Raw genomic sequence first — 72,089 nt, forward strand, 5'->3', positions numbered from 1 at the left:
CTCCTGTTACATACAGAAATCTGGTGGCTTAACAGAGGGAAAGTTGTCAATGGGGTGTTTGAGCTGAAAGCTGAATTGCAAGATTACCTTCAAGAAAATAGTAGGCCAGATTTTGCTATATGCTTTGAAGATGAATAATGTCTGCAGAAACCAGCCTAATTAACAAACATTTTTCATCATATGAACTAGTTGAACAAGTCTCTGCAAGGCTCTGAGGAAAATGTTTTCACTTCAAGTGACCAGATTCTTGGATTTAAAAGGAAGCAGAATCTTTGGAAAAAATATGCTGCAAAAAAAAGTTGTCAAATGTTTCCTCTGCTGCTTGGGCTTGAGAGCGAGGAAGAATATCAGAAAGCCACAAGTCTTATTGAAAGCACCTGGAAGGACTGCAGAACTGTGTCCCTTTCAACACAAGTACATGACTGAGTGAGAGACCCTTTCTCTGAATCTTCTGCACAGCCTGAGAACTTGACTTTGAGAGAAGAGGAAGAACTTTGTGAACTGCACTCTGATCAATCACTCAATATGAGATTTACTGACCTGCCCCTGGACAAGTTCTGGATTTCCGTGAAAGAGGAGTATCCTGCTTTTTTCAGGAAAGCAAATGAACATTTTGCCGCAGTTTTTACTTCTTATTTGTGTGAGCAAGTTTTTTATTGTTTAACAAACATCAAGAGCAAGGATAGGAATTGTCCCATTTCAGTTAAAGGTGAAATCAGTGTGTGCTTAACTCAAGTTTAATGCAGAATTGAGAACTTTATTATGTTTGCCTTAGAGTTTTTAAAATTTATGAAAAGGAAAGAAAGGGATTCATTTCAAGAAAGGTAAGCTAAGCTTAACTATCTGTTTTAGTTTCCAAGAAACATGGGATAAAATTCATTCTCCACTCAAAAAAGCACTTAAAAATATTTTTGGATTATTATATCTACAACTTACTGATCACGCTTATATACCGTGAGTTGCAGATATAATATTTTTTATGCAAGGGTTCCCTTTGGCCTGAAAAATATTCCAAGGGTTCCTGCAGGGCAAAAATGTCGAGAAAGGCTGTTCTACAGTGTAGAGTAGTGAGATATGAATTATTCAGACTTGGAAAATTGAGAAATCTGTACCTGCAAATCTTGAAGAAAGACAAAGGTGAATAACATAGTACTTTGCAGGCTGTGATATTTAGCGCTCCCTGTGCAAAGAAATGAGAGACACTAACCTTCTAGCTTTGAGGACATGGTATTCAAAAGTTTCAAAGGTACAATTTCATGTCAGAAAAATGAATACAATATACATCCTGAAATACTTTTTCTTCACAAAACATCCACGAAAACAGAGGAGTGCCCTGAAGAATGAACAATAGTTAAATGTTAGAACCCCAAAGTGCCCCCCAGTTCCCCCTCTTGCACCTAAGTGACAGCAAGTAACAATCCCTCCTCCCCTCACCAGCAAAAAAAAGTATTGGCACCCACTACTGAGCACTCAAGTGTGAGCAAAGCAACAGTAAAGACACAGACTTGCAGTTACCTCAAAGACTTCATGTTTCACCCTGTATTCAATATATCACAGGTTCACTCTCTCCCTAATAAGCAAGAAAGAGGTTTCTCTATTTTCTTAGCATCCTATTACTATGTGGTGTCCTAAGTTTGAGGAGATGGTGAACGCATTTAAAATGTCTTTACATGGGCACTTGAAGTGCCATAGCATAGAAGGCACAAACGTGATTCATATGGCTGCTTGACACTATGAAAAGTCTTTGTTTCTATGTCATTTGACTTTATGACACCATGAATTTCCAGACTGGAGGAATATTCTGCCTTTTTAACCATCATAGTACCTTGAATGATGGATAGTACCTTGAATAGTACCTTATGGAATGACTTGCCTGGAAGCTTTTCATTATAGCTCAGTACATGTGACAATAATAAACCAACTGCAATTGTGATCATCCACTGTTTTGAAAGGACATGCACTGGCCTACCAATGTACTAAATTATTAAACTCATTGACTTTTTAGATTCTTGGTCAATGGGATGCACATAAATTCCAAACTTGATGATGTAATACTTTAATCTTTTGGTCCTGAGGTGCAGGAAACCAGGATATCTAGATTTGAGTAATAGGTAAAATGGAGCTTCCACATTTGCCAGATTGCTGAAGAATACTTACATAATGCATGATGCAAAGTGTGAAGAATGCAAAAGAGAATGCTTTATGGACCTTGCAGTGATCCAGAATATGACACATGAGCTTCATGGGATTAATGTGCCTCCCATTGTCGATGAATGAGACACATTCAGATCCCATTGTTGAGGATTGGCATACACAGATCTCCCAATAAGAATTTTGGACTTTCCAGTATTGAAAAAAAAGAATACATGCTGTGTTGAGCATGTGAAGGATTGGGATACATGGATCACTTTATGTTTTGAGGACCAGGTGTCCTCAGAGTACCAAAGATTATTGATACATAGAGTTCCCAGAGCACTGAGGAAATGGATCCATGAATCTTCCCAAAACTGTGGACTAGGATATATCGACATACCATTATTGATAGTCAATGGCATGAACATCTTTACCAAATACTCTGGAAATTGAAAAAAATACCTCTGCAACAATGTCTGGCAATGATGTGATAATGCAAAAAAATGAATATATTTCTTAAATTTGAAATTAAATGTCAAAAAAAAGAAACTCTATGACTTGAAGACCTTAGGGAAAAAAATTATCGACTCAGCTGTATACCTCCAGCCATTCTGCAGACAAAGGAAACTATTTGATAAGTATATCATGTGCCCTTACTGCAGATTGGTCCTCCAGAAATCTCTGCTAATCCTTGAAATATAATCCTCTGTGAATGACGACTGTTCTTTTTAACAGTTCCCTTTTTTAACAAGTTCCAGTCAATCATCACAATTTTGCAGAAAATTCCAACAGAAAAATGTTGTGGATTAAATATAGGTTTGATGAATAAGCATTGAAGCATTAGCTAGTTTTTTTCACAGTAAAATATGATTACTTTAAGCAGCATTTTCCTCCTGAGTTTCTGGAATAGTGAGTCCAGATAATTCAAAGTATTGATAACTTCCTTCCTAAGGTATCAGAGTTTTCAACAAAAACTTCTGAATAGCATTTTCCAAGGCAAAAATTTAATGAAAAATATTTAATGGCCAAAAGTAATGAACTAAATGATTACTACCTTTATGTAATGAGTTTATACAGTATATATCAAAGCTGTGAATTTATGGTTTTAATAAAAGTTTCAGGACATCTTGCAGGCTGTGTTGGGTAATTGATGTGAATGTTATGTAAGATACAGTTTTTAATAATTCGGAATTATCATTCATGAGTGCACACAAATATAGGCCATCTGTTTAAAATCAGAACAATGCAGTATAGTGTTACCATACATTCAAGCTGGGAGCACATAAAGTGGGTCCCAGTTCATTTGGCAAATGTGATGAGTTAGGTTATTTTCTCAGTGTGGCTCTCATAATATGATAAGTATTTATCTGCAATTTGAGAAGGATAAGGGCAGCTTGGAGGTGTCAGTGTTACAGTTGAACAGGGGAAACTATGGAGCCATGAGGGAGGAGCTGGCCTAAGTTGACTGGACGGATAGCCTAGCAGAAAAGACAGTGGAACAGCAATGGCAGGTATTCTTGGGAATAATGCACAAGGTGCAAAATCGGTTCATCCCCCGGAGAAGGAAAGATTAAAAGGGGGAAAAGGGGCCACAGTGGTTGACAAAGAAAGTCAGAGATTACATAGCATTAAAAAAAAGGAAGTATGACAGAGCTAAGGTGAGCGGGAGGACAGATGATTGGGAAGTTTTTAAGGAACAACAGAACTTAACTAAAAAGGCAATACGGGGAGAAAAAATGAGGTACGAATGCAAGCTACCCAGGAATAAAAAGGAGGATAGCAAAAGCTTTTTTAGGTATGTGAAGAGAAAGAAGATAGTTATGGGAATGTTGGGCCCTTGAAGAATGAATTGGGTGAAATTGTTATGGGAAACCGAGAAATGACAGAAGTATTTAATAAGTACTTTAGATCTGTCTTCACTAAGGAAGACACAAGGAATCTCCCAGATGTATGGATGGGCCAAGGACATAGGGTAACAGAGGAAATGAAACAGATTGACATTAGGAAGGAAACAGTGATGAGTAGACTGATGGGACTGAAGGCTGACAAATCCCCAGGTTCAGTTGGTCTGCATCCTAGGGTACTAAAGGAGGTGGCCCTGGAAATTGTGGTTGGATTGGTAATCATTTTCCAATGTTCCTTAGGTTCAGGATCAGTTCCTGAGGATTGGAGAATGGCTAATGTTATCCCACTTTTTAAGAAAGGAGGGAGGGAGAAAACAGAGGAGGATCGACCTGTCAGCCTGACATCGGTGGTGGGGAAGATACTAGAGTTCATTATTAAAGATGAAATAGTGGCATATCTAGACAGCAGTGATAGGATTGGGCCGAGCCAGCATGGATTTACCAAGGGTAAATCATGCTTGACTAATCTGTTGGAGTTTTTCGAGGATGTAACCAGGAAGTTAGACGGGGGAGATCCAGTGGATGTAGTGTACCTCGATTTTCAGAAGACATTTGATAAGGTCCAACATAGGAGATTGGTGGGTAAAATCAAAGCTCATCGCATTGGGGGGAAGACATTGACATGGATAGAAAACTGGTTGGCAGATAGAAGCAAAGGGTAGCGGTGAATGGGTGTTTCTCGCAATGGCAGGTGGTGACTAGTGGGGTGCCACAGGGCTCGTTATTGGGACCACAGCTGTTTACGATTTACGTCAATGATTTAGATGAAGGCATTGAGAATAACATCAGCAAATTTGCTGATGATACTAAGCTGGGTGGCAGTGTGACATCTGATGAGGATGTTAGGAGAATTCAGGGTGACTTGGATAGGCTGGGTGAGTGGGCAGATACTTGGCAGATGACGTTTAATGTGAATAACTGTGAGGTTATCCACTTTGGGAGTAAGAACAGGAAGGCAGATTATTATCTGAATGGTGTAGAGTTAGGTAATGGAGAAATACAAAGAGATCTAGGAGTCCTTGTTCATCAGTCACCGAAGGTGAATGAGCAAGTGCAGCAGGCAGTGAAGAAGGCTAATGGAATGTTGGCCTTTATTACAAAGGGAATTGAGTACAAGAGCAAGGAAATCCTCTTGCATTTGTACAGAGCCCTGGTGAGACCACACCTGGAGTATTGTGTACAGTTTTGGTCTCCAGGGTTAAGGAAGGACATCCTGGCTGTAGATGAAGTACAGCGTAGATTCATGAGGTTAATTCCTGGGATGTCTGGACTGTCTTACGCAGAGAGGTTAGAGAGACTGGGCTTGTACATGCTAGAATTAAGGAGATTGAGAGGGGATCTGATTGCAACATATAAGATTATTAAGGGATTGGACAAGATCAAGGCAGGAAATATGTTCCAGATGCTGGGAGAGCCAAGTACCAGAGGGCATGGTTTGAGAATAAGGGGTAGGTCATTTAGGACAGAGTCAAGGAAAAACTTCTTCTCCCAGAGAGTTGTGGGGGTCTGGAATGCACTGCCTCGGAAGGTAGTGGAGGCCAATTCTCTGGATGCTTTCGAGGAGGAGCTAGATAGGTATCTTATGGATAGAGGAATCAAGGGATATGGGGACAAGGCAGGAACCGGGTATTGATAGTAGATGATAACGGCGATGCAGGCTCGAAGGGCTGAATGGTCTACTTCTGCACCTATTGTCTATTGTACATCAAATGCATTTCAAATGTCCTTTAGCTGGAATAATAATCTAACTTTATTTTTGCAGACAGGAGGATATTGTGCTTGTTCAACATGTGATTGCAGCTGACCAAGGCTCTGTCTGGCCTTACAAATACTGGTGCTGGTTTCTCTGTCTAACGAGCCATCACTGCAAAGAACACTGCCAAGATACTTGAAATCATTCATTGTATTCAAATCTGTTCCCTTGCTGGTGATAGAGGGTTCAAAAGCGGCTGATCCAAGAGCAGGTTGAAATAAAACTTAGTCTAGCCTAGATTAATATTATGATCAAAGAGGCATTAGGTTTCATCAAAGTTGTCAACAATTAGCTGAAATTTACACTCAGTGTGAGCCATCAGAGCATAATTGTGGGTTTCCTATCATTTTTTGGCTTCCAGGCAGCATAGGTCAAAGAGTGATCCATCAAGTCTGTACTTCAAGTAGACACCACATTCAAGATCACTGACTGTCTGGTTCAGCATTCATGTGAAGAATGGGTTAAACAGCACAGGGGCCACACACATCCTTCCTCCACTCTGTTTCAAATACTGATTGATTCCATTTAATGCAGGTGAATCCCCTACTGTGTCCAGGGAAGCTCCTTCTCTGATTCTCTGGAGCTTAACTGACTGAGGATTATAAGAACCAGGATCTTCTCAGGAACTGATGATTTTCAAGTTGGCTGACAACACCAGTATTGTTGGCCGAATCAAAGGTGGTGACAAATCAGCATAAAGGAGGGAGATTGAAAATCTGGCTGAGTGGTGCCACAAAACCAACAACCTCTTACTGAAGACCAAAGAGTTCAATTTTGATTTTAGGAGAAGGAAACTGGAAGTCCATGAGCTAATCCTCTTTGGGGGATCAAAGGTGGAGAGGGTCAGCAAATTAAAATTTGTCAGTTTTAACATTTCAGAAGACTGATCCTGGGCCCAGCACATAAAAGCAATTGTGAAGAAAGCACAGCAGCACCTCTACCTTCTTAGGCATTTGCCACGATTTGTCAAGACATGTAAAACTTTGATAAACTTCTATAGATGTGTGGTGGACAGTATATTGACTGGGTGCATCACAGCCTGGCTTGGAAACACCAATGCCCTTGAATGGGAAATACTACAAAAAGTAATTAATACAACATAATTCATCATGGATAAAGCCATCCCTACATCTACACCCTTCTCACTCATGCCTTCAGGAAGAAGGTACAGGAGCATTAAGACTTAAACCATCAAGTTTCGGATCAGTAATTACGCCTCAAACATCAGGCCTTGAACAAAGGGGAATAATTTCAATCAATTTAATTTGACCCATCACTGAAATGTTCTAACAACCAATGGACTCACATTCAAGAACTCATCATCTCATATTCTTGATATTAATTTCTTCTACATTTCTTAATATTTCTTTCTTTTTGTATTTGCACATTGGTTGAATGCCCATTTGGTTTGGGTTTTCATTGATTTTTTATGGTTATTGTTCTATTATGGGTTTGTTGAATATGCATGTAAAAATGAATCTCATTGTTGTATATGGTGACATATATGTACCATGATAATAAATCTACTTTGAATTTTACAGAAGAAAAATGCTGTGGTATTTACCAAAATTGGCTTTGTTGCCTTTATTCTTAAGGAGTGAGATTATTATGACATGCCAGAAGTTTTTATACATGTCATCTTCTATAAGACCGTAGGACCATAAGACAGAAGAGAAGAATCAAGTCTGGTCCAACTTTCTTTCATGGCTGATTTATTATCCCTGTCAACCCCATTACCCTGCTTTCTCCTAATTAACTTTGGCATCCTTACTAATTAAGAATCTACCAACCTTCACATAAAATATACCCAATGACTTGAACTCCACATCCGTTTATGGCAATGAATTCCACAGATTCACCACTCTCTGGCTCTCCCAGATGCTCACTAGGTTGTTGTGAAAAGCTTTCACTTCAGTTGGATCAGTTGACGAAGATATCCGCAGCAATTTCGTACTTCCTCCTCTATAAATGTGAAAATTGACCGTATACAAAAGGCACCTCAAAATGAAGGAGGGCTTCTAAATGTGTAATCTTGAAGTCAATCCTTGGCATTTGTTGGTAGGACTGAGTCATAATCCTAGAGCACTGAGGCCATGAACATAAAAGCATCACTTCCATGGCCAGGGCATGTCATATGTCCAAAGATTTCCCAAATCCGCAAACAGCTACCATAGGTGAGATTTATCTGCATGAAAGAAATTGAGGGAGGGAGGCCTCATAAATGGACCAAAGATTGTATTAAGTTAAATATTGCACACAGTAAACCTCTTCCCTTCCAGCAGGAGTTGAGTGTGCAAGACCAGAATGGTGGTTAGTATCTGTCATGAAGTTCAACGTAAGTTTCTTACCAAAGTGCATATATGTCACATATACAACCCTGAGATTTATTTTCTTGTGGGCATTCACAATAAATACAAGAAACACAATAGAATTAATGAAAGATTGCACTCAACAGAATGGGCATACAACTAACGTGCAAAAGACAACATACTATATAAGTACAATAAAAAGATAATAATAATAATAATAATAATAATAATAATAATAATAATAATAATAATAATAATAATAATAATAATAATAATAATAATAATAATAATAAATATTGAGAACATGAGGTGAAGTCCTTGAAAGTGAGTCCATAGGTCGTGGGAACCTTTCAGTGATGAGGCAAGTGAAGTTGAGTGAAGTTACCCCCTCTAGTTCAAGACCCTGATGGTTGAGGGTTAATAACAGTTCCTGAACCTACAGTGAGAGTCCTAAGTCTCTTGCAGCTTCTTACTGATGATAGCAGCGAGAAGAGGGCATGGCCTGGATAGTAGGGGTCCTTAATGATGGATGCTGCTTTCCTACAATAGTACTTCATGTAGATGTGCTCAATAGTAGGTAGAGTTTTACCTGTCATGGACTGGGCAGCATCCATTACTTTTTGGATGCTTGTTCCTTCAAGGGCATTGATGTTTCCAAAGCAGGCCATGATGTAACCAGCCAATATACTCTCCACCACACTTTGAAGTTTGTCAAAGTTTTAGCTGACATGCTGAATCTTTGGAAACTTCTAATAAGGGGCACTGCTGTGATTTCTTCAGCACCTACATTCTGGATACAGGACAGAACTTCTTAAATACCGAGGTATTTAAAGTTTTGCTAACTCTTTCCAGCTCTCATCTCCTGTTGAAGACTGGCTTATAGACCTCCAATTTCCTCCTTCTGATGTCACTAATCAGCTCCTTAGCCTTGCTGACACTGAGTGCTGTTGTGGCTCCTTTCAGCCAGACTTTCAATCTTCCTCCAATTTGCTGATTCATCACCACCTTTGTTTCGGCCAATGACAGTGGTGCTGTCAGCAAATTTAAATACTGCATTGGAGCTGTGCTTAACCTCACATTCATAAGTATAATGCATGTAGAGCAGAGGGCTAAGCAGAAAAACCTAGAGGAGAGAAGGCTATTGCAAATGGCCTTATTGTGGATGACCATGTCACTCACAACTTGAGTTCAACAGCCATCTTCGGATACGTAACAGAAGATCTACACAAATCTCTAATTGTTGGCTAGGACAGGCAGCCAATCAATCTAACCAATCACTCCAAAATTATTTTGATACCTAGATAAAATTATGCAGAATGTCAAGTTTTTAATTTCACCAACTATATCATCTCTTTCCTTGTCTCCTTTCTCCAAGTAAGCAATAGGCCAGTTTCTGGAGTGTTAGCCATGTGTCCACCTCTTTACATGTGCTTGGCTGTGAGCTATGATTATAGCAGTGGGAGGGCATTCACTCAAGCCACATATTGCTTTTATCCAAAACTCTTGTGTAGACCTACAGAGACATAAGAAGTAACATTGGCTACTGAGCTCTGTAACTTTGCCCTGGCAACCATTTACATCATGTGTGATCTCATCTGAGCTCATTACTGATCTGCTCCATTTCCATTTAATACACTTAACTCTACTGATTTCACTTTTACAACTTACAATTTCCCTTCCTCTGGTGTGAAGACTGCTCCTTGTTTTTCCTTCTAAGTGGTCTAGCTCTGATCAGAACATGAGAAAATGGAAGCCAGGGTAGGCCGTTTAGCCCCCACAAACATGCCATACCTTTGAATGAGTCCGTAACTCATCTGCTTGAAGGAGTGAGATTAGGCCGTGGGATTAAGACCCTCAAGCCTGCCTCATTGTTCAATAGACAATGTCTCATGGCTCGTTTGTTTCCATCTTCATCTCCTGCGTCAATTTCTCTATATGAGAATTAATAATGATCCCTCCTTTCTCTTTTGTACTTTAAACAGAAAAGTAAACCATTCATGCAGATAATCTCACCCATCAATACATTGCGGAAAATACAATAACAGGAAGCAGAATATGTTGTTACAATTGCAGGGATAGAGCAGTGCAGGCAGAAAATAAGTACAAGGACCATTATAAGGTGGATTGTGAGGTCAAGTGTTTACCTTATTTCATAAGCCGCCTATTAAATAGTCTTATAACAGTGGATGGATAGTGTAGCAGCTAGCACAACACTATTAGCATATAACCATATAACCATATAACAATTACAGCACAGAAACAGGCCATCTCGGCCCTTCTAGTCCGTGCTGATGTTTACACTCACCTAGTCCGAGTGGCCCGCACTCAGCCCATAACCCTCCATTCCTTTCCTGTCCATATACCTATCCAATTTTACTTTAAATGACAATACCGAACCTGCCTCTACCACTTCTACTGGAAGCTCGTTCCACACAGCTACCACTCTCTGAGTAAAGAAATTCCCCCTCATGCTACCCTTAAATTTTTGCCCCCTAACTCTCAAATCATGTCCTCTTGTTTGAATCTCCCCTACTCTAAATGGAAATAGCCTATCCACATCAACTCGATCTATTCCCCTCATTATTTTAAATACCCCTCTCAAGTCCCCACTCAACCTTCTATGCTCCAAAGAATAAAGACCTAACTTGTTCAGCCTTTCCCTGTAACTTTCCCTGTAATAAGGCCCAGGTAACATTCTAGTAAATCTTCTCTGTACTCTCTCTATTTTGTTGATATCTTTCCTATAATTCGGTGACCAGAACTGTACACAATACTCCAAATTCGGCCTTACCAATGCCTTGTACAATTTTAACATTACATCCCAACTCCTATACTCAATGTTTTGATTTATAAAGGCCAGCACATAAAAAGCTTTCTCACCACCCTATCCACATGAGATTCCACCTTCAGGGAACTATGCACCATTATTCCTAGATCACTCTGTTCTACTGCATTCTTCAACACCCTACCATTTACGGTGTTTGTCCTATTTGGATTATTCCTACCAAAATGTAGCACCTCACATTTATCAGCACTAAACTCCATCTGTCATCTTTCAGCCCACTCTTCTAACTGGCACAAGTCTCTCTGCAAGCTTTGAACACCTACTTCATTATCCACAACACCACCTATCTTAGTATCATCTGCATACTTACTAATCCAATTTACCACCCCATCATTCAGATCATTAATGTATATGACAAACATTGGACCCAATACAGATTCCTGAGGCACACCACTAGTCACTGGCCTCCAACTTGACAAATGTTATCCACCACTACTCTCTGGCAACTCCCATCTAGCCACTGTTGAATCCATTTTACTACTTCAATATTATTACCTAACGATTGAACCTTCCTAACTGACCTTCCATGCAGAACCTTGTCAAAGGCCTTACTAAAGTCCGTATAGACAACATCCACTGCTTTACCCTCGTCAACTTTCCTTGTAACCTCTTCAAAAAATTCAATAAGATTTGTCAAATATGACTTTCCACGCACAAATCCATGCTGACTATTCATAATCAGACCCTGCCTATCCAGATAATTATATATACCATCTCTAAGAATACTTTCCATTAATTTACCCACCACTGACGTCAAACTGACAGGCCTATAATTGCTAGGTTTACTCTTAGAACCCTTTTAAAACAATGGAACCACATGAGCAATACACCAATCCTCTGGCACCATCCCTGTTTCTAATGACATTTGAAATATTTCTGTCAGAGCCCCTGCTATTTCTACAACAATTTCCCTGGAGGTCCTAGGGAATATCCTGTCAGGACCTGGAGATTTATCCACTTTTATATTCCTTAAAAGTGCCAGTACTTCCCCCTCTTTAATCGTCATAGTTTCCATAACTTCCCTACTTGTTTCCCTTACCTTACACAATTCAATATCCTTCTCTTCTGTGAATACCGAAGAAAAGAAATTGTTCAAAATCTCCCTCATCTCTTTTAGCTCCACACGTAACTGTCCACTCTGATCCTCCAAGGTACCAATTTTATCCCTCACTATCCTTTTGCTATTAATATAACTGTAGACACTCTTTGGATTTATTTTCACCTTACTTGCCAAAGCAACCTCGTATCTTCTTTTAGCTTTTCTAATTTATTTCTTAAGACTCTGTTTACATTCTTCATATTCCTTGTGCACCTCATTTACTCCATGCTGCCTATATTTATTATAGATCTCCCTCTTTTTCCGAACCAAGTTTCCAATATCCCTTGAAAACCATGGTGCTCTCAAACTTTTAACCTTTCCTTTCAACCTAACAGGAACATAAAGGTTCTGTACCCTCAAGATTTCACCTTTAAGTGACCTCCATTTCTCTATTACATCCTTCCCATAAAACAAATTGTCCCAATCCACTCCTTCTAAGTCCTTTCACATCTCCTCAAAGTTAACCTTTCTCCAATCAAAAATCTCAACCCTGGGTCCAGTCCTATCCTTCTCCATAATTACATTGAAACTAATGGTATTGTGATCACTGGACCCGAAGTGCTCCCTAACACATATGTCTGTCACTTGACTTATCTCATTCTCTAACAGGAGATCCAACACTGCCCCTTCTCTAGTCAGTTCCTCTATGTATTGCAGTAAAAAACTATCCTGCACACATTTTACAAACTCCAAACCTTCCAGCCCTTTTACAGAATGGGCTTCCCAGTCTATGCATGGAAAATTAAAATCTCCCACAATCACAAGCTTATGCTTACTACAAATATCTGCTATCTCCTTACAAATTTGCTCCTCCAATTCACGCTCCCCATTAGGTGGTCTATAATACACCCCTATAAGTGTTACTACACTTTTCCCATTCCTCAATTCCACCCAAATAGTCTCCCTAGATGAGCTCTCTAATCTATCCTGCCAAAGCACCACTGTAATATTTTCTCAGACAAGCAATGCAACACCCCCTCCTCTTGCCCCTCCGATTCTATCACACCTGAAGCAATGAAATCCAGGAATATTTAGTTGCCAATCACATCCCTCCTGCAACCATGTTTCACTAATAGCTACAACATCATATTTCCAGGTATCAATCCATGCTCTAAGCTCATCCACATTTCTTACAATGCTCTTAGCATTAAAATAGATGCATTTAAGAAACTCTCCACCTCTTCCTCTCTGTTTATCCCTAACGATGTGATCAACTTTATTATCTTTTTCTTCCTTCTCCCCTACAACTTCGGTCTGAGCGTTCCCCTTCTCTATCACCTGCCTATCCTCACTCATACGCTGTCTACTAGCTTTCTCTATTTGTGAACAAACCTCCTCTCCCCTAGTCTCTTCAAATTGATTCCCACCCCCCAACCATTCTGGTTTAAAGTCTCCCCAGTAGCCTTAGCAAATCTCCCTGCCAGGACATTGGCTCCCCTAGGATTCAATTGTAACCCGTCATTTTCAACTTAGGATAGCAGAGTTCAAAATTCAGTTCTGGAGTCTCTGTACATCCTCCCTGTGGATTTTTTTCCCACAGTCCCAAGACTAATTGGGTAGGTTAATTTGTCTTTCTAAATTGTCCCGTGATTAGGTTAGGGTAAAATGGGGGTTATCGGGCATTGCTTGGTGGTGCAACTTGAAGGGCTAGAAGAGACTATTCCATGCTGTATCTCTAAATATATATATATTTTTTAAAGCTGTCCTTGATCCTGGTGGCATGTGTTTTCAGGGTTTTATAAAAACAGAATTCATGTTTCAAATCAGAGATACAGTTCATCATCACAAAAGGATTTTTGAGATCTGACCAAGTTCTTCCTCCTCAAAGATTAACTTCTATTTTTCTCTCCACAGATTCTGCCTGACCTGTTGTGTTTTGCTGCACATTCTGCTTTTGTTTCGTATTTCCAACAGATGAAGCTATTTTTAAATTTTAGCATCCTTTTACCAGTGGTTGAGTACATTGGAAACACAGGAGGTTTCAAATTGAAAGGCGTATACTTCTGCTGGGTAACAGGACAAGAACAAATGTACAGATCAGCCAAGATGGAATTAAATGATTTAACAGCTTGAAGAGCTGAATGGCTGACTCTTGTCCATATGACTCTAATTTTTTTAATGTAGCAAAGAAATTGGTATAGATTCATCACTGGCAAACTGCACAATGCAGATAATGGTGAGAACATGACTACACATAACACATACTCTTTAAAGTAACAGGGTTGGATGGATGTCTGCTGCATATTGTGATTTTTTTGTTTGCTGTATTCAACTGGAATCAACTCAGAATGATTGGTGGACTACATCTCCATGGCAGAGAACTTGAAAGTCTTGCATTCATTTTGCAAAACTCAAAGCAATGCATCATATGGTACAGTGGAGTTTAAGATGCAGTTTTGAAGACTTCTGTGATACCTCTGGTGAATAATCTCTGTGATTCTGAGATCTTGGCTCAGAAATACCATTCACTGCAGGGAACGCTGCCCTTATAAAGTCTGACAATTGCAATTACTGACAGCATCCATTCATTTAATTATTGGCAGTTTCTGCACAGTCTGCTGAGAGAGCTAGAGACAAACACACCTCCACCACATTCCAACAAATGAATACATTTGAGCAGAATTCATTTACTTTTTATCTCAGAATGAGGTTCTGTCAATTCTTTTTAAGTGTATGAACCTATTTGCAGAGAAATTGTAAACAATTAATCAGTCTTCCACACTTATTAGGAGTTTGCGCTCAGCATGAATACTAATAAGTTTATTATTTGTGTAGTTACTTTTGAAAACAATTTTGTTTTTGGGTGATAAATTGAAAATACTATGAATTGGACTGGAAGAGAGGGAAGGATTTTGTTATGTAATTACATATAAATAGAAGTTCATGAAGACAAATGAAGATGATTGATGCTCTTATAATAAACCTGCCTGTGAATAAATCACTCTTCTGTTCTTTATAAGGCTTTATAAAGCATTGCTCAGACCACATGGAGTATTGTGAACAGTTTTAGGTTTTTTTTTCTATCTAAGAAAAGAAAAGATATGCTGGCATTGGAAAGGATCCCAAGGAGGTTCACATGAATGATTTTGGGAATGAAATGATTAAGTATGCGATTCCTCTCTCATTCTTCAAAACTCCAGCGAGTACATGCCTAAGAGGATGTTTCCTACAGTGGCGAAGTCAAAGACCAATGGGCACAACCTCAGAGGGACATCTGTTTAGAACAGAGATGAGAAGGAATTTCTTTAGCTAGAGGGTAGTGAATATGTGGAATTTAAAGTGGAAGTTTAAGTGGAAGCTATATTTAAAGTGGAAGTTGATTGGGTCTTCATTAGTCAGCATATCAAAGGCTAAGGGAAGAAGACAGAAGAATGAGTTTGAGAGAGATAATAAATCAGTCACGATGGAATGGCAGAGCAGACTCAATGGGCCAAATGAGCTAATTCCATTCCTATGTTTTATGGTCTTATTGGTCTTAAAATTGTGACACTTCACTTCCAAAAGCAACAAACTCTCTAGTCAGAATGACAGTTAACATCAATGTAACACTGGACAACAAAAATTTTGCTTCCTGAATTCTTTTGGGTGTATATTATGGATTTTGGCCTGCTGATCATGAAAACCACCATGAAATTTATCTATCATGCACCAGATTTTTAAAAAATCACCTATATTTGCTATTTCAGTTCATAATTCAAGTCAGAATAACTGCTACCAAGGTTAAGGAAGGCTTTTTTTATTGGTCTGCAAATCAAGCAGGTCATCAATGACAGGCAAGTGAAAAAACTTCAAGTGAGATCAGAGAAAATTGCATTGAAGGCATTCAAGGACTTTGTTGAACATACGCTTGGCAACTACAAAGCACCAGACTACGTGCAGTTGGTTGACAACATGCTTCAAGCATAAAAAACTATGAAGTGCAACATGTCACTAACAATCACATCCGGACTCTTCCCTGCAAATCACCGCACTGTCAGTGGTGAGAATGGTGAAAGGTTTTACCAGGACATTGCGGTCATGAAGGAACAGTATCAGGGCAACTGGAATCCATCAATACTGGCTGATTAGTGTTGGACTCTTATGCAAGAAGCTTAAGATACTGAATACCAATGAAATTCATCAACAAAACATTTTTAGTTTCATTGTACTATTGCAACGCACCAGTACCATTATGCAATTAAATGCATTATATTCAATAAAAGTTAATTTCTTGTTTCTTTAAATTCCTACATGATACAAGTAGTTTGAAATTATATTAGCGTTCGCTTCAAGTGGTCTATCATAAATGAAGTCAATTTATGAGGAAGCCAACACTTCAGAAAATATTTGTTGTCCAGTATGATTGGTGGAGAGGGGCTGCATGGTGGATTTCAGTGCACAACGTACAATTATTGCAACTCATAGTTGCAATTAAAAGCATTAATAAAAATGCTTTCACCCAAATGTAATGATCCAGTGTGGAAAGAGCAAAGGACATTCACTATCTGGACAATAACACATTATTGGATCATCCAAACATTAATCAATCTGTTCTAATATAAATAAGGTGAATGATAGATGGGCTTTACAATATTTGGGCTCCAGAAATGACAACGAAAGAGCAAAGGGCATTTTTGATTATAAATAGTTTCTATAATGGATGAGATCTACAATTGGACATTGTCTTGCCTTTTCATGGCATGATGCTTTGAAGTTGAAAATGAACCTAGAAATGCCGTTTTACACCGCACAAGCCTTCCAGCCTTTTGCTCCATTGATTTTTCAGCTTGTGCTCATGGTTTAAGTAACACACATCTCTGAGCCTGAAGGCTTTCTTCTGTTGGCAAGGTCATAATCTGAACCCTCAATCCAACATAACACCATGGCTGTGTCACATGGAAGGAAATGCCATCTGTGTTAAGAACAGCTCTCCCAGGTGGAACTAAAGATCCCAGGACATGGTTTGCTACAGCATGAACCAGTACAATGCTTTTTCTCCATCTACTATCATAAACAAGTCACAGCCTCAATTGAGCATTACTTCGTGTGTGAAAGTTGCCAACAAAATTTCCTTCATTACATTCAAGTTGATATTTCAAACACACATTATTAAGCATACATGTTAAGATATGTTGCCAATAACAAATCAATGAAATTCTTAGTATAATTGAAAGTGAATCAAGGCAGGTGTAGCATAATGTAATTGGTGGAAAAGTACATAATTCACAAACACCAACATTGAAACATAGAAACATAGAAAATAGGTGCAGGAGTAGGCCATTCGGCCCTTCGAGCCTGCATCGCCATTCAGTATGATCATGGCTGATCATCCAACTCAGAACCCTGTACCTGCTTTCTCTCCATACCCCCCGATCCCTTTAGCCACAAGGGCCATATCTAACTTCCTCCTAAATATAGCCAATGAACCAGCCTCAACTGTTCCCTGTGGCAAAGAATTCCACAGATTCACCACTCTCTGTGTAATTCCCGATGAAGCTAATTAACCCTAACCTAACAACTGGACAACTTACAATGACCTACCCTGTTCATCTTTGGACTGTGTGAGGAAACTAAATGATTGGAAAAGAAAGATCCTTTCCATGAGATGGATGTACAGAGGCCCTTGGCAAAAGGGCACTGGAATTGAAATCTAAACTTCGGTATGCCCCAATTTGTAATAGCATTCTGCTAACCGTGGCTCCCTTGATGTCCCTTAGCCCATTCCTGACCTCAATTTTGCTGTAAATTCTATTAAACTAACTTCTGTAAACACATAAAAGCTGTTCCAACTGTAAACACATCAGTTATTGATATGCTAAATTATATTATCCATCTGTTCTGCAAGCTTCTTTGAAATAAGCAACTTAACAGCCAGCTTGTCTGTTTGAAGCAACCCAAATTAAACAATACATTGTCTTATACTCTCTCAGCCTCTCTTATACTCCCTTATACACTTCTCAGCTAAAAAAAAAACAGGTATAGTGTCTCCCATCTGCTTGCCGCGGACAGAGCATCTTCAAAATATAAAGCATGTATGCAAAGATGTTCCATAGAGTGCTTTTTAACTGCAAGCTGATTATTACTTTCCATTTGCATTTTAAGAACTGAAGACTGGCTTCCTTTTATGCCTGCAAACTAAACTGTTAGTCAGAAATTTACTCACAACTATTTTTGACCTTACAAGTGGAAGCTGTGTTTATAAAGCAAGTTACCAAAAAGAGGCCTATAGGTCCAGAAGTGAATATCAGTCAAAACACCTTCTTGCTAGCCAAAGATTTATAACTCAGCTTCTTTCTACCAATATCAGCTTCAAGATCAAGACCCCTCTTCGGAAAAGACGATCACTTCTCCATTGTTCCAGTAGGTGACCAGTGCTAGAAAGGCTCTTTTCGTTCCAATGCTCAAAGTATTCATTGAGAACTTCCCAATGAAGGGCTTTCTGGCTGATTTTCTCTTTAGGGTACTCTCTTCTCAATCTCAGCTACAAACATTTCCCAAACTTTTTTTTTAAACTTTTTTTTATTGCATTTTTAAATGGTTACAAAGTATGAAAAAACAATGTATATAACCCATACCCCCTCCCCTTAACCCCTCCCCCCTAACTGCCCTATAGAAAAAAAAGAAAGAAAGAAAGAAAGAAAGAAAGAAAGAAAGAATGCCTGGTTGTTGGAAGATCTCCACATGCTCCATGGAATTCGTAATAACTTTAATATGTATATTTATTTCTTTCCCCTAATAACCAATTGTTTCATCTTCAGAGCATCTATATATTTAATCCTGTCTTTTGTAAATAAGGGCTCCAAATTTTCAAAAAACTTTTACTGGAACAAATTACAGGAACACAATTTCCTCATAATCCAATATTACTTTTACTAGGTGATATTGAAGGGATAAAACCGAAACTCAAACTAAATAAGTATCAGAAAGAATTTATAAAAATTGCACTGGCAGTAGCCAAAAAAGCTATTGCAGTTACTTGGAAATCGGATACACATTTAAGTATAGATTCTTGGAAGAAAGAAATCTATGGTTGTATTCCATTAGAAAAAATTACTTATAATTTAAGAGATAAATATGAAACATTTTTGAAAATTTGGAGCCCTTATTTACATTTCCCAAACTTGAAAGGAATGTCACCAGTGTAATTCTCCATAAAAATGTGACAACGATGTATCAACATTCACATTATAAGTCCTCATTAGTCCATCTGTAAGAACTTCTTCCCTCAAACAGTTCTTGCCATTTCCTTGATGCAAGCTTGAATCTCTGTCTCTGTTGCTATTAGTTCATCAAGTCAGCTGGTAAAGTCTTTCAACAAGTCAACCATAGTACATCTCTTTCACAGGGGTGTTTGCATTGCTTTTGATGTAGTGCACAGCAAGTTTTGTAAACAATTTGCTGATAGTGTATCACTGTCATCTTTTGCATATGAGTTTGTAATCTCACATTTTAATTTAAGAAAATTATATCCATCAGCTACATGATTTCACAATATAACAATATACATAAAAATGAAACATTGCAAAAGTAAGGAAGAGCACAGTTCTGCTTGTGAGGATTCTATCTGTATCTTTAATCTTCCCACAAAAAAAAATTATTCCACAACATTGGAAGTGGTTATGTCCCTTCCATGGTAGTGACCACCCACTGGGTATATGCAGCAACTTAAAATTTTGATACCAGTCATACCATCAGCAGAAGTTTCTTCCCATGTTCGTGATTCTGAACTCTGGGTGTTATTGTTTAAGTCTTACCCCTTTACTTTGTTAAGGATTGGACCTAAATGAGAAGAATTGATGCACCATCCCAACTTTCATGTTTCCCCAGAAAACTTTAACAGTGCAAGGCTACTCAAACCATGGGATTTTATTAACAAGATATAAAAATTATTCTAGTAACGTCAAATGTAGAATGAATAGCAGTATTTAATAGGTCTTGTGGTCTTACTTGCTGCATCATTGCACACAAAATGCAGTAAGATAGATAGTTTAAAAGTCAAATTTGTAAATTATGATGGTATAATGCTATCATTAGCAATGAATAACACGTTTACTAAGTGCATTATATTGTTACGTATCCCGTAACTGGATCACTTACCAGCAAAGATAGAGAGGTCCGTTGAAGTCTGATGGCACTATTTTCAAACGTTTTTATTTATAAAGGGGCACAAAAGTAAGGTTAATAAAAACATTCAGATAATATACGTCATCAATAATCAATCTAAAGCGCGGGTATAGTAATAATCATCATTAAGAAATAAGCTCTACTGTTGTCTAGGGGATAATATGTTGTCTGTTGGAAATATAAAAGTCACTCAGAAGTCTGCAGGCTTCAGCCTTTTGGGAATTGCTGGGTTTCACGTGTTTGAGAGAGAGAGAGAGATTGGTGAGAAAAAGAAAACTTGCCCGGGTCTTTATGAAGCAAATCCGTTGAATCAGGGGAGCGGGCTCCCCCCGATGTTAGTTAAAAGCGGTTTTTCCGTGATTCCAGCCACAGACTCCAGGCCCGGAATCTAACGCACGTGGCTTCCTTCAAAATGGCTTCCCACTACGAAGGGATCACTATCGTGTCTTCTTGGTGCGTCTGAAGGGGTTGTCACCCCCCAGACCCTCCTTTATACTTCCTCACGGGGTCGCAGGTGTCAATCAGGTTGAGATGATGCAATCTCTCTCTCAACCAGTCCACTTTGCCCAAGGGCTTTACACGTGGTCTCCATGAGACAATAGTCAATGTCGCCTTATTTTGCATCCCGGTGGGAACGCAGGATTCGGCACGTCTCTCTCTCTCCCATTTCCTGTGTCTATTCAGCACATCTCTCTCTCCACTTCCTGGGTCTACTGACCCCCCCTCAACTAGTGCTCTTGCAATTCTCACAAAGGAGGGGGCTGTGGACATAACAATATAAAATCTTAAGAACCATTTATTTAAAATTTACCCTTGTTAAAAAGTAAATATGAAACATTCAAATAGATAAATGAAAATAATCTCATCTTTCCATGGGATTTCTGTTATAAGTCTAATTATTCATAAAAGACACATCACAACCTCCACCCCCCCCCCCCCCCACCATCAAGATAATGTGAGAAACATGCATTCCTGTCAGTGATCAGGACTAGGAAAAGGAGAGGAATAAGGGTAACATGATTAGGGCAGTCCCTGCTCTTCACTCTTTCAGTTAAGGACAAAGCAAAGGAATAGGTAAAAATGTGAATACAAGGCAAGGAATAGCAAAACAAGCATTTCAGAAATAACACACACAAAATGATGGAAGAACTCAACAGGCCAGGCAGCATCAATGGAAAAAAGCATAGAGGATGTCTGGGTTGAGACCCTTCGGTAGGACTGGAGAAAAATTCTCCAGCCCTGCCAAAGGGTCTCAGCCCAAAATGTCAAAATCCAAAGGATAGGTAAATTGTCCATTGGAGATTTGCCAAAATAAAACTTCAGCCCAATTTAAAGTAGAGTGAATCTGTATTCATTGCAGTGGAAGGTAAATATACAACAGCTGGGCAGTTCTTAGCTATTGTTGCAGTTAGAGCATTAAGCCAGTCAGGGGCTTAGTGTGAGTCTGTGAATGAACCTCGCTCATTTGATCATGTCAGTTCCATTGTTCTCAGAATGTATAGATAAATAATCATCTAATTTCACTGAATTTCTTCCAGATATTATTGACAAATATCCAGTTCTTAAGAAAATTCTTTGTTGCATCTATTGCAAATTGTTCCTTGAAAATGGTCCTGTCTTGAGATACACAGTCATATTATCGTTATAAACCTGAAAATGTGGGTGGGACTCTGACAGAATTATGTCCGAACAACATTTGTCATCAGAAATTTCCACCCACCTTCCACCAGAACTGAAGGATTACATCACTGCGTTTATGAGAGTGGGTACTGTCAAGGCATGACTGTACAGGCAGTTTTACTCTAATATACTGTAATATTTAGAACTGAATCGCATTTTTTTTCTTACCATGCCATGCGACTGAGTACACAACAATAATTAAAACTTGTCTGTGTATGTAACTTTGTCTAATTTGAAAGTAATGTTATCGGTGTAACTCCAAATTTAGCTTTATCATTTGGTCTCCAGCAGTAAAATTTGTCATAGGTTTGTTTCCCCATTTTTCAACATGTAGACAAAGTCTATCTGAAATATAATTGAATTTGCAAGACCACCAATAACTCAGAACTAATTTTGTTGTAGGGTATCACAGCACAAACTATTCACAACATCTTTCCCTCCCCCCCCCCTTTCTGCAGGGAGCACTTCCTACACGACACACTTATCCATTCATCCCCCCCATCCCTTCCCAACGATCTCCCTCCTGGCACTTATCCTTGTAAGCGGAACAAGTGCTACACCTGCCCTTACAATTCCTCCTTCCCCACCATTCAGGGCCCCAGACAGTCCTTCCAGGTGAGGCAACCCTTCTCCTGTGAGTCGGCTGGTGTGATATACTGTGTCCGGTGCTCCCGTTGTGGCCTTTAATATACTGGTGAGACTCGATGCAGACTGGGAGACCGTTTCGCTGAACACCTATGCTCTGTGCGCCAGAGAAAGCAGGATCTCCCAGTGGCCACACATATTAATTCCACGTCCCATTCCCTTTCTGATATGTCTATCCATGGCCGCCTCTACTGTCAAGATGAAGCCACACTCAGGTTGGAGGAACAACACCTTATATACCAGCTGGGTAGCCCCCAACCTGATAGCATGAACACTGACTTCTCTAACTTTCATTAATGCCCCTCCTCCCTGTAAAGGGGGGGTTTCTTCTTTTTCTTTGTTACTGCGTATGTTAATCAAAATGGCTTCTTTGTTTTGTTAAATGTAGGAATGCTTCTTTATTGCGAGAGAGTGCTGGAAGCTTGTTTGGGTTAAAATTTACTGATAACGAGAATTGTATTCCTTTGTAAACCAATTGGGATTAATGTTGTTCTTTCTTCTGAGTCTGTAAGCTATTGTTGGCAGACTTTTGGAGAGTTGGCATGAGGGGGTGAGAGAGAGAGGACGTGATGTTGTAAACTGGGCGAGGAATGGACCCCAAGCGGGGGTCCGAGGACAGGAAGTACCCCGAGGAGAGGAGATGAAGCTAGATGTGCTTGGTTGACCACTTTGGATGGTCCTGAGCTGCGAGTCGAGGAGTTCGGAGGGGATCAAATGGTGGCCAGAAGACTTCAGTAATTGAGCTCCAACGGTTGTGCACGAAGTGATTTGGACTTTAGTAAGTTTGGCATCTTTTTGCTATTTTCTTTTCCTTCATATATACTGTATGGTTATTAATCAGTTATAGTAATCTTTATAAATTGTCATCATTTAATCGCATATGGTGTACTGTCTGTTTGTGGGCGAGGTGGGGACATCACACAGCATCCACACCAGCTGATTACCCAGTTTGGCGGGGTCGAAGGCTGCTCTCCCTAGACGAGAACGAGCTGAGCGAACCTGAGGTGACTCAGGGGGTTACATCCCCTTGTTACCCCATCCCAGATATATTATTTTCCCCCCTTTTTTCTCTATCTCTGCCCATCACTCTTACTGTTCTCCATCTCCCTCTGATGCTCCCCGCCCCTTTCTTTCTCCCTAGGCCTCACATCCCGTGATCCTTTCCCTTTTCCAGCTCTATATTCCTTTTGCCAATCACTTTTCCGGCCCTTAGCTTCTCCCCATTCCCTCGGGTCTTCTCCTATCATTTTGGATTCCCCCCCCCCCACTTTCAAATCTCTTACTATCTTTCCTTTCAGTTAGTCCTGACGAAGAGTCTCGGCCCGAAATGTTGATAGTGTTTCTCCCTATAGATGCTGCCTGGCCTGCTGTGTTCCACCAGCATTTTGTGTTTGTTGCTTGAATTTCCAGCATCTGCAAATTTTCTTGTGTTTGCTATTCACAACTGTTTGATTACAGGCAAATGGGAGATCTGGGTAGATACTATAGTCTATGGGACTAAAACCTCTTAAAGGTTTATTGAACTTATCAGTTTCAGTTCACCGAGGAGGAAAACATTTTCATTTTATTGTAGCTTCTGCTCCAGTGCATCTTCCATCTTATCTCCCCATTCAAAAGCCTGGATCAAGAGCTTCACTGAACAACTTAGAACATAACCCAAAGATGCAGAAAATTATTATGTTACCTTGACATTTAACAATGGAGTGGAATAGTGGCCATAATCTGAAGAAATGAAAACATCTGAAGTCTTTGTATGTACATATACTTGATGACCATAAAAGGAAAGTACAATAAGGTATCTGCTTAATATAGAAGTCTTCATGAAAAATAGGGTGTACGCTATGCTCTAGATGAATTATTTCAATGAAATGTTCCCATGAGCGGGATCATACAATAACATAATAGTGTCTATACTTTTCTCCAAGTGTTGAGGGACCTATCTCAAGGGATTCCTGTATTAGTTTACCTTTACTACCTGGACTGGAATCTCACAGTTTCGTTAATCATTTCTGCAAGGGATTCTTTGCCTTCCCATGTATCTATGTTCATTTTATCTGCAATGAGTCAGAGTGGGCAGGAACAATCACTTTGTCAGAGGCAAGAATTAAGGCTTTACTGTATTAGTTCACATGACCAAGAGTTAATGGTCCATTTAATGATATTTAAATTAGAATCATCATTAATCACAGATCTCCTATATCAAAGATGTTATGAATCATTAAGTTTTAGGGTTGTCCAAGCCAGGTGAGACAATTTCCATAGTAAATATGGTTTCCTTTGCAAAAAAAAAGCAAATGTTAAGTAAGGCAGCACTGAACAATACTAGCATAAGCACAAATATTAGAAGTAAAATACAGCAAAAACAGCAGTTGTTCCTGGAGTTTGAGTTGGTCCTACTCTGAAAACAACAATGCAATCTGGAAGTATTATCCCCAGGCAATGACTCTGAGATTTTCCTCAAGTGAACAGGGAATTTTCTCATTGCTTTTTAGATCTAAGTACTGTTTGTACCTTTTCAATACAATGCACCCGGGGTGTAAGGGATGTCCAGGGGTAGGTAGTACCTCTTGTGAGGGACTTGTCATATCCAGTCTGGGGCAGCTCACTCATCTTTGTTCTCCGCGGGACACTCAGCTCTCCGCTGTGGCTCCAAGTAGCTTCTGGCGTACGGCAGTGGCCACACCCCAGTACACTGCTTCGACAGCTGGGCTAATCCAGGTGAGCGTAGCTAGCGGTCTCATACCCTGGTGAGATAGGGACGTGCCTGTCCTAGCATGCAAAGTGATGTTCGCTGGACTAGGTGGATAAGATCTACAGTGTGATCCAAAGGTGAGAGAGCGGTACTGCAACTCTCTATGGAGAGTGATAGGCACGACAAGGCACAGAAGATGACATGGTCATGCACTGCAGCCAAGGAAGACCCTAATTTGCAAAGCTTGTGTGCACCACTGGACCCAGACTTCTGAGGCTGAGAGAGTGTAACTGCCCCCAATGCAACAGCTTTTCCACTTTAAAAGCTCTCACACACAGGTTTCCTGTCATCATTGGGCACAATGGACAACCACCATAACTCGCCTCCACTCCAGCCATGCAGGTATAGGTGTTCCATGGTGGACCCATATACCAATTTAAATTGAGGGTTCCACTCATTCTGGGAAAATAAATTCTGTTTTGACAGTTTTGATGTTACCTATGGAGAAGGTTTTTATTTATAGCCTTGTTTTTCCTCCCAGTCTTGATTACCACAGTTCTATCATTGATATCCAGGGTAATAAGACATGGAGGTTTTCATTTAGGATGGAAACTAGGGTCAGAATTATTTTTATGGAATTTCTTGTTTTTGGATCCAGTCCCCTTGTTGTGGTCTCCAAACATTCTTGTCAGGTTCTTTTGCTTTTCCTTGAATTCCCATCAATTTTCTCAATTCCTTGAGGAGAGTTGCATTGGGTGTAGGTGATGGTTAGTCTAATTTAGTGGTTAGGGGTGTATTTAGGTGAACATTATTTCTGGAGAAATGAGGAGTAACATTCATGTATACTCCTGTTTTCACAATAGGCATTTTGTTTGCACTTAGTTGTACTTCAGGAACAAGAGTAGCTTACTTTGCCTTGAGATTATACTAGTATTGCCAGGCCTTGCATAATCTCTCGATTCCTCTGCTCCCCCATTCCACTCAATAGCAGCTGGAATGGAGTGCTGTAATCCACTTGTATGCCTTCTTGTTCACACATAGCTTGAAAACCACTGAAGGAAGACCCTCCGTTGGCATGCATGCAGGTGCAGGTGGTCTAGTCAATAATTGTTCATAAATATTCTTCCACGTGGAGAAATGTGGAAGTGTTTGCCTCTGTGAGTTCTCCATCTGGCAGTTGACCAGGTAGAGTCAGTATTGAATCTGTTTTATTTACTTGTTTTAGATATCATTCTAGGGTTTTAGCTTCTGCAATTTGAGCTTTTTGATTCCATAAATGATGTGCTTGCAACTTATGTGGTTCAATTTCAGTTTCTAATAAGTTTTCCTACTGTAATTAAGAGCAGATATTATAATTGAGTGGATCTACCTTTCTGGATTTCTATTTCCAATCCATCACAGTACCATGCTTGAGAATAGTGCTCTAAAGTTCAACGTTGAACTTCATTGTTGAAGTACATACAGGTCACCACATACAACCTGGAGATTCATTTTCTTGCAGGCATACTCAATAAATTCATAATAGAATTATAGCCATAATAGAGTCAATGAAGGATCACATCAACTTGGACATTCACCCAGTGGGCAAGAATCAATAAACTGTACAAATGCAAAAAGAAAGAAATAATAATAATAAATCGTTGTTCCTCTCTGTGCCTTTTGGCATATCAAGGGGCAACCTTTCTGTTTATTTAGCATTTTGTCTCTTTTTTTTGAGGCTGAGTTGCTAGCTCGATGCTCAATCCAACACAGATGGAAAGTGTGCAAGGAGTCGTACGAATTTGAACTTGGGACCTCTCACCTCAAAGATCAGTAAGGATGCCACTCCACAACTGGCCAATAATAATAAATAAATAAGTAATAAGTAATAGAGAACATGGTATGAAGAGTTATTAGAAGTGAGTCAGTCAATATACTTTCCACTAATTATCTATGAAAGTTTGTCAAAGAGTTAGATGTCATGCAGAATCACCACAAACTCCAAAGGCAGTGGAGGTGCTGCCGTGCTTTCTTCACAATTGTGCCTACATGCTGGGCCAGGACAGGTCCGCCAAAATGGTAACACCAAGGATGTCTTGCTATATTAAGCCATAGATTAAGATGGTTTTGCATCTTCCATGACAGATAAGGTGTTTAAGTCATTGTTCTTAGGAACATATTCCCACTTTAAGGTGTTGTCTTGTATGGTATTTGCCATTCCTATATCATTATGGTAGCTCTCTGTTCATTTGTTTATAATTTACTGGCATTTTCAAAGTCATAAACTCTGTTTGTATAACAAATGGATTGTCCCCTTGCAGTGGTCTTACTGCAGTAATTGTATGGAATACCATAGTAAGACATCATTCTAAGGCAGTGAGTTTCTGTTCATTTGGGGTGAAATTAAATGAGGCAGAGTGTATGGGGACTTGTGTTTCTTCTCCCTCATTACAGCAGATGGATACAGTGGTTTTTGTTGAAACATAAATTCACGGAAGAGACTTAGTGAAGATCCTTGCTCAGAGATCTATTGCTTGTTGAACTGCAATCATCAATTTCTCTAGTACCTCATAATGGGGTAAACACCCAAGGCTTTTATAGTCTTTGGATATCTTTATCAAGGAACTTTTTGTCTAAATTTAGAAATTAAAACTCATCCCTGATTGGTATTTGTTATTCCTAGGAAATTACGACAGAGCAGAGATTTCTTAGATAATCACTTTCAAGAAGTAGGCGTGAACAGAAGCCATGAGTGAAATCTATGCAAGATTTATACATTTACAAGTCAATCCTAGCAGCAATTTTTGAAATGACTGTTGCTATATCTAAGCAACAGGGTTGAATTTTGCCAAAAATTAAGAGTTTTGACCTATGGAAAGGCAAGACTAGGTAGGCTTGCATCCTATTGATCAGATGGAGCATTTGATTCAAGTTGTTGCTAAAATTCTCCTGTGCAATTTTTATGACATTAATGTTGCCCTTCTTTTCTTTAAATTTTATGTTCCCTGAGCTGCAGGGAAGGGCGTGGCCATCTGGGGTGGGCCCTGCTCCTTCGTATATTTAGAGGGTGATGGATGAGGTGGGCTTCATGGTGTGTGCGCTGTTTCATACTCTTCTCCATAATATCGGTGGGGTCTCTGAATGTTCCCTCTGTCCCGAAAGGAGTATCTTGGCCTAACACTTTCTTCCGCAAAAAAAAGGCCTCTAATGTCTAGATTGTGGATGAATATCTCTTCCTAAGGCAGCCGGTCTCCAAGGAACTTGTTTGGTTAGCTTACGCCTTCCCTAATGAGGGGGTGGTGTAGGAGAACATGTGAGTTGATCAACCTGAGGAATAAGGTTAGCTTAACAACTTTAAGAGGGAAGAGGTGGAGAACCTTATGCTGTCACCTCATCTCCCTTGTGTGTGAACGAATGGTAATCCTGTGAGTCTTAGAAACATAGAAATTTATTGCTGAGAAATAAACCCATTATGTCAATGCTGATCTTTCTGCCCATCTGCACTATTCCCATTCAAGAACATTTAAGAGCACAACACCAGAATAGGCTTTCGGCCCACAATGTCTCTTCCAACTATTTTGCCAATTTAAACTCCACACTTGCCTGCACATGGTCTACATCCTTCAATTCTCTGCATGTTCATGTCTCTAAAAGCTTATTAACCACCTCTATCTTATCTGCTTGCACCATCAGATTTCTGAATAGTCCATGAATTCATGAACACTAACCGCTATCCCCTTTTAGCACTATCTCTCTATGTATCTATTTAATAGTAATTTTTCTGTCTTGCACTGAACTGTCGTACAAAACAACACATTTCATGCCAACGATAATAAACCTGATTCTGATTCTAATCCTGATTCCAGGCACCTTTCACTCTCAATGTAAATAAAATCTTGCTTTGCACTTCCCCCCTCACCTGCAGTCTGTACCCTCTTAACATTTATCATTTGCATCCTGGGTGCAAAGTAAACTCTGACTACCTACCCTGTCTACACCTCCCATAGTTTCGTAAATTTTATCATTATTTACCCACATTAAGACTGAATGCTGAATGATTCCCACTCTGTTGATGACTGGATGCAATTCTCATTAGTCTGTGGCTGCCCCACCTATGTACAAAGAAGATGTTGAATATTTAGGTTGGTTCTCAGTACCAGCACGTTTTAGGCTGGCTCAGCTACTGAGGGAGAAAGCAGACAAGTTCCTTGCCATGGGGCCAGCAGTCTTGATGGACTAGATCCAATGATGAAGGGTTATTCACTCCCCAGAATAAGGGAGGTCTCCATTTCATCCTTCTCACCCTAATTTGGATCCACTTGGTCGCAAACAGAAAACCCATGGCCAATGTCATGTCCACCCTGATGTGATTTGTTCATCTCTAATTGCTGTATCTCACTACTTGCACGTTTACAGCTATTGGTGATTGCTTATTATTGCATTGTTAAGCAATTAGCCTTCGACATTAGGTTAGCCATTACATAATCATTTGTACATTCCATTTAGTAGCACTTGTTCGAAGCCAAAGGAATTTCAATCAATATTTGAATCTACTTTTTGTTAGAACACTGAGAAATGCTGTGTTCTTACATCAGTTCCTTGCCTACTGTAACACGAGTGAATAATAAAATCACCCTCAGCTATAGCTACGTCGAGACTGGGGTTATCTACTTTGTATTTGATGAGCTTAAGAAAATGGGGCAAACGGTTGAGCAAGGGCAGAACACCCAAACTTGCCCATCTATCTGAAGGTACAATGGCCGCTGTACAGCATTCACACATTTTGGGTGCTCAGGGAATATGTGGACAATGTCACTGGTGTGTTGATGAAGCCTTGACAATGTCTGTCAGCAGGAAGAGTGTGAGGTGCACTTTTCCAGGAAGGCTGTATCCAGTTGTACACTAACAGGGCAATAAACCCTCTGTCAGAACCTCCTTATGAATTTAATCCTCATAAACATCAGACTTCTAAGCACTTTTGCCTCATTAATATGTTTATCCATGCACTGAAATATTGCCCACAGTTTTTACATCGGCATCCATTACTGTGTCCTTTAATGTGCATTCTATAGAAGTGATGTGCGTGTTTCCCTCCTCACAGCCAAGCAGCAGAGACCATAAAATGTTGTGTTTCTCTTTGAGTAGTAAGCAAAACTTTTTTTAAGTGATTTATTGACACTATTCTCCTCCAGGTATCTGGTTGTTGTTAAGGTAGATCATTAATTAAAATACTGGTCATGAAGATACCATGTAGTACTGATAATGAGGGTTAGCAAGTCCAGGCTCTGTAGCTTATCAATCAGAGCAGTAGGAATGATGGTGTTAAATGCTGAGCTGTAGTCGATAAACAACATCCTGACATATGTATTTGTATTGTCCACATGATCGCTGGCTGCATGGAGAGCCAATGAGATTGCGCCTGGCTTAGACCTATTATGATGATAGGCAAATTGCAGTGGGTCCAGGCCCTTGCTGAGGCAGGAGTTGACTGTAGCTATGACCAAATCTCAAAGCATTTCTTAACCATAGATGTGAGTGTGTCTGGGTGATTGTCATTAAGCCAACTCATGCTGCTCTTCTTGGGCAGTAGTATAATTGTTGCCCTTTTGAAACAGGTGGGAACTTCCAACTATAACAATGAGAGATTGCAAGTGAAGAGGTATCAAAGAAAGCTTTGTAAATTGTGAAGTCAATTGGGTTGTAATGGATAAATTCTCTGACTTTTGAACAGTTCAAAATTTGAACTGGGAATTATTATGTAAATACAACAAGTAATCCAACAGAAGTATTTTTTCTCAGACATATATGAGCTGAAGGCACAGTTCAGATTGCTGCTCTTTCTATAGTTGAAGAAATGTTGGAAAATCATAGGAGGAGATGAAAGAGCATCCAATGTTGGAGGCAGAAGAGTTCTAAATTGTCACTGTAGCCAGATTGTTCTCTGATTCACCAGTTTTCTTGCATCAGTGCAAAGGCCCAGAATTGTTCAGGGCCTGGGTAATGTGATACATGTGATATGTAGAGCGCTTTTGTTGCGGGGTCACCATTTCATCAGCTCACAAAGCTCAAGGCTGTACTGCACCTCACCTACTCTGCACCAAGAGAGGTCTTTTCTTTGTGCAGTGCCTGAAGGAAAACAAGCTGCTCACATGGTGTGTGGAGTTCAATGCGTGAGAGAGTTCTGAGGGAGTGAGTCATGGAAGAGATCTGTAACCTCCAGAGTGAGGTCATCTCTTTGGAGCTGGGGTGGTGCTCAGGTCATGAAATGGTAGGTGGAAATGGTCACGCTTGGAGGGGAGGGACTGAGGAATAGAGGGAACAGCACTGTGAGGGAAGGTCCTCAGATTTGTTCCCAATGCTGGACTCAGCATACATAAACCTGTCATTTCACTAAAATTACCAAGAAGGAAGCTCTGTTCACATGGATGAAAAGCACGGAGGTGACGTCCAAGTTAGCTTTCCATTGGACACATTTACAGGCCTCTCAGTTCAGAATTGACAATCCAGCTATAAGTCCCCGACTTCTTTTGTTAAGGATAGTTTTATAAAGTTCAATATGTAAGTAAATATTGTGTTTAGAAATTGTAGTTCTAATGATTTGCATTCAAAATTAATCTTCATTTACTTGTTCTGAATTTACTTGCCCCTACTCACAGAATAGCAGCATCATGTTAGCATTCACACTCAAACACTTCTAAGCTGGAGCATATTGCATAGGTCAATGTATCCAATAGGGTACGCAGTTATTGGAGGGATTTTTCTGGGAATCGCTTTGCCAAGTGGTCTGTGTGATGGAGGAAAGAGCTGGGTGAGCGGCAAGCTGCTGGGCCAGGCCTTGAGGAGTTTAATGCTTGCTGTACAACTCCCAGAATCCTCAACCTCCCTGTACACACCCTCACACAATAAGGTGGGTGACATGTTAAGATCTTAGTTGTCTTGTTATCTTTTTGGATATAACATGTAATATGCATACGTGTTCCCGGTTTCTGACTGCACCTGTCTTAGGGGAGGTGCATAGACTTCTAGTCTTTTGTGTTTCTCTGACTGATTACTGATTCCACTCACACGGATAATAATTTAAAGTAAGTTAAAGTCAAAGTGAACTTTACATCTAGAAGTATGATATTATATGTTACCTTGAGATTTATTTTCTTGTAGGTATTTATAGGAATGTGAAGGAATGCAATAGGATTTACAAAACAACTATACAAAAAGACTGACAAATAATCAATGCATAGAAGACAAACTGCATAAATAAACAAAAGAAATAATACTGAGAACATGAGTTGCGAAGAGTCCTTCAAAGTGAGCTTGTAGGTTGGAGAATTAGTTCAGAATTATGGTGAAAGTCATAGGGTAATAACTGTTTATGAACCTAGTGAAGTGAGATCTAAGGCATCTATGCCTCTTGCTTGTTGCAGTGAGAAGACAGCATGGCCTGGATGACAGGTGTCCTTGATGCTTACTTGTGGCAACGCTTCATGTAAACATGCTCAGTGGTGGGGAGGGCTTTGCCTGTGTTGGACTGGGATGTACTTATCACTTTCTGGGAGAATTTTCCATTCCTGGGCAAGGTTTTTAGTGACATGCATGCATAATCTACTCAAACAGTTAAGTAAGTAGAGGAACTGCTGTACCTGCCTTGTAATACCTTTATATACTGGTCCCAGGACAGATCCCCTCATGTGATAATACCATGGAATCTAAAGCTACTGACCCTCTCTACCTTCAATGAGGACTGGTTCATGGACTTCCAACTTATTCCTCCTAACGCTGACAATCAGCTCTTTGGTTTTGTTGATGTTGAGTGAGAGGTTGTGTTCAGCCGGCCACTGGTTTTTGGAGCTCAACTATCAATGTCCCAGATCCTTGTATTACCTGCTTAGACAGTTCAATCTCATTAAAAACCTCCATAAAAATTACCTCTGACCAGGTTTAAATTCATTAGGTTTAATGACCCATCTCTTTCCAAAAGCAGCAGCTTCAACACAGCTTCACAACTGCAGCAGGACGAGTTTGATATTGAACTTGGGTACTGTTAATGTGGGGTTTGCACATTCTTTGGGTGGCCATGTAGGTTTCCCACAAATGCTTCCATATACCAAAGACGTTTAGGTTAATAGATTAATGGACCTCTATAAATTACCCTGGTGGTGGATGATTATTTCTGAGGGAAGTTAGCGAGGAGTGGAGAATAAAAAAGTGGCCTTAGTGTAAAACAAGTGTTTAAAGCTTGGTGTGCATTCAGCTGGCCAAAGTGCCTCTTCCCCTTTTGTAAGACAATGTGATGAGACAATCTGTCCATGAAGCTCCACGCTGATTGACCAGCCCTGTGATATAATCACAAGCCCCAGACACGTTCTTTGTCAGCTGATTAAGCTGCATTCCTCTTCCCAACTGGCTCCTAAAGCTGACAAATAGCTTGAATATGAATGTCTTTAATCATTACATGCCTAAAAAAAAATGCTATTAGAAAATTAAACACTGTTCAAAAGAATATCAAAGTTAAATTTAAAAAGATATAAACTTCAAATGCCAGCAAATGTTCCAATGCAATTAAACAAACATAAATGAATGCAATTTGTTCTCAGAGATGTAGATTGTCAGATAAATTCTCCCCTAGCTGCTCTTCCTTGCTATAGCTAGAATGGCACAGAAGGAGGTCATTTGGCTTATCAGGTCTATTACAGCTTCCAGCAGTGCAATCTTAATGGTTCTCACTCATCACCCTTCATCCCTTGCATCCCCGCATCTTATTGTCTCTCAAAATTGGCCATCAGTTGTCTTTGACTTGTATAAGGTGAGAATTTACAACAGCCTTTCATCTGCTAGCAAGTCTCTTTCCCATGGTGTGGCTAAAACAAGACAAAAGGTGAGAGGGAGGAGGTTAAAGGTGATCTGAGGAGATTTTGTTCATATGGAGAAATCTGAAACATGCTCAGTGTGTAGGTGGGAGTCAGACACTCCCACAGCGTTTAGACAGGCATTAAAATTATAAAGGGAACAATGGACCTAATGCAGATAAAAAAGGAAGCTGGCATGGATAAGTCCTCATGGACCTGATGGGCTGAATGGCCTGTATCTGTGTTGTGTGACTCTATCACCTGTCTTTGGGATGGGGAAGGAAACCAGTGAACCCTCCAGAAATACACACTGTCATTAGGAAGTATCAGGATCGGAATCCAGTTCATTCTCACTGTCTTACGTGATGTGAAATTTGTTGTTTTGCAATGACAATATGGTGCAATACATAAAAATACTATAAGTTACAATAAGAAACATCAAAAATAATAATTAGTGCAAAAAGAGAGAAAAATAGTGAGTTAGTGTTCATGGGTTCATGGGCCATTCAGAAATCTGCTGGTGGATGGGAAGAAGCTATTCCTAAAATGATGTGTGTGCATCTTCAGGCTCCTGTATCTCCTCCCAGATGGTAGAAATGAGAAAAGGGGATGGCCTGGATGTTTAGGACCTTTAATGATGGATGCCACCTTCCTGAGGCACTCCCTTTTGAAGGTATCCTCACTGATGGGGAGACTAGAGTAGGCAGAGTCTAAAACCCTCTGCAGCTCTTCCTGATCCTGGGCATTGGAATCACCAGGCACTAATGCAACCAGTCAAAGTTCTCACCATGCTACATCTGTAGAAATTTTCCAGACTCTACGTTGACACACTAAATCTTTCCAAACTTCTAATCAAGTATAGCCACCAATGTACCTTCTTTGTGATTGCTTCAATATGAGGACGTGCAAACTCCAGAATCAGGTTTATTATCACTGATATGCTTTGTGAAATGTGTTATTTTTCAATTGCAGTACATTGGAAGATAAATGGTATAAATTTCTTAACATTACAACAATAAATAATGAGTACAAAAGTGGAATACTGTGGTAGTGTTTATGACTAAAACCTGCAGTGAGTACTAAATCTGTGGGCTGGAGCTATGATGCTACAGCATTAACTGATGTATCATGTCTAAGGCAAGGTGTATATGTCCATTACTATAATCTGTGACTTCCTCCCACTGTCAACAGGTCTTCCAGGACCCCTTTCTCCCCCTCCTCACAAAGCACCCAGAGTACATCTGAAAATTAGGATACCCTTGCCTGTTCCTCTGAAAATGGAACATTGCTTCATCCCTTTGGAAATTAGTTGCTCACTACACATAACCTGTCATTACTGTTATGGTGAAGCTGACATGTGTTTCTCAATGCTAAAGTGAAAATATGTTTTTGTCTCATCTCTCCTGATTGATCCAGATGGCATCCCACAACACTGTTGCTGAGATGGTGGTGGACATTAATGTCAGAGGTATAGTCACTAGGAACTGGCCTGATTCCTTCCCATCTCACTTGATGTTGAACCACCAGCCTCTATGAAGCTTGAGATAACCTACCCTGTGTGTTAAGGCATTTGACAGCTGTCAGAAGGAGGGAACTTCACTCTCACCCCAGCTGTTAGCCTTGCTTTTCACTGTTCCAATCCAGTGGAACGTGTAATGCTTTGTTTCCATTCTCCAGTGTACAGTTACACCTTGTGGAAATAATAGATACATAAGAGAAGGAAGCATCACCATTTTGCACATGGAGCTGTGGTTCATTGCCAGCCCAAGCAAATGAGATTAAAGCTTTCTCTCTATAGCAGCTGCTGGTGAAATGACTTTAGCCAATGTCAACTTTTCCCCCTGTAGATCAATTCCATAGCAGAATACTGCTAATAATCTAGATGCAAGTTTTGCTCATTAGGCTTTCAATTTTTGAGACGTTAGTAAGATGGCCACAGTGGCAGTGGGAAATGCAATACAGTCACAATAGGGCAGATGTAAAGATAACAATTGCTTTGGTATTATTTTATTACCTAGTTATATGGTCTTAAAACTGATAGGAAAACTATGCAAACACACCACCATGAGATTTAAAGAAAACAAGGTAGGACACATTTCTCCAATTTAGTTTTTGTTTCATAATTAAGGTTAATATATCCATGTTACAAGAGATTGATGAGACCATTCTTGGAGTATTTTGTGTATTTCTGGTCACTGTATTACAGGAAGGATGTCATTAAGTTGGAAAGGGTACAGTAAAAATTCACAAAAATATTAACAAGACTGGATAGGCTGGGGCATATTTTTTTCAGGGGTGTAGGATGCTGAGAGGTGGGCTTATAAAAGCACATAAAATCACAAGGCCAGGGAAAGGGTGAACAATCACAGTCCTCTTCTACGAACAGAGAAGTCTAAAACCATACGTAAGAGAGGAAAAATTTAGAGGGTAACTGAGTGGCACAGGGAATAATGAGCATGTGGTTGCCCAAGGAAATGGTAGAAGCAATGTTTAGAAAACATTTGGACAGGCACTTAGATGACAAAGGTTTAGATGAAGATGAGCCAACAGCATGAAAATGGGACAAGCTCAGGTAGGCATCTTGGTCAACGAGGACAAGTTGGACCCAAGGGCCTGTTTCTCTGTTTCTGTGCTCTGCAACTCAATAATTCTGTGACTCCTAACTAATATACAATTGGAAGAACTGTTCTCAGAAACACTGTGTGGAGGTGGCTCCTTCTGAGAGGTATGGCTCTGTGTCTTCAACAGACTGTCCTGCTCCTTGTCTCCTAAGTCTGCATCTGGGAGCCTGGAAGCTCAGATAAAGACCTCTAGCACCTACAGCACAACTTCCTGTTGATGGTAGCAGCGTGGAATAACTTTTCATGGAGTTGTACATGCTGGTTCAGAAACCCAGTAGTTGAAGGGTAATAACTGACCCTGAACTTGGTGGTGTGAGGCCTGAGGCTCCTGTACCTCCTTCCTGATAGCAGCAGTGAATACAGTGCATAGCCTGGATGATAGTGGTCCTTGATGATGGATGCTGCTTTCTTGTGGCAGCGCTCCTCGTAGATGTGCTCAGTGGAGGGGAGGGCTTTGCCTGTGAAGGACTGGGCTGTATCCACCACATTATGTCATCAGGTTAATCCATTGAAGAAGGGCATTGGCTGGGAGAGGGAGGCCCTCCATTGGTCAAGGTGACCAGGATGTTGTGTCCCAGCTGTCTATATGATACGCAAGCCAGTACAATATGGAGAGAAAGCTGTTGCCCATGCGGGATCAGTGAGAGAGTCACAGAAAGGGGATCAGTGAAGGAAACACAGAGAAGGGGATCAGAGGGGGAGTCAGGTAATCAGTGACAGTATTTCATTGTTTAAAAAGTACTGAGATGCAGCCACAAGTATGAAAAAAGCATCTGTGAACCCAACTTCTCAAATATGGACCTAGAAGTGCCCCAGCATGTGAGATCCAATAACTGGGAGTTAACACGCTATTTCAGTATTCAAGGAAACCCCAAGTCCTGAAGATTAGCCACAAGTTTATCTTCCATATTCAGTGCTCGATGATTAACTGTAACATCATGTTGAACCTTACACAAACAAAAGGGTAACATAGAGACATGAGATTATTAAAATTATTCATCTGACTTGTCCCCTGTTCCTGGCACATGGTTGAACTGAACCCAACTTGAACTCTCACAGGATGGGAGGATAATTGAAGCTGAAAGCTCTTCCTCATCTCAAAAACTTCAATGGTAAGTGATGATACATGATCTAATTGGACCAGGATGCTTAGTCTTAGAAGAAATAAACTGGACAAGCAATGGATGATTACAAATGGAGGGATTTGCATTGCTCATTTGGGATGGGTTGTGTGCATCAGTTTTATAAGACTGAGGTTTGCAGCCAACCTGACCCGTCAATGAAACCTTGGACAAGTCTGACAACCTCTGCAGATAGTGGCTGTGTCCAGAATCAGAGACAAAGCTTATTACTTGGTAGCTGTGGGTGATGGATAATTAAGAGTTAAAGGCAATGCAAGGTTATTGGAGCGCAAAGGCTACAGCAGTTCGGGTACAGCACTTTATTACAGTTTGGACTATTTCCTATCCGTTATTTTGTAATTTCTTAGAATATCAGTTGTTGTATTATTTGTGCTTTTTCTATTCTATTAGCTGCAGTGTTTCTTATTTTCAATAAACTTTTAGAAAGAGTACTGATAGTTGTCACTCAGTGAGCCTCAGCTTATTTTACCCTCTCCAGACAGGTTCAGGAAACCTGGATAACAAGTGATGGGAAGAACTGCCTGCAGAGGTTCAACAAGGGAAACAGGGAAGCAAGTATCATTGAAGAGGGAGAGTACACGGAACTGCTTGTGCATGTATCCTGGTCGGAAAGGCCATGGGACATGGAAGATCCCAGAAGATTCAAGAATGAATAAAGTTAGGATATGAGCAGAAAAGGAAATAGTGATAAGTGGGTGAATAGAATAAATGTTCAGAGGTTCATTTATTATCAAAGCATGTATCCTTATATCTATTTCATATGATACCTAAGAAACAAAGAAAGAACATGAAAGTTGTTAAGAGAGAAATGTCAAACCCACCCCCTGTACAAAAAATGGCATCATGATCATTAAACCCCACCCTACCCCCACCAAACCCTCCTCCCCCTGCACAAAACGGAACAGGAACATCAAACTTGCAAGAAAACAAACCCTCCCCTGCACAGGGACCTAACAGAACATCAACCCTCAAAATCCCTTCCCTCGCACAACAAAACAGAAAAAGAATGCTTGGTAAAAAAAACACCGAATATATGAAGTCCACAATAAAGGCAATTAGTCCAACCTATAAACGCCAAACCATGATACCATCCTATGACACCACTGACATTCATCGAAAGTGAGGGATACCACATGAGGCACAGTCCTACCGGCCTACCACAGCGAGCCACACAGTTTCAGCTGCTCACAGAATCCTCTCCAGCAGCGATCAAAAGGCAGGCAGTCAGCACTGAAACTCTCTCTCTCACCTTCTGCATACGCCTTAATGTCTCAATCTTCCGAAATGTTTTAATCAGTGATAGATGGATGCCTTAAACAGTGAAATGGAGTCGAACCCCAATCTCGAAGTTTCTTCGCATCAAGGCCATCCTAGTACGTTTTCGCTTCCTGGAATCTTCTTGGAGACAGCAAAGCACTGGATTACTCAAATAATCTCCAAACTGTAAATAACAGGCTGTAACAGTCCCAGAAACACATTAAGGTAAAAATAGATGTAAAAGAAGTAAAAAAAAGATATTTTGTTTGCTATCTGACAATGTCGACTAAGGAAGCATTGTGCGCTGGTGCCAACTTGCCAATATCTTATTTTTAAATTTCAGAAATTTTAAATGAGGGTAAATGTTAACAGCTGTTGGAACAGCAAGTAAAATTCCCTAGCAGTAGGATGATAAGCTTTGGGAAAGGATGTCATAATAACAAGATTGCTAAATGAATTGGTATACAGAGAGAAGATGTAACAGCAGGAGTGCTGATGAGTGCATTTTCAGTAATCAGTCAAACACAAACATAAGGGAAAAACAATAACAGAACAAAACAACAAAGGAAAATACAACAGGGACTCATGAAAGAGTCGTCAGAAATTCAACAAGGTAAGTATGTAGGGGAAGGGAATGCTTTACACCAACGATGGAGAAGGCTGAAAGGGAAATAAAGGGGAAAACATTGAGTGAGGATTGCGTCTGCTGAGGCACAGTAAAACACCAGTGGATGATGGACCACTGGTCGTGTCAGCTTGGTGAAACCTATGCTCCATAATTAAGGGAAGCAGTAAAAGATCAATAAATTGTGTAGAAATGTTAAAAGTCACTTTAAGGAATAATTGGTTCCATGCAAGACTCAGTGGAGACTGAGAAAAAGGAGAGTCTGCTGTTTAATCTGAATGGAGGAGATCTCCCTAAGTTACAGGAAGACGTTATGTATATCTGAGCCAGAGTAACTTGAAATGATCAAACAACGAGTAAAACTTTTAATCATCTCTAGATTATAGAACTTATAATGCCTAATACAATGTAAAGGCTATGTAAATAGTTGTTACACTGTCTTGTTTAGGGAATATTGACAAAAAAATCTGTACATTTTCCTCTCGCTCACAACACAAGCAGTGAACGAATGAGACGTGAGGCAAACAATGATCAAACAATGAGTAAAACTTGTAATGCCTGTACAGTAGTTGTTACACTGTCTTGTTTAGGGAATAATGACGCTGTGGAGGAGGCTCAATAATACTAAAGTCAGGAACCGTGAAGGTTGAGGGCTGAGGATCTTCAGGCGTTGAACGTCGAGACTTCAGAATTGCAGATGCTTTAGTTAGAAACACTTATATAACACTGTTCTTTTTCTTTGCATCATCAAACAAATCTTGCAGTGGTTGTAGGCATGTAGTTATTCTTCGGGTGATACAGAGGCTTCATTCCATCAAAGGATCGAACAACAAGTGCTGGAAGAGCACTTCTGCGTTTTCTCGATTCGTGGTTGGTTGAATTTGCACATGCGGAACTCGCGAATAAGGAGGGCCAACTGTACAGGGGATGGAACAGTATGACAAGTGATCCTGCTGTAGGAGGGAGGCAGATTAAGATCAAGACAGAGAAGGACGAAGGAAGGTTTCTGGCAGTGCTGACTCTCTGCTGGGTCAGCTAACCCAATGGTCTTAGACGAGGTGGCTGGTCATTTTGGAGATTTATGCTGTGCGATGACCCAAAAATGTACAATTGTTTCACATTAATCAGATCATGTTATATCATTCTCAAAATATTCAAGCAGGCAAAAGAGGTTGCTATGAGTTTTATGAGCTTTTTATTCCTTGAGAATGATAAACTTTCTACAGTGGTGCCGCGTTCAATATCAACCCCAGCATCTCAGGGAATGGGCAGCTGATAACAGATGAGAAAGCGTCAGTGTCAATGAAATATCTGGAATTTTTAACCAACTAGAGCTGTGTAGATAGCATAGATCATATTAACTAGACCAACACAGAGCAAAACATTTTATTTCTTTATACTTTGAGAACTGTATGAGTGTGATTGCTTTCTCTGGAGCATGGAATAGATGAGATTGTCCTCTGGGGAATAATCTGGGTGAAATAATTCTCTATGAGATGGTGTGTGAAATCATTCTCCAGGGAATAGTGTAAGTGAGGTAATTCTCTCAGGGATACAGTGGTTGAGACTAATTCCGCTGATGTCCATCAGTATCCATCGACTACCCCTCATCCAGGAGAATGGTCAAAACTTCAAAATTTTGAAAAGAGCTGTACTTCACCTGTCCATTTCTCAGAAATGTCAACTCTGAGCTGGGGAAGGCATGATATGAAGCGACTCTAGTTTTGGTACAAGTGATTGGGGATAAAAAGGGGAGACAACTATTTGCAGAATACACCTTCAACTTGTCTCAGGTTGGCCACCCTTTACTGCAAAAGGCCATAGACTAATCACTGACAACTGCAGGTGAGAATGTGGCTTTTAGAAATGGAATGAGTGAGATTATGGGAAATTAATGATGGTTGAATCTAACACTGGCTGAACTGGAATAAAGTGGGGAAAGATATAGTTGAGAGCATGGTACAAATAGCAGGAATAAGTGGAAGTGAATTGGTTTATTATTGCCACGTTTCCTGAGATACACAGAAAATCTTGTGTTGCATACTGCTCATACAGATCAATTCATTGCATAGTGCATTGGTATCGTCCAAGGTAAGACAATAACAGAGTGCAGAATAAAGTGTTACACTTACATTGCTGTGCAGGTAGACAATAAGGTGCAAGGTCACAGCGAGGTAGATTCTAAATCAAGAGTCCTTATGAGATGCCACTGAAGTGTGGCAACTCATTTCAACCTGCTCATGACTTTATTATAATTGTTCTACCCTTTTAAATCTCAATTCTATGTCTCTAAGAATTACTAAATAAGGATAAATTAGGCAGCAAGACATCAGAAGGTAATATCAGAATAGGACAGTGGAAAGGTGGACTTCTTCATTCACTGCTGCAACTACAACTCAAAGCCCAACAGGTGAAATGGAGAGAGTAGTTAATGATTTAGTAAACTGAATTCATATGGGAAAGATGGCATAGAGTAGAATTGTTTTAGAATCAATTAATAGTGAACCAAAAAAGCAAAGCACTAATTTAACTGCATCTTGTGGTAAAGCTGTCTAATATGATAGTAACTAGATTGTGATTCAATGCTGACTCTCCACTTAGTCATGTTTGGCTAAAGAAGTAGATTAACTCATAAAGAACAATAGAAGTGCTCCTTTCAAAGCAACTCTGTTTGATGTGTGCATGCTCACACAAAATTCAAGAGGAATGTAACAAACTAAGCAGCATCTAAGGAGGGAAATAAATGCTGCTTGATCTGCTGAGCTTTTCTATCAGTTTATTTTTTTTCTTAACTAATCAAGAAAATTTGAGGACACAGGATTAATGGACTAAGTTAAAGTACATGGCCTTAGATAGCGTAAGATGAGCACAGAAGTGGCAATCACGAAGATGAATAGGTTTGCAGGTCCTGTCTGTGCGGCGGTTGCTCCTTCTCCCTGTGTCCACGTGACTTTTGTACAGGTGCTCCAGATTCTTACTATAAATTATTTTCTGGTGAGTGTGGGGAGCTGATTAGAACGTGAAGAAACAAAAATAATGTCAAGTTCATGTAAATTAGTGAATGACACAAGAGCAGAAAACGCTGGAAAGACTCGGCGGGTCAATAACTGTGAACATTTAAAGTTGAAGATTCTTCAATAGAACTGCGGAAGAGAGGAAATAGGTCACAGAGAAGGGGGAAGATAATGGATGGAATAAAGGTTTGCCTGCAATAATATGTTTTTCTGTTTTTGTTCTAACTTCTGGCATCTGCAGAGTTTTATTAATTTTCATTTAAATGAATGTTTGATGGTCAGCCCTGACTCATGGAGTTGAAAGGCCTGTTTCTGTGCTGTTTGACTCTGTGACTCAATTGTGCTGAATACTAACAAAGGAAAAGAGCGGAACATAGTGCTGATGACTCATGTATCATCTGATTTTAAAACGAAAAAGCAGTTGGCTAACAAGTATCATGAAAAAAACTTTAAAAAGAAATGAATCCAATACAGCATTATATCAAACTTATGAAGGATTGCATGCAAAGGTATTTTTCTGTGTTTTCTCAAATAAGCCAGAGGATATTAAGCACACAATTTGATCAAATGCATAATCCTAAAATATAAAATGTGGTTTTTTTTTGAGTAAATGTCTCCTTTTTTTGAATCGCTGAGGGCCATTGACTAAGCGCCTTTGTTCATAATTCCTTTTTGATCATAGCGCTGGAATATAACAGTGCCCAAAATTGGTTCGATAAAATGTCCCCTCATGTGAGGATACATCCCACTATCAGCATTTACATAATATCTCCTGCACATGAAGAAATAAAGAACATTACTTTTTTCTGCAAGCAATGATCATTTCTTTATGGGGATTCAAAGCCTACACTTGAAAACTCTGAGCAATAATTATACTTCAAAGATTCCGTTTAATTTCAAACACTGCAGGTTGCCTGCACTCTAATTATCCTGTCAGAATATTTCACAGCATTTCTGATTACTATGTAGGAGCCTGACTTGCCACTGGCAGAATCATTTAGTTTGTGTTTGACCTTCATTGCAAGTCTCTCAGTATAAGTGCCTGTCAAGCCAGGAGTGTGTCTCAGTCCCTGTGGGTAATGGGTTAGACCAGAAGAGCCATTTGTCAATGTCAGGACGTAAAGGTCTGATATCTACATCTGTGGTCACTTGTGCATTGGAGCACTGTCCTGCCTCTTAATCTAAATCCCAGAAATGTCGGTTATGGAAAAAAGAGTTCTCTTTGTTCGAGAAAGAAAAGTTTCCGTTGCCAAATAACCCACTTTGGGAGCCCTCTGTTCCTTTTGAGGACCCTTGATGCATTAGTGCTGACTGATTCAATGTATCCAGTACAACTTTGCAACTTTCCCCCAATTACCTCCAGAAGAAGTCTTGCCAAAGTTAATGTTCATTATAGCGATGTCTTTACTAGGTCACTGAGGCCTGATTCCTCTCACAATCCTTTGAGGACAGAAATACTCTGAGTGTGAACTTTTACTGCCAGCATTTGTTTGAAAAAAGAATGGGTAAAAGTTCATTTTTCTTCTTCCGTTACCAAGACATCAAGAACCAGTTTGATTGTGAACTAAACATAACTTATTGTCCTAAAAACATACCATGCAAATGTTTCATCTTTTGTAAAAACACAATATAGAAAATAGAAACATAGGAAACCTACAGCACAACACCAGCCCTTCAGCCCACAAAGCTGTGCCGAACATGTACTTACTTTAGAAATTACCCAGGGTTACCCATAGCCCTCTCTTTTTCTGAGCTCCACGTACCTTTCCAACAGTCTCTTAAGAGACCCTATTGTATCTGCCTCCACCACCAATGCGCTCACCACTCTCTGCATAAAAAACTTACCCCTGGCAACTCCTCTGCACCTGCTTCCAAGCACCTTAAAACTGTGCCCTCTCATGCCAGCCATTTCAGCCCTGATTATCCACATGATCAGTGGCTCTTCTGGTCTAACCCATTACTCACAGGGACTGAGACACACTGATGGCTCGACAGGCACTTTTGAGAGACTTGCAATGAAGTTCAAAAACAGAATTTTTTGAATCATTTATTTTTCTTAATGCATTTACTTTTAGGTGCATTCAGAGTGTGCAATCAAACTGTACTGAATTTTGACATCTTCTATTAGATCTCCAGTGCCTAATTAAGAACTGGAAGCATATGTTCTACTCCTCTGAGCACATGACTGGTGAAGGGGCAATAAAATGTAATAGATTAACCCTCACAGGTGAATAGAAAATCCAGTTTGAATTGTCATTGGCTGTAAACCCCCTCTAGTTCCCTTCCCAGGGAAAGAAACTAAAAGGGATAGGATTAAAGAGTGAGGGAAGTGTACTAAAGGTAATCTGAGGGACAATTTCTTTAGGCAGAGTGTAGTGGTTGCATGAAACACGTTGCCAGAGAAAGTAGTTGAAGCAGGTACAAAAAGAAAACATTTATAAGATATTTGGATGATACACGGATAGGAACCATTTTGGACTGATTCTGACCCGGTGCAAGCAAATAGAACCAACTTGTGAGCATACCTTGGTTTGCATGAATGAGTTGGACTGAAGAGACTGAAGAATGTACATGCTGCAGCATGACTTAATGACTCGATGACTGAAAGAACGTCTTGCAGCTGTATGTCACGTTCATGGTCTAGGTCATCCCAAGCTGATTTATACCCTGTGAATTAATTCTGAAATGTAAACATTATTCAAGAAAAATATTGTTTAGTAAGCACCCACAGATAACAAAGTTATAATGGGTCACAGTTGTCATTTGAAGACTATCCCGCTTATGACAGGTGGAATGGGATCTCCATTATCTTCCTGGGGGGAGACCCTCAGCTCAACATCTCACCTGATGGATGTCAGCTTTGAGAGACCAGTGCTGATCAAGTGGGCTGCCATTTGTGGTCTGGAACAGGTCTTGAGTAGGAAGTCCAACGGCATTAGGCACACATTTGAAAGATGCTTATTTAATACAAATTTATGTACGGCAGCCAAATTTCTCTCCAACATTTTTTCACAACTGCACAGAACAACTATTTCTTTGAGCAGGCAATTTTTACATGGCCTGAAAACTGTGTGGCACTGTAAATGTTGCTTTTTGTAACATGCATACTCTGAATATTTAGAATAAAAATTGAAAAATTATATACTTTTGATTTTATTTATTAATTAAAGGATACAATGAAATACAGTACAACAAAGGACATCTTTCATGTTTCATAAACTTTTTTTCATCTGTTTTATAATCAATCCATTGTCTATAAATACTGTCCAGATTCATTTCACATCCAGATGAACGATAGTTTTTAATCCTTGTTAGATCATTCAAATGTTCCACTTCTAGACTGTTTCTGGGTTAATATTTGATAGAATTCATAAGACTGAATCCACATTTGTAATCAGCAACAGAAGCCTGAAATGTTCCAACGATGTCAACAAGAATTGACAGTTCTTCCAATTCTTTGCTTTTAAGCACATAGTTCAACATAACAGCAATCATCCTTACTGAACCAGTCTTAACATTTGCAGAAATGAGTATTATTTTGTTGGTCTTTGTTAAGGTCTACTAACTTTTGTCAAATTGAATAATTCCAGGTGACAGTTTAACTCTTTGTGAGCTCGCAGCATGTAAGGTGTCTATACAAGTTCAACACTGTACGTTTGTTAAATGTTTGCGGATAGTGGCTGGATTCTTTCTGGCCTCAGGCACAGTGGCATGAGAACAAAAGATCAAAGTGTTTGTCTCTGTGTGACTCGCTATGCTTGTGCATTGAACCCCTAATTTTGAGGCATCTCTCGCTGGGTTCTTGGGACTCCGCCTAGACTGAGAAATCATGATCACTCAGTGTTTAGGACAGACCCAAAGTGGTTTACATGAGTCAGAATTCAGAGCTCCCCCAACCACAGCAATAATTAAGTCGCCCAAAGGCAGCAACAATCAAGTGGAGAGTAAAAATCGTGAGCCCTGAAATCTTTATAGCTTATTATGTAGTATATTCTGTGCTTTATTTGTGCTTTCTGTTTAATAGTAAATCAGGCTTCAGTTACTTTGTTGTGCTTGTACATTTATGACTTCATCTCCTGGTCTCATCCTCATCTGTTGGGTCTGATCAACTCAGACCATTACAGTTGTACAACGCTCTCTTGTCCAATTTCAAAATTGATTGCACTTGCAATAGCAACAGGATCAAAAGCTTGCCAGAAAGTCTATTATCCAAGTGATTAAACATGGACATAGAAACATAGAAAACCTACAGTACAATACAGGCCTTTTGGCCCACAAAGCTGTGCTGAACATGTCCTTACAGTAGAAATTACCTAGGCTTACCCATAGCCCTCTATTTTCCTGAAACCCATGTATATTGTCCAGGAGGCTCTTAAAATATCCTAACGTATCCGCCTCCACCACTGTCGCCAGCAGCCCATTCCATGCACTCACCACTCTCTAAGTAAAAAAACTTACCCTTGACATCTCCTCTGTACCTACTTCCAAGCACCTTAAACCTGTGTCCTCTCATGCTAGCCATTTCAGCCCTGGGAAGAAGCCTCTGACTATCCACACGATCAATGCCTCTCATCATCTTATACACCTCTATCAGGTCACGTCCCATCCTCCGTGGCTCCAAGGAGAAAAGGCCGAGTTCACTCAACCTATTCTCATAAGGCATGCTCCCCAATCCAGACAAGATCCTTGTAAATATCCTCTGCATACGTTCTATGGTTTCCATATCTTTCCTATAGTGAGGTGACCAGAACTGAGCACAGTACTCCAAGTGGAGTCTGACCAAGGTCCTATATAGCTGCAACATTATCTCTCGGCTCCTAAACTCAATCCCACAGTTGATGAAGGCCAATCCACCATATGCTTTCTTAACCACAGAGTCAACCTGCACTGCAGATTGTTCAATGATTTGAATAATAGGCGCAGTATTGACATCAGAACTTATAGATGTAAGCAGATCTTTCACTTTGTCACTCCAATAAAATACATTACCAGCTTGAAATACTGACAATGTAATAATGATGAGGCTCTAATATGTTTCAAAGCAAAGGTTGTGGTACATTTATTATTTAGACAATTTATGGATTATATTCATGAGCACATAATTAATTACAGGGTGTTTCACAATGATATTAATGTAGATTTCAAAATCATATTAGCATGATTTCAAAATTATATTAATGAAATTAAAAAAAATGTTAACATTGCATAAAATAAAATTACAGCTGTGTGGCAACAGAGGCTATGTGTGCAGGAACATCTCAGTGCCGGTGTGGCCATACACTCTCGCAGCTTAGAAGGATCGGTGACGATAGTCCTTGTTAGGGTGTGTAATCTGGTTCTGTGTGATGCTGAGGAGTTCCTGACACCCATTTTAGTGTCTTATCCAATGCTCATCATGCCTGCATCCCAGTCAAGTGAATTCCTTCATCCCGCCCACATCTGCACTCTAAATGAACTGTAACCCAACAGCAAAATTGTCCCCCGATTGCTCTGTGTCAACACTTAAAATGTTGTTCCTCTGATCTCTTCATGCAGTCCATAAAACCAAAAGACAGAGGAGCAGAATTAGGTCATTTAGCCCACCGAGTCTGCTCCATCATTCCATCGGAGCTGATTAAGACATCTACCTCTTTACTCCTTTCCTCTGCCTTCTCTTTGTAACCTTTGATGCCCTGATTAGTCAAGAACCTATCAGCCTCTGGCTTAAGTATACCCAATGCCTTGAACTGCACAGTCATCTGTGGTGAGGAATTCCACATATACACCACCCTCTGATAACAAAAACTTTTTTCCTCATCTCTGTTCTAAATGGATGTCAATTCTGAGGCTGTGCACTTTGATCCTCGACTCACCACACTGTAAGAAACATCCTCTGCACATCCACTGTCTCTCAGACTTTCAATATTCACTGATTTTCAATGAGATTCTCCTCCCCCACCTCCCCCCCCCCACCCCACAGCAACACAGCAAATAAAGGCTCATAGCTATCAAATTTGATCCTCTCATTCCTGTGAACCTCCTCTGGGCCCCCTCCAATGCCAGCGCATCCTTTCTTAAATAAAAGAGCCCAAAACTGCTCCACAGCCCAATACACCAAAGTACGATCTGACAAATTCCTTATAAAGCCTTAGCATTACATCTTTGCTTTTGTATTCTAGTTCTCTTGAAATGAATGATAACATTATATTTGCCTTCCTTACCCCAAACCCAACCTGCAAGACAACTTTTGTCGAATCATAGGCGAGGACTCTCAAGTCCATTCAGTTGCAAAACAAATAGCCTTTTATTTAAAAGTGAGGTGTGTAGAATCTACTCTTGGAAAGCAGTGATTCTCTGGGATTTTCAATCCCAGGGGGTGGGTCAGGCCTGATCTACTTAGGCATACTTAAGGTGGAAGATAGATGAATGTAAAACTGCAATGAATTGAGGGATATGGAGAACAAAAGATGATTTGATGTCGGCACAGATTAACCACGAATGACAAAATGAACGTGTGGTCTGGTGACCCACATCTGTTTTATTAAATGAATTAATTAATTTTCTGCACTTCAAGCAACATCTGTATTGATCCAGATGAAAAGATTTGACCTGAAGCCCAGATATGTGGTATAATTTTAGGTACTAACAAAAGTAAATACAATATTTGCATTCATTTTACAATATAAAAGTAAGCATGTGATGTTAAAGTTTTAAAAGACATTGATCAGACCATATTTGGAATTTTGTGACCAGTTTTGGGCCCATACCTAAGAAAGGATGTGTCGTCATTGGATCGGGTCCAGAGGAGATTTATAAGAAATATTCCAGAAATGAAAGGGTTAACATATGATGAGCATTTGATGAATGATAGGGAATCTCACTGAAACCTAACAAATATTGAAAGGCCTAGATAAAATGAACGTAGAGAGGAGGTTTCAAATAGTGGGAGAGCCTAAGAGAATGTGCACAGACATAAAATAGAAGGATATCTTTAAGGATAGCGATGAGGAAGAATTTCTTTAGCAAGAGGAGGGTGAATCTGTGGAATTTATTGCCACAGATGGCTGTATAGATGAGGCCATTGGCTATATTTAAAGTGGAGATTTATAGTTTCTTTATTAGTAAGGACGTCAAAAGTTATGGGGAGAAGGCGGGAGAACGGGGTTGAAAGGAAAAATAAATCAACCATGAGTGAACAGTGGAGCAAATTCTATCAGCTTAATAGCCTAATTCTGCTCCTATGTCTCCTGTTCTGTGCCTAAGGACAATAATTAAGGTTAAAACATTATTATACACTTTCTTTGCTTTCTTCCTGGTCACATGAGAGCGAGCGACAGGGCTTATTTTTGTTGTTGTTGTTTTGTTGATTGATAGGTGTGTCTTGTTCTTCTGAGCATTGGTGGCATGCTATGATGTTGCTAAAATGAGCAGCAACTCTCGCACGCTGTCCCCAGCACACTCTTGTGTTCATGCAAATAACACATTTCCTTTATGTTGGGATGTACACACAGGACTAATAAACTTGAATCTTGGATCTTGTATATTCTTGCTCTTCAGGAGTTTGTGAGGAAATTGGAAACTCCTCAACCTCCGAATTCCTTTACACTCACAGAGTCTACTCAACTTCCCCCGCCCCCGCCACACTTAAAATAAACTGCAGCTTAATACTGTCTAATGACACTACATGAAAATCAAAAAAACTTTAATACTGGATGAAACAAAAATAGAAAGTCCTGGAGGCACTCAGCAGAGAAGGTAACATCTGTGGAGAAAGAGAAAAAACAATGTTTCAGTTCAACTGCCCTTTCAGAAATCTTTTCCCTCGTTCAGATGGCCTGAAATAACAACTGTTTCTCTCTCCACAGATGCTCCCTGCCCTGCTGAGTATTTCAACATTTCTCATTTTTATATACAGTCAGATCTCCTTATCTGCGAGGGATAGGTTCTGGGAACCCTCGCGGATACCAAATAACGCAGATACTCAAGTCCCTTATTCAACCTGTCTCAATGCGGTAGACCTTAGGACCCAGTGGACCCTAGACCTTATTTAACCTGTCTGAGTGCAGTGGACATTAGGACCCAGCGGTAGAGATCTGAATCCGCAGTGTTTCTGTTCACGCGATCGGAACAATTTTAAAGGATAAAGTGAGAAAGGCTCTGCCCTGATGAAAGCTACAATTATTACTAAGCAACGCAGTGGTTTAATTATTGGGTTTTGGGGTTTTGGGTTTTTGATCCTCCACATCAACCCTGCACAGTGGAGAGCGCACTTGGGAGCGATCTGTCACTGGATCGAACTCACAAACGGAGTTCCGTTCCCGAGCCCGGCACTGAAACATATGTTCTTAAGTGTTTTATATGCATAGAAAGGTAAAATATATACTATATACAAAAAAAACGTTTGACTAACTGATTCTAAATAATACCGGATGTACCTGTTCCAACTTACGTAGTAAGAGAATTTCCGATTTTATTTGATCCTGATCCACGATGACCAATGTACATCCTTCCGTAAACTTTAAATCATCTCTAGATTACATAATACCTAATACAATGCAAATGCTATGTAAAATAGTTGTTGTACTGCATTGTTTAGGGAATAATAACAAGAAAAAAAGTCTGTACATTCTCGAACAATGTGCATGAAGAGCACTTCTGGGTTTTCGCGATTCGCGGTTGGTTGAATTCGCACATGCGGAATTTGCAAATAAGGAGGGCCGACTGTAATACCTACTTCAAGCACGCTTTTTCAACCATGCCCTCTGGCTACCTAATTCACCCTCCTGGATTCCTAAGTGTGACCAGGGGACTTGCTTTGATTTCTAATATCCTAAAGAACCTGAATATGTGACAAAAGCCTGAAGTCACATCCCACCAGGCTGGATAGCTTCTATCCTGCTGTTATAAGAACATTGAATGTAGCTCTTGTATAGTAAGATGGACTTTTGACCTTCCAATCTACCTTGTCATGGCTCTTGTGCCTTATTGTCTGTCTACAATGCACTTTCTGTGTAATTTTAACACTACATTCTGCATTCTGTTATTACTTTTCCCTTGTACTACCTCAAGTTGTGATGTGGTGAAATGTTTCTTATATGGCATGCAAGAGCAAGTTTTTCACTGTGTGTCAGTTCATGGGTCAATTATTCCTCAGCTTCCTTATGTCCATTTTGCATGATTTGTTCAAATTGTGTAACAGACTTGAAGGATCAAATACTCTCTCCCTTTTTGTGCATGCCTTAGAGTAACTGTAGGGTGGTCAGTGTGAGAAGCAGACTCAGTGAACCACATGCACCTCAGTGCACTGCAGATGTCCAAGTGAAATGTACTGTTAAGACTTCTTTTAACTTGCATTTGAAAAGTTAACAGTCTCTTGAAATAGCAGTTATTAACACATGCAACCAAAACTTGATAATGCCTTTCCATTGACAGATCAACAAAGAACAGGTCTGACAGAGAGCTTCAAAGCATAATGTAAGTCAGAGAAATAACCTCATACATGAAAGACACAAATTCAATAAAAGAGCACAAACACAAATCAAACAACAGAAAAATTTGTGTCAGAAATAGAAAATCTATTTCGAATGCTCAGGTAACACTTTGGGAAATGGGTAGTGTGATTATATTCACATATTAACCTAAACCATTTGAATGGAATGCAGCCACAGGCTAACTTCATGGCCCGACAATTATAATGGAGCAGAATTTGCCAGCATTTGCCAATGTATTTTCTTTCAAGAAACATATTAACTGATTCAAGGCAAACCTAAGTGTCTCATACATCCTGTTGCATTTTGTGAGTTTTCAAATGTGTTTTGTTTTTTTTAATTTCAGTATTGGGGAGCTCACTGTCTGCTTTACTTTTATTTGTTCTTTATTTATTGAATGTATATATTTAGAAATAGAGCATGGAACAGGCCCTTCTTGCCTAAAGAGTCACAACATCCAGCATCCCAACTATTGAATATTAGCCTAATCATGGGAAATTTACAATGACCCACTGACTGGTATGTTTTTGGACTGTGGGAGGAAACCAGAGTACCTGGAGGTAACCCATGCTCTCCATGGGTAGAAAGACCAAATTTCCTACAGACGGTGTCAGAATTGATCTCCTAGCTGTAATAGCGTCACACTAACAACAACACTACCATGGCGTCCAGGATCATCAGACTTGCTCTACTAACATAGATTCCATTTGTGTGGGGGTGTGAGAAGAGGAGGCAAGGTGGCATGTATCCCTGTATCATCTGTACTGCTTTGAGTCTAAACTGTCTACCTCAATAAATGGCAGCAACTGATTCATCAGAGCCATAAAGAACAGAGAACAGTTCAACAACAATGGGCCTTATGGCTCATGAAGTTGTGCTGATATTATAACTTACTCCAAGATGAATCTAATCTTTCCCTCCTACCCAGCCCCTAGCCCTCCACTTTTCTTTCATCCACGTCTCTATGAGTCTCTTAAATGTCCCTAATGCATCTGCCTCCACCACCATCCCAGCAGTTCATTTCAGAAATGTGCCACTCTATGTAAAATAAACCTACTCTGACATCTCCCCTAAACCTTCCTCCACTCGCCTTATAAGGATGCCATCTGGCATTAGTTATTGCTGCCCTGAGAAAAAAAATTATCTTACAGATGTCATCAACCCTGTACTTATCATGCCTCCTGTTTTCATGAGTAATACATACACTGGCATGCGAGCCAATATGCCAGGCAATGCATTTCTTGCTAAAGCCTGTGCGTGCAATTAACAGAAAAAAGAAGCAAATCAGCATCTGTAATGTCTAACAGTTTCCCATCCTAATTGCAACTTACCTCATTGATGCCTTTCATTCCATCCTTCCCTCATTTAGGGCCCCCACATATTTGATCTTTCAGGATAGGTATAGTTTTGCAGAGTTATAAATTTATGGCATCACCCATCCTAAACCCTATAGAGATTTGTCTCTTTGAATTCCCCCTTCAGTAAGCAGCTCATTGAATAAAGGAGTAGGGATGTTATGATGTAGCTACATTAATCAGTGGTGAATGCTGTGTACAGTTTTGGTCACTCTGTTATGGGAAAGGTGAGTTAAATTGGAATGATTTACAAGGATATGCCAGGACTAGAGGGATTGACTCTGTTGTGGCAATAACAAACAAAAGCCAACGGAGACACATGTTGCTGGTAGTACACACAAGCTAACAGTATTTGGAATCACTCTGGAGAGGGGCTTCCTGACCCAACATTACATCACAGTTTTATATGCTAAAGATCAACGATAACAGCAGAGCAATTTCTATAGTTATAATGTATTCATAATGATTCCTTTGAGTTATATATACTTTTCAAACATCTAGATCCTTACACCAACACTTCAGACACCCTAAATTGAATGTTAATCATCAATGTCTCTGAGCTGCATTCATGTATATGCAGACATCCAATGTCAATGGGGTGTTTGTCAATAAAGTGTTTCCTATTTGCAATCAATCCCAGTCTGCAACTCCAAGGAGACCATTGATCTAAGCTGCATTTAAATTCAATCCGAAGTCCACATTTAGATCTGAAGGCTGGTTGCTGTTGAAATTAATATTTGCTATATTTCATAACTCCGGAATGCACCCTGATAGACTTATGGGGAGAGGTTGGCCAAGCTCTGTCTTTATTACCTGGAGCACAGGAAAATGAAGAGTAATCGTACAGATGTTTATAAAATCATGAGGAGCATAGACATGGTGGGTTGCAGCAGTCTTTTCTCCAGGGTAGAGGAGTCTAAAATTAGGCAGCATAGATTTAGGGTGAGAAGAGAAAGATTTAAAAGGAACTTGGGGGCAACTATTTTTATGTGGTGATAAGTACATGGAATGAGTTACTAGAGGGAGTTGTTGAAAAAGGTGAAATAGTAGCATTTAAGAAGAACTTAGATAGGTACATGGTGGGACAGGGCTTGGAGGGATATGGGGTGAATGCAGGAAACTGAGACTTCTCGATGGGTACCATGTTCAACATGGACTCTTTGGGCCAAAGGGCCTGTATTCATTCTGCATTTCTCTATGACTATGACTCAACATAGTATAGAATACTACAACCTTAGTCTTTCTAATATTCTTTATAACCTTAAAGTAATTTCAAGATTATTCCCCTGGAGACAATATTTTGTATAATTGTGTAAGTCTTAGACAAAAGTAAAGTTCATTGAGAAGATGAAACAAATGATATTTCTGAAAGAATTTGTTTTTACGACATTGTGAAGGGTAAAGGATTTTAGCAGAGGGAATTTTAGACAGATCCAATATATTTTTTAAGCAAACCATGAAGGCAGTTAAATACATTGCAAGCCAAACCTAGAACTGAATAAACACCATTGGCAAGGAAAAGGCAGAAGGGTTGATTCAATTACTGGAAAATCTGAAGCAGTAAATGCATGAGAAAATTGAGCTGATGAACTCTTCTAAGAAGAAAATTGAAATGTAAAATATTAAGGTGTTAGAAACAACTCAAAACATAGAACTGATAAAATGAAATATTACAGACCAATGGAAGATTACATGAGTCAAAAACGAGGCTCAGGGTCTCTCACACAGAGAGTGTGGGCAAGAGGAAACAAGTGATAAGACAGAGAAAGAAATGGTCATAAGAAAAACATCTCAAAGCAACCAGAGGGAAATTCAACCAGTTGGAAAACTTGTCAATCAAGGCACAAAATATCTTAGCAGCCAATATTCTCTGTGTAATAGTAACCTGTACAGGTGTGGCAAGCTCCGACTTTTGGTAACCCAGTCTGTTTAAACTGCATTACTTACAAACTCTTAGCAGCAATTAGGATCATTGTCCTGGTGCTGGTGGCTGCTCAACCTTAGAAAAAATGTATACAGTTAAGCACATTAGATAGATAACTCTTTCCATGCATGGCTCAGTTCTTTTAGCACTTGCCAGTGACAACAATCAACTGGGCTGAAATCACACAGAAAAGGAATACATTGCACCACTCAGCTGGTGAAGGGATATTGTTAATATGCTGGCCTGGCAAAAGTCTGAAGTTATAAATTTTCAATTAGCCTGACCCCAATAAATACTTTTGCAGCAAGAATTCAGGATTTACACTATCGTTTGTGCGACTCAGTTCATCTTAATGTTATCTCTGAACAGCTAGAACTTTCTGTGCTGGAATATTTCTACACTATCTATCCTCCAAGATGCTTTTATCACTGTCAACTTTTCCATCAGTTTATTCCCACTGAAGGGAATATGAAGTCCAGGCAACTTTAGCTCCTTCAAAATAATGGTCACTTAATAGAAGACTTAATGCATTTTTGTATGTTATGTGGATTCTTAAGAATGTACTAGCTGGGGGAGATAATAACGGGGACAAGCTCTGACTACCTATTAGAACTTCCTAATGGCGTCTATCTCAAATAGCCTCTTGCAACCAAATTAAGCTCCTGACCTGCACATATGACTTAATGACTAAGCAAATTACTGTCAGGAGAAGGGGCAAAGACAGGTTACTGGCGCCTTAGAACCAAATGGCTTGGGCAGATTGGCAGCTCATCTGGGAGAAGGAAATCTCTGATCTCAAACCTCTACTGCCTTTGCAGTTATCCTCACTGATAGGGAAAGCTTCGGGAATAAACCCCAAGGAAAAATTCCAGATCTGGAGTCCATAAGGCAGTCCTACATTGAGTTGAATACTGACTGGGAACTCTTCTGTTGCTGCTGGTACCAAACTGTATCAGCCTCTGCCGTTTCTGTGGGTTCATCAGGTTCAGGGAGAGGGGGAGCTTGCTACATGGGCAACAGTTTGCCCTCCATGTCATACTGCCTGGGCTTGTGGCTGTATACAGCTAGGATGCTACATTCATAGTTGAACCTAACTAATGGAGGCCTCACATGGATTCATGATAAAAGTTGCATTTGGAACTGTGACCTTAATATAAGGAGAGTGTTTACATGTGGAGATGATTAACTGAGAATTTCCTCAATAGGATTTCTAATATCATCACCTGATAATGATGTATGGCTGAACCCCTCTCCTGATAATGATGAATGGCTGTATCAAATGGCATCTCGGGATTGTCAGTGAATGGCTAAATAGACAGGTTAAACCCTTTTAACCCAATGCAGTGTCTTTATAAATCACCATTATTTACTTGTTTAGGTGCTATGTAACTTTTAAGTATCTAGCTTGTTCATCATTAATCTACAATATTAACATTCTTAAACCCATAACAAATACATATCCTAGGGTTGTTATGGGAATTGGATTCAGTTGTTTGATACTGAATGTATTGGAACTGGCTTGAAACCCTCATCCAGTTTCCTGTTCATTGTCCTCTCAACGTGTATCTCTAACTCAGCATTCGATGAACAAGGGATTCAGACATCAGAACTTGTTTTACACTGGGCAAAACAATGTTTAAAAAGTTGGAGACAAGGAACATTAAAGTAATATGTCCAGCAACAAGGAGGTATATAGAGGTTTATCAGAGAGAAAATAAAGCAAGAGATAGGTTTCTTATTGCCAAAAACCTTTCTTTTTCAAACTCTGCTGGTAGAGCAAAATTGTAATAAAATTTAGTAACGTAATATTAGAAGGTTCAAGATTCAAGATTGTTGACTGATATTTTTTAGTACACAACTGTAAAAGAGAGCAAAATGATTGCTACTCTCGATCCAAAGCAGCATAATAAAAGTATAGTAAGTATAGAGAACACAATAAAAATACACAATAACGATAAATCTAAATGTAATCTGATAAAATACAATGGACTACTATACACAGAGTATGTAGTGATGGTTGGGTGTGGTGGAGTGGGATAATGGGACGAGGTGTTGGCCAGTTTGATACTTGAGGGAAGTAATTGTTCTTAAGTCTAGTGGTCTTGGGGTGGATGCTGCTCAGCCTCTTTCCTGATGGGAGTGGGACAAACAATCCATAACCAGGGTGGGTGGGGTCCTTTATGATATTACTGCCCTTTTTCTGGTAGCTTTCTGTGTAGATGACCTTGATGTTGGGTAAGCTAATCCTGGTAAAGCAAGGGGAAATTTTAACAACACTTTATAGCCTTCCCGTCTGCTGCAGTGCGAGTTGCATATCAAGCAGATATATAGCTTGTTAGGATGCTCTCTACTTTGTATCTGTAGAATGGCGTGAGTATGGATAAGACCATAAGACATAGGAGTAGAATTAGGCCATTCAGCCCATCAGTCTGCTCCACCATTCTATCATGGCTGATTCCAGATCCCATTCAACCCCATACACCTGCTGTCTGACCATGTCCTTTGATGCCCTGACCAATCAGAAAACAATCAACTTCAGCCTTAAGTATACCCACAGACTTGGCCTCTGCTGCAGTGTGTGGCAGAACATTCCACTGATTTACTACTCTGTGCTAAAAGCATTCCTCGTTAACTCTGTTTTAAAAGGCTGCCCCTCAATTTTGAGGCTATGCCTCAAAACTGCCAAATGCTCCTCATATATTAACCATTCCCAGAATCATCCTCATGAAGCTCCTTTGGGCTCTCTCCAATGACAACACATTCTTTCTGAGATATGGTGCCCAAAACTTTTGGCAATTCTCCAAGTGCGGCCTGACTAGTGTCTTATAAAGCCTCATTATTATCTCCTTGATTTATATTCTATTCCCAGTGACGTAAACGCCAACATTGCATTTGTTTTCTTTACCACATACTCAACCTGTAAATTAACCTTCTGGGTGTCTTGCATGAGGACTCCTAAATTCTTCTGCATCTCTGATGTTTGAATCTTCTCCCCATTTAGATAATAGTCTACACTATTGTTCCTTCTCCTAAAATATATTATCGTACATTTCAAAACACTGTATTCCATTGGCCAGATGTTTGTCCATTCTTCCAATTTGTCTAAGTCCTTCTGCAATGGCATTGCTTCCTCAACACTACCTATCTCTCCACCTATCTTCGTATCATCTGCAAACTTTGCCTTAAAGCCATCAATTCCATTATTCAAACCATTGACAAATAATGTGAAAAGTAGTGGCCCCAATACTGACAATGTGGATGGTCCAGCTCTCTACAGCCTCCTCAGAAAGTGGAGGTGTTGATGAGCTTTGTTTACTATGGCAGATGTTCAATATTTTGGGTTGGCAATGCTTCCTTTGAATTTCATATCTGGAGTGATAGATCCCTCTGAATGTTCTAACAACTTTGTCAAAAAGTAATTCACACAAACATAGGTGTCCCCCATTTTTCGAACGTTCGCTTTACGACACCTTGCTGTTACGAAAGACCTACATTAGTTATCTGTTTTCGCTAACAGAAGGTGTTTTCACTGTTACGAAAAAAGGCAGCACGTGCATCAAACAGCCAAGCTCCTCCCCCAGAAATGCATTCTAGCTGGCATTACTTAAACACGTGCCTGTGAGCAACTGTGCTTTATGTCAATTTATTTTGTGCATTCGTTAGCAAGATGAGTTCTAAGGTATCGGAAAAGCCTAAAAGAGCGCGTAAGGGTGTTACACTTAGTGTAGAACTAGACATAATAAAGTGTTTTGATCATGGTGAACGAAGTTAGGACATAATGAATTTGGCTAAGGGTTTGCGGAAGTTGACGAAGATTATGTTGAAGAGGTTTTGGCATCCTATGACCAAGAACTGACAGATGGAAAGGATGACAATTGAAACCGAACACAGTAGCGAATGGCCCAAAAGTGAAATTGTCCAGGAACTGAACGTGAAGAAATTGCGTGAGTTTTTCCCTTCGATTGACAACACTGCAATGAAATGCAGAAAAGCATGACTTTAATTTTGAAAGTGTACGTAAGTTTAGGGCATATTTGCAGGATGGTTTGAGTGCTTACAAATAACTGTATGATAGAAAAATGCACGAGGCTAAGCAGTCAAGCATACTGTCATTTTTCAAGCCTTCCACATCAGCCACAGCAGACGGTGAAACTCAACCTTCAACATCGAGGCAGGCAGACGTAGAAGAAGGTGGCCTGCCTGCCCTGATGGAAACAGACAACGATGAGATGACACCCCAGTGTCCCACCACCCCAACCCCCACGACTCAGCCTAACCCACCATCAACAGTGTGCTCACTGTCTTCCCGATTCCGGTAAGTGAAACTACACAGGACGTATATTATTTCTACTTTATATAGGCTGTGTATTTTTATGTGTCATTTGGTAGCTTCATAGCTTAAAGGTTACTGGAAAGAGGGTTTCTGCCGCGAGTGCTGCTGAGAGCACTTGTGTGAGATTTTCACTGCGGTGGACAGTGCTGCAATAATTGCAGAAAAGTATTCTTACTTTATATAGGCTGTGTATTTATCAGATCACTCCTGCTTTTACTATATGTTATTTACATTTACAGTAAGAATTGAAGCCTGGTTCTTCTTTGTATTAATATCTGCTATATTAATTCCCTGAAGAAGTTTGACATGAAACGAATTAATGCTTTTGAAATGTGGTGCTATCGACAAATGTTGAAGATTAGCTGGGTAGAGAAAGCTTCAACTGAGAGGGTTTTGTCCAAAGTTGATAGACCACGGACATTGCTGGAGAAGATTGTGAAGTTAAAAGTTGCTTATTGTAGACATGTTACACGGAGAGCTAACAGCTTGCTACATGGAAAGGTGGAGGGAAAGAAAGGAAGAGGAAGGCAAAGAACAACGTGGCTGGATAACATCAAGGATTGGACCAAGCTGGACAAGTGTTGGGACACAGCGGCATGGAGAGAAATCGTCCGTCAACTGGAAAATCCAGATGCGACCTGACGATGACAATGACGATATTCACGTAACTCCAGAATACTCTTTAACACACCCTCCTATTGGCCCTTGGATAGAAATCTGTCCCAGGAAGGCCAAAATTTAATAAAGATCTAAAATTGGGAAGAAAAATGTCTTTCACTTTGGATCCCTTCCCCAAACGCTAACCTGCCATGTCCCTATGTGCATCTACAATATCATCCCTAACTGAGCATCTACAAGTCTAAGCAGAAACAACAATAAAACGTTCCAGAAGTAAAATCATATTCCCTTAGCCTCTTCAATGCTAGAACTATCAATAGTGTCTGTCAGTAGTGGGCAGGGTCACTGTGAGGTAACTTTGTTTCAGGCTCACAGGCAGCATTTCATATTCCATGCCATGACAGAAGATTATCAGAATAATCTTGACAACCAGTCCTTTTGATCAATCTACAGGAAGGTTTGGAGTGGTTTCTATTTGAATAGTTGCTGGATCCTCATGCCAGTCCTTAGGGTCGTGTTAATTGCTTTGCATTAAACCAGGCAACATGGCTAGAGGATTTACACCATTCTGGCTTGAGTGGAAGCTGGCAGACCAGATGGAGACTGCCACGTAACATATTAAACATGGTCACAGATCTAGGAAATCAAGAGTTTTTGTGTACTCAGACAACACTCTGACAACATTAATTCTGGGTATATGGATTTTTGCCCCCAGAGACTTTTCGAATCCTTGTGTGAATTACTTTGTGACAAAAGTGTTTGAACATTCAGAGGCATCTTATCAATTCCACTATATACTCAAAGGGATCTTTTGTCAACTCAAAGTATTAAAGTAAACAATACTATTGTAACTATTGAAATTGTATTTTTATCAGCTACAGTTACTGTTGATCTTAAGGGTATAAAAATGTGACGTATGTTTAGGTTTGTGAGCCTTTACTGAGAGTCTCCAACATAATGTCTGCTTGTTGTGATGAATAAAGACTTCTATATTACCAGCTTAAGTGTCCTTCCAGTGACTTCAATTGAAGGCTCATCCGGGATATATTTGTTACCCACTGTGTGGCTAGTGAGTATATTTAAGAGTAGCGCCCCAAACTATGATCTGTTCAGGTCAATGAACATGGGATCATGATAGACAATAGACAATAGACAATAGGTGCAGAAGTAGACCATTCGGCCCCTCGAGTCTGCACCGCCATTCTGAGATCATGGCTGATCATTCACTATCAATATCCAGTCCCTGCCTTGTCCCCATATCCCTTGATTCCCCTATCCATCAGATATCTATCTAGCTCCTTCTTGAAAGCATCCAGAGAATTGGCCTCCACCGTCTTCCGAGGCAGTGCATTCCACACCTCCACAACTCTCTGGGAGAAGAAGCTCTTCCTCAACTCTGTTTTAAATAACTGACCTCTTATTCTCAATCCATGCCCTCTGGTACTGGACTCTCCCAACATCTGGAACATATTTCCTGCCTCAATCCTATCAAATCCTTTAATTATCTTAAGCGTTTCAATCAGATCCCCTCTCAATCTCCTCAATTCCAGCGTGTACAAATCCAATCTCTCCAATCTCTCTGCGTAAGACAGCCCTGCCATCCCAGGAATCAACCTAGTGAATCTACACTGCACTTCCTCAATTGCCAGAATGTCCTTCCTTAAACCTGGAGACCAAAACTGTACACAATATTCCAGGTGTGGTCTCACCAGGGCCCTGTACAAATGCAAAAGAACATCCTTGCTCTTGTATTCAATTCCCCTTGTAACAAAGGCCAATATTCCATTTGCCCTCTTCACTGCCTGTTGCACTTGCTCATTCACCTTCATTGACTGGTGAACTAGGACTCCTAGGTCTCTTTGCATTTCTCCCTTACCTAACTCTACACTGTTCAGACAATACTCTGCCCTCTTGTTCCTGTTTCCAAAGTGGATAACTTCACATTTATTCACATTGAATGACATCTGCCAAGTATCTGCCCACACACCCAGCCTATCCAAGTCTCCCTGTATTCTCCTAACGTCCTCTTCGCATGTCACACTACCACCCAGTTTAGTATCGTCAGCAAACTTGCTGATATAGTTTTCAATGCCCTCATCTAAATCATTGACATAAATCGTAAAGAGCTGTGGTCCTAATACAGAGCCCTGTGGTACCCTACTAGTCACCTCCAGCCAGTCCGAGAAACACCCATTCACTGCTACCCTTTGCTTTCTATCTGCCAACCAGTTTTCTATCCATGTTGAAACCCTGCCCCCAATGCCATGAGTTCTGATTTTACTCACCAATCCCCTATGTGGCACCTTATCGAATGCCTTCTGAAAATCTAGGTACACAACATCCACTGGCTTACCCTCGTCTAACATCCTTGTTACACCCTCAAAAAACTCCAACAGATTAGTCAAGCATGTTTTGCCCTTGGTAAATCCATGCTGGCTTGGCCTAATCCTATTTCTGCCATCAAGATGTGCCACTGTTTCGTCCTTAATAATGGACTCAAGCATCTTCCCCACGACTGACGTTAGGCTAATAGGGCGATAGTTCTCTGTTTTCTCCTTCCCTCCCTTCTTGAAAAGTGGGATAACATTAGCCACTCTCCAATCTTCAGGAACTGATCCTGAATCTAAGGAACATTGGAAAATGATTACCAATGCATCCGCAATTTCCTGAGCCACCTCTTTTAGAACCCTCGGATGCAGACTATATGGACCCGGGGATTTATTAGCCTTCAGTCCTACCAGTCTACTCATCACAGTTTCTTTCCTAATGTCAATCTGTCTCAATTCCTCTGATATCTTATGACCCTGGCCCATCCATACATCTGGGAGATTGCTTGTGTCCTCCCTGGTGAAGACAGATCTAAAGTACGCATTAAATTCTGTTTCCATTTCCCTGTTTCCTATTACAATTTCTCCCAATTCATTCTTCAAGGGGCCAACATTGTTCTTAACTATCTTCTTTCTCTTCACATAGCTAAAAAAGCTTTTGCTATCCCTTTTATATTCCTGGCTAGACTGAGCTCATACCTGATTTTTTCTCTCCGTATTGCTTTTTTAGTTAAGATCTGCTGTTCCTTAAAACTTTCCCAATCATCTGTATTCCCACTCATCTTAGCCCTGTCATACTTCTTTTTCTTTAATGCTATACAATCTCTGACTTCCTTTGTCAACCACTGTGGCCCCTTCCCCCTCTTTGAATCCTTCCTTCTCATTGGAATGAACTGTTTTTGCATCTTTTGTATTATCCCCAAGAATATCTGCCACTGCTGATCCACTGTCTTTCCTGCCAGGGCATCCGCCCATTTAACTTTGGCCAGCTCTTCCCTCATGGCTCCGTAGTCTCCTTTATTTAATTGCAACACTGACACCTCTGATCTGCCCTTATCCCTCTCAAATTGTAGATAAAAACTTATCATGTTATGATCACTACTTCCTAATGGCTCCTTTACTTCAAGATCACTTATCAATTCCTGTTCATTACACATCACCAAGTCCAAAATAGCCTCGTTCCTGGTTGGCTCAAGCACAAGCTGTTCCAAAAATACATCCCTTAGACACTCCACAAACTCCCTATCCTGGGGTCCAGCACCTACCTGATTCTCCCAGTTCACCTGCATGTTGAAATCTCCCATAACGACTACATTACCTTTAGCACATGCCAATGTTAACTCCCTAATCAACTTGTACCCAATATCCACGCTACTGTTTGGGGGCCTGTACACAACACCCATTAGGGTCTTTTTGCCCTTACTATTCCTCAGCTCAATCCACACAGACTCTACTTCCCCTGTTCCCAAGTCACCTCTTGCTAAGGACTGAATCTCATTCCTCACCAACAGGGCCACCCCACCCCCTCTTCCCATATTTCTGTCTCTACGATAGCACGTATTCCCTGGTACACTCAATTCCCAGGCCTGATCCCCTTGCAGCCATGTCTCCGTTATCCCAACAATATCGTAGTTCCCCATTTTCATCTGAGCTTCAAGCTCATCTGTCTTATTTCTGACACTACGCTCATTCAAGTATAGAATTCTTAGCCCATTCCTCCTCTCTTTGCTTAAAACACTGTCTATTGTACCTAACCCAGCTCCTTGAACTTCCATCGGGCTAATTGCACCCTGAATTTTGATGACCTTCTCAAGATCACCCAAACCTTCTACACATTTAACCCCATGCTCCTTCTGACCAACCCTCTGGATCTGGATCCCTGCCCCCTGCACATCTAGTTTAAGCCCCCCCGAGCAGCACTGGCAAACACTCCTGCAAGAATGTTAGTACCCCTCTGGTTCAGATGTAGACCGTCCCTTCGAAACAGATCCCAATGTCCCTGGAACAAATTATCCAAAAACCTGAACCCTTCCTTCCTGCACCATGCTCTTAGCCTCGTATTAATGTGCATAATCATTCTATTCTTTGCCTCACTCACACGTGGCACAGGTAGCAATCCCGAGATTGTCACCCTGGAGGTCCTGCCTTTCAGCTTCACTCCTAACTCCCTGAACTCTCTAAGCAGGACCCCCTCACTCACCTTACCTACATCGTTGGTCCCTACATGGACCACTACATCTGGGTTCATGCCCTCATTCTCAAGAATAGCCTGCACCCGATCTGAGATGTCCCGGACCCTGGCACCAGGGAGGCAACATACCATCCGAGACTCCCGATCTGCCCCACAAAATCTCCTATCTGCCCCCCTAACTATAGAGTCCCCTAAAACTATCGCTCTCTTCTCTTCCCTCCTCCCCTTTCTAGTTGAGGGTTCAACCTCTGTGCCAGAGGCAGGACCACTACAACTCATTCCTGGTAGGTCATCCCCATCAACAGTATCCAGTACGGTATACTTATTGTTAATGGGAATGGCCGCAGGGGTGCTCTGCTCTCTCTGCTTGCTCCCCCTGCCTCTCTGGACCGTCACCCATCTGCCTACTTCTTGGTTTTTTGGTGTGACTACCTCCTGATAACTCCTATCTATCTCTGCCTCTGCCTCCCAAATGATCCGTATTTCATCCAGCTCCCGCTCCAACTCCCTAACTCGGGCTGATAGGAGTTGCAGCTGGACGCACCTCTTGCAGGTGTGGTCATCAGGGACAACTGTGTTGACCCTGACTTCCCACATACTGCATACGGAGCACACCACTGCTCTGACTGTCTCCCCCATACCTGAACTGGATTGATAGAATAAGTCTAAAAAGCACCTAGCGACCTTACCTTCTTCCTCTCAGCGAGCAATCACACAGGCTTACCAAAGTCCCCTTACGCCGAAGCCCACTTAGCCAAAGCCCAGGACTCTGCTTCCACGGACTCCGCTGCCCGCTCTGAAAAGAAGTCCTGCCTTTTAAAGTGAGCGCTCGACGCTGACGTCACTTGCGCCTGCGCAGTTCCCCCTCCTCCACAGGTATTGACCAGGTAGGCTTAAATCCTACCTACACGGTCGAATTCTCTGAGCTCCCAGCTGAATCACAAGCTGTAACTTGCTCCCGATTCAAAAAAACACAGTGGATCAAAGAACACCGTGGAGAGATGAACCGGTAGATATAAACATGTTCTGCGTGTGGGCAGGTGAATTTGTGTAAGACACAAGCTATAAGGCAGTTTTGCATAGCTTGGTGAAACAAGGCCACCAGTTTCAAAAGGTGGTTCCTGATCTTTCGGGTTGCCAGAGGGGTGTATACATACTGATTTGGGGAAACTATATGGTAGCTTTGTTTTAGTCTGTGTCTGCCTGTATATTTTAAAAATAAGTTTGAGACTTTGGTGTAACATATATTTATTTAAAAATGAATACAACAGACATCATGAGTTCAATGGCACGTAAATGGAAGACGGCAGATACTCTATGGTTTTAAGTATGTAGTGTTTATTTTTTATCCATCCCTTATAATTTGCTTAGTATGGTAATTATTGTGGAGATATTTGAGGGAGGGGTTATACCCAAGAGTGGCACTTGTTGAGATCAGGCAAAGTCAGGTCAAGAATCCTGTTGACCCAAACCAGACCATGATCATGAGTACTATCACTCATTAGCCCTTCACCCCCAGTTAACAGCAAAGCATCTTGTCTGAGATTGCATAGAGTCACTTATGGGAATTCAGAATTCAGGTGCACACTCAAAGTGATGATTGATGTTCACCAGATGTACCTCAAGGAAAGGCATGGGTTGGTTAAAGCAAAATGCCCAAGGAATAGTATGGCCAATGTATTGTAGGATGGTCTATGGGCAATGAGGGGAAATGCCAGTAATGAAGTGTGATACTGCTTCTTTAAGGCAGAAGTGAGGCGGCGACCGTGAGGGGGAGTGTTAAAGTAACTGGGGAATGATTATGTCAGTGGTACAGAGTACTGATGAGCCTGCCATGGATATGCAGAGAGTAAACATGGAGCCTATGATTGCTCAGGGTTGAACAATCCAGGGCTTGGTAACCCAGCCTTACTGAAAATGCTGAAGGAAGGCCTGAGCTCAGTTCACCAGCAAATTTTAGATTGGCAGATAACAGTGGGATCAATCTACCCCACGATAGTATCATGGACTGGGGGGATAGAACAGAGGAGGGGGAAGAGAGGTCATAAAATGGATGTAATGGAAGGAGCTATCACAAAGATGTCACAGAAGATTTGTATTGTGTCGCAGCAATTCAGCACCTAGCAAGGAATTGTCTGAACAGACATAGAAAGAAGATTTATTAGAGCTGTGGCCCCTCAGGGCATGTTTAGAGACAGTACCCTAAAAATGAAGGAAACCATGAGAATCACTCAAGAAAGCAGGCAGAAACCTCAGCAGCCCACTGACTGGCTGATTTGTCTGCCGGCCAGCTTATTGAGCTGGTGAGGACAGCATCCAGTTCAGACAAATGGCTGAAGGCTTTCTCCATTGCCAGTTTTGTTCATCCACGGATTTATAAAATACATTTATTAGGGGACAGGCAATATGAAAAGTTAATGGGCACAGGGTCATCAGTATCGATAACTGATCTACCCTTATCCATAACTGGAGAGGTGATTTATAATACAGTGCAGGAGATGAAACAATGAGAGCAGAGATAAATGAGCCTCAGGTACTTGAGACTGAGGGAGTGCAGCTTCCAGCAGATATTTGCATGTGCCCAACAATTTAGGGTACTGTTCTGGGGATTGTTTGGACATATTGCATTGCAAATATTGACTTCAGCAACCAATCTTCAGATCTGAATATGAAGAGTGAACTGAATTCAAAATGCAGCTGGGAACCGTAAATTGTAGATCAGGAACTATCCACTTAACTGATATATGTCTGCATATGCATGAATGCAATCAATACCCCTTTGCATGAATAGGACTTAGAGACCACAGTAATTACAACTCATTTGGGTATGTTGGTAAGAAGACCCAGCCATTTGAAAACTACATGTAACTAGAAAAAAGCATAATGAGGGGTTTGTAACTATAGATATAAAAGTAGTGAGGTCTATGTGCGAGTAAGATCTATGAGAGGTCTATGGGACAAGATATTTTTGTGTAACTTGGTGAGGCAGGGCCACCAGTTTCAAAGGATGGTTACTGAAAGGGTATTTACAAACTGGGACACCAGTGGGGTGCATGTGTACTCATTCAGGAAAGCTGTGCAGCAAGACTCGTTTGCAAGCAAGCTTGTGTGTCTTCAGAATAAATCTGTAACCTTGGTGCAACAATTTTAAGTGCAAAAGAATATAACAGGCATTATGAATTCAGACACACTTATGTGGCATATTACAAAGTATATACTCCAGTTTCAATTGTGTACTCTTTAACTTTTATCCATTATTTATATCTTTTATAGCATGGGAATTAGTGTGGAGATATTTGAGTATGAGATTATACCCACATGTATCCATCAGGATGGCACCTATTGAAGTTAGACAGCATCAGGTCGAGGACCCTGATGACCTGTCAGTCCTTGTCTTTGATTAGGACCATCCTTAAGCCCTTCACACCCAGGGAGAAGCTGTGAACTTTGTCAGAGTCGCTCTCACTTAAAGTTGCCTGTGGGAATGTAGAATTCTGGTACATGCTCAAGGAAATGAATGCAGTTTATCAATACATCCCAAAGATATACATGTGTTGATGAAAGCAAAGTGTCCAAGGGATATGTGGGACTATGTAACCCAAAGAGTGTAGGATGGTACTTGGACAACTGCAGGGAACACAGCTAATGAAGAGAATATTGCTTCTTCAAAGGGTACATGATGCAGTGACTGAAGGAGGTGAGAGTAACAGGGGAACAATAATGTCGGTTGTTCAGAAAGCTAATGAGCCAGCCAAGGAATGTGCCGAATGTAAACATAGAATGTATGAGGGGTATTCAGGGTTGGTTAATCCCGGGAAGGATGACCCAGTCTTCCTGAAAATCCTGAAGGAAGGCCTGAGCTCAGCCCTCCAGGAAGTTTTAGATTTGAGAGTAGTGGTGGGATCGACTATCTTACAATAGTATCATGGGCCAGTGAGATAGGCCAGAGCAGGGGGAAATTGTAAAGTAGCTCCTGTGACATCACAGAAGACTTGCTTTGTGCACTAGCAACCAGGGTATCTAGCAAGGATCTGCTAGGATAGAACTTAGAGGGTAGAGATGATTTGCTACTGTTGTGGCTTCTCAGGCATGGGTGGAGTCAGTGTCCTGAAAGGAGAGGGAAATGTGAGAATCATTCACCAAAACAGGGGATATCCACAGCAGTGCCTTCTCTTTTTGATTTGGCTGCCGACCAGATTATAGAGTTGGTGAGGTTAGACAAGTGACTGATGGAAGCCTCTACTGTCAGAGGTGGTCATCCACTGATGTACATGGGAGATTTATTAGAGGGCCAGCCATGTGAAGTGTTAGTGGATCATCAGCATTGATGACCGATCTACCCTTGCCCACAACTGGAAAGATCATTTACATTACCAGTTCAGGAGGTGAAACAATGAGGGCAGAGAGAAGTCAGCCCCAGGTACTTGAGATTGAGGGAGTACAGTTTCCTCTAGATTTTTGGGTCTGTACAATTAACAAGGTTGATATCCTTGGACAGACATCCTAAGGGAGACAAGGGTCACTTTAAATTTTAGAAAGGGAGAAATAATATGGACACTTCAGGGGCAGCAAACGTATATAACCAAATAGGGAACACATCCGAGCCTGCATAGCAGCAGCTGCCCCGACCGTCAGCGACTAGAGCCACAGAGCTGCCTATGGTTACTTTGTAAGCAGTTTCCAGCGGTGTAGGCTGGACGCAACCAACATTGTGGTCAAATGAAGATGAACCCAAGTAAAATAGAGGGAGACGTGCATAAACCCCATAAGCAGTATCCTGAAAAAACTGATGCCCTGACAGTGATTCAGAGTATAATGAAGGAAGTAAAACACTCGGGGATACTAAGAGAGACTGCGTCTACTGCTAACTCACTTATACAGCCAGCAGAGAAGCCAGATCATATCAGTTAACAATACTGTATGCCAGCTGTTATGTTTGTTCTTAATAAAGAAAAACTTGGTGTAGTTTGATGTTGCAACACTTTATAACTGAATTCACTGTTCAGCTCACTGAACGCATGTGAGTAGTTCAGCATTGTAGCTCCTGCTTCTGGGTGAACCACTGGCATTGCCCACTGGGAACTGGATTTCTTCATTATGCACATATAATAACATATCTTCCCCCCTTTAAAGAAAAACAAACACGATACTCTGCTTTTCTAAACCTAAAGTGACAATCATCAGTATCAGCCAGCCTACCTGCATTAATCTCTTGATTATCTTGATTAACGCATCAGCAGGAAACATTTATTTTCTCAGTGTGCAGATCATCTTCACGTCATATTTCCGCAGCCTTTTCAACGTGCACTGTACCCTCATGGGACAGTCATTCAGTGGTTTGGACATAATTGAGACCAGTGGTTTGTGGTCTGTCTCCACTTCAAAAGCTTGTCCATAGATGTACTGATGGAACCTTTCACATGCATATGTGCTGGCGAGAAGCTCTTTCTCTATTTGTGCATAGTTGGCGTCCAACTTGTTAAAGCTCTTAGTACACAGGCCGCAGGTTGCCATGTGTCATCATGCTGCTGCTGTAGTATTGCTCCAAGGTTGTACCAGGTCGTAACAGCCAAGATCCTAGATCATCTTTCCGGATCATAAAACTTCAGTGCAGGCTCTTCAGTTAGGACTCTTTTCAGCATCTGGAAACACTCTTCTTGTTCATGGGACCAAATCTCATTTGAGGGGTGCTGACACAATGGACAGTTGAGGAATGAACTTAGCCAGCTAAGTCACCATCCCCAAGTAACATTTCACCTCTTCCTTGTTTTGGGACCTCTCCATGTTTTCAATGGCTGACATCTTTTTTGGGTCAGGCTTCATTCCCTCTTCAGATATGATATCTCCTATGGAAATCAGTTTCTTAAGACCAAATTCACATGTCTCTTTATTTAATTTCAAATTGATATTCCATGTCACATCAAGCACTAGTCTCAGTCATGCATCATGTTCATCATTAATGGACTGTCAGATGACGATGTCATCCATCATGGTCTCGACACCAGGTATAACCTTATAGATCACAAGGATGGTTTTATGGTAGATTTTTGGTGTGGACAGAGTCCCATACAGTAGCTGAAAAAGTGGTATCTTCCCTGTGGTGTGTCAGAAGTACACAGTCTCAAACTTGCCTCATCAAGCTTCAGCTGCCAAAACCCAGATGACCTGTCGAGCTTGCTAAACCACCTGGCACCTGCAAACCAGAACATGATCTTCTCCCATGTTGGCAATTTAAAATACTTTGTCTTGATGGCTTTGTTGAGATCTTTTGAGTCTAAACATATCCACAGCATTCCATTTTTCTTTTGCACAATTACCAGTGGGCTCACCCAATCTGATGGTTCTTCATTCTTCTGTATGAGATTATTCTTTCCCACGTGTGCTAGTTTTTGTTTAAGTTTGTCTCTAAGTGGATATGGAGCTTTCTAGGATGCATGGTCAACAGGAGTCACTGTTTCACCTATATTAATTTTGTGTACACCAAGTAACCATTTGAGCCCCTCAAAGACACCTGCATACTCTTCCATGAGTGTTGGGTGGTCAGCTATGGTCTGCAAAGCACTACAAAAATTTGTTTCGCCAGGTTTGAGCTCTCAGATCTAATATTGTTATGCTCTGTTTTCTACAATCAGCAGATGTGCCTCTAGGTGCTGCTCTTAGTGCTTGACAATCACTATACAGCCATCTTTTACTGGAATGTTCTCTCCAGTATAGCCTATCACTTTTAACTTTACTGGCTAAACCTTGCCCTTTACTGTGAGAGTCTTGTAAGCATCCATGGGTAACAGATTTATCTGGGCTCTGGTGCCAAGCTTGTAAGGAATTACAGTCTCATTCACAGTCACTGGAACAATCTGTTTTACCAGCACCAGCAGTCTGTAAAGAACCCACCAGGAGTTCCTCCATTTCCTCATCAGCTGTGTGCACCTTTGTATTGTTAGCACTTTGCAAAATTATTCATTGTCCTACAATTATTGTAGGACTCTCCATAAGCAAGACACATCTTTGGAATTTGACTGCCTTCACAGTTGCTGCATTTGCTGTTTGAGCCTCCTCTTTGGCTTTGCTGTTGCTTTGGGAATCGCCTTGTGCTCTGCTCCTCTATTTTCACAGCATGCTCTGCTGTTTCTTCTCTGTAAGCTCCTTAGCTTGGGATCATGTGGTCTCTGCTGCTCAACACATTAAAACATTTTCATGCAGGGGTCTATCATCCGAAATTCCGCACACTAC

Source organism: Hypanus sabinus, chromosome 9 (assembly GCF_030144855.1).
Source record: "Hypanus sabinus isolate sHypSab1 chromosome 9, sHypSab1.hap1, whole genome shotgun sequence".
In the NCBI taxonomy this organism is placed as follows: Eukaryota; Metazoa; Chordata; class Chondrichthyes; order Myliobatiformes; family Dasyatidae; genus Hypanus; species Hypanus sabinus.